We start from the raw sequence: 72,089 nt of genomic DNA on the forward strand, positions 1-72,089 counted from the left end.
TGTCTCCACAGGGAGAGGAGCAAGAGGAGAAATGAGATCACGGACACGGAAAAGGGGAATAGCGTCAACAGGTTGAGGCAAATCTTGACGGAAGCATATTGGGCTTTATTTACTCTGCATTTCACAGTTATGTTTGTTTTCTTCTTTACCTTAACACAAGACCTGAAATCATCATTCAGATTCTCAGAGACAACAAGGCTAATAAACACAGAGAAGGCCAAGCATCCCAGCAGGATCCTAGGAATCGCACTGTCAATTTTCCACTTCATCCAGAGGAAAAGGGGATGGAAGAAATTCGCGATCTTGAGGAAATAGAAAATGCTGAGGCAGGTGGCAAACCAGACATTTAAATGGTTGGTGAGCGTCCAGAAGAAGTCAATGATTCTCATTTTTTTACCGGTAGTATAGACATCTGGATACAGCCCCAGTATAAAATAGTCTAATAGTATGATACATAATAGACAAATTCTGGATATGGCCAGACTTGTGAGGATTAAATCAATGGAGGCAATCTTCCTATTCTTGATCCAGTTCATGCAGTTTACCAATCCAATGAATGCATTCCCTAAAATCCCCATTGCAAATTCTCCAGCGGCTATGAGCATCAAGGTGCTCTCCACTTTATCCAGCATGGTAAAATACAGAAATATCCAACCGCTTCTAGTTGGACTGATGTAGTTTGATAGGTACACCCACTTCTTAGACTTTGTTGTGATTTTCTTTACCTCTCTTATTGCAGTCTCTCTTGGGATGGAGACTGGAATGATAAGTAGAGACTGTAGCTATGATCATTAAATCCTTATCAGTCTTGAGAAGTTAATGTGATTGGTAATCCCTGGCCTGGCCACCTCGTGTATCACGTGTATGTAAAACCTGTATCAGCAGGTTTTACTTTTCCACACATGGCCAGTTTAGGCTGAGCTACATTTTAGGATGCAAATTAGACCCGTTCCCTTTCATGATCCTGCACTGTCTTTCTAAGGCTATGTTTTTTGTAAGCTTGGGATTCATTAATCTGTGGCACATACTAGTAACCTCAGTAGGACTGCTAGATTTAGCAAATAGAAACACAGGACACCCAGTTAAACTTGAATTTCAAATAAACAATGAATGATTTTTTTTTTTTTTTTTTTAGTGTATGTACTAATCACATGAGATTGCTGAAGTTCAAATTTAATTGGGTATCCTGTGTTTTATCTGGCAAATCTAACCTCCAAAGATTTTCTAGCAAATAGAAAATGGGCCAAAATCGAAATTCACTTTGCAAAATGATACTATTGATTACTACTAAAAATCTAAAGTTTGGGTTAACATTCAAAACCATAGATTTTCAGGGAATTTAAAAGGTTAACACTAAATATAGGTTATTTGGTTCTAAAAAATATTTTAGCTCATTTATCTTGGTTGTTCAGATGAACATGCACAAGGTTTCATATCATAATGCATTGTCTTATTAGTCAAGTGACATTTAATGGTCATTTAGTTTGTGATGCTATATTTATTTTTATTTTTTTAATGTTTATTTATTTTTGAGAGAGAGAGAGGGAGAGACAGAGCACGAGCAGGGGAGGGGCAGAGAGGGAGGGAGACAGAATCTGAAGTAGGCTCCAGGCTCTGAGATGTCAGCACAGAACCTGATGTGGGGCTCGAACTCACAAACCACAAGATCATGACTTGAGCTGAAGTCAGACGCTTAACGGAATGAGCCACCCAAGCACCCCTGTGATGCTATATATATATAATGAGATGAAGGAGTCATAATAAAAAACATCGATTACCTTTATATTTTCCCTTTTCATTTAAAAAGTACTCAAGGGCAGTTGTACACATGAAAGAAGAGAGCAAAATCCTGTGTTTTGATCTACCCTCTGCCCTCTGCCATGCCAAATTGTATCTGAGAATCTATATCCTTAGCTCTTCTAGACTATTTGGCAGGAGACCGATGATGAAACTTACCTCATTCCTACAGACAAACTCTTACCTTTATGCAGCTTCTCTAAATTTAGAGTTACTGAGAAACACTTTGCAACATAATGTTTCCACGGAATAATTCTAGGGGTGCTCATACCTTCTTTGGGAACACGTATCTTCTCATCCATCCTCAAAGGACAAACCTTCATTCCTGAGATGCAGCTCTGATTTGGGGGGGGAAACATGCCTCATTCTGTAGCCATCTTCACAGATGACTGCTTTCCTCTGAGCTTAGAAATGATCCCTGACCCAAGCACATCATTTCCTTTTCCATAGTGTCCTGGTAAATAAAGGGCCTTCAGTAACTACAATCATACCTTTACCGAAATAAATTTTAGAATACGTTTTTTGTTTGTTTGCAAGTAAGAGTAGATTTTATACATAGCTGTGTAGTATAGCATGGAATTTATGGTGCCGGTACTATGAAAGCAGGATGAAAGTTCCTTGAAAGATTAAAAATATAACTATCGTATGATCCAGCAAGCCCGATTCTGGGTATTTATCTAAAAGAATTTAAATAATGGAGTGCTAGGGTGGCTCAGTTGATTAACCATCCAACTCTGGATTTCGGCTCAGGTCATGACCTCACAATTTTGTGAGATCAAGCCCCATATTTGGTTCTGCACTGACAGTGAGCCTGCTTGGGATTCTGTCTCTCCCTCTCTCTCTCTGCCCCTCCTCCAAGCATACTCTTTCTCTCTGTCTCTCAAAATCCATAAACTTAAAACAATAAATAAATTGAAATCGGGGTCTCAACGTGATATTTGCACTCACGTTTATTGCAGTATTATTCACGACAGCAAAATATAGAAGCACCCTAATTGCCCCCTGACATATGAATGAATAAAGAAAATGTGTTACATACAGACAAGGGATTATCATTCAGTCTTAAAGAGAAGAACATCTTGCAATACGCAAACACACGGGCGGACCTGGAAGACATTGGGCTAAGTGAAATAAGGTAGTTACAAGAAGGACAAATATTGCCCAGTTCCACTCATATGGGTATCTAGAATAGTCAAATCATAAAAGCAAACAGCAAAACAGTGGCTGCCAGGGCCCGAAGGGACATAAGAATGGCGAGTTGCTATCCGATGAGTATCAAGTTTCAGTTATGTGAGAAATATAGGTTCTAGAGATATGCTCTACAATATTGTGCTTACAGTTAACAACTGTTAACCATACTTTGTACACTTAAAGATTTGTGAAAAACGTAGATCTCATATTAAATGCCCTAACTACAATAAAAAAAAAAAAAAAAACCAGTAAAGAAAACCGAAAAAAAAAATTTGTGCGAGAGTGTTTGGTCACCAGCTTACTACTTTGAACCCCAGTCATGGTCAGTGGAGGTATTTCAAACACTGGAGATACAGAAAACTAAATATGGAGGAAAGGACTTCAGACTAATGGAGGGAAACCTTCCCAGAAGTACTAATCTTATAAAATATTTATTGCATCTAAACCTGCAGAAGAATTTAAAGTTCGTTTCAGTGAAGAATTAGCAGATATTTTGCAGAATACACTAATTTATCCCATCAAGAGAACATCAGTTCTCCTGTCTTGTACAACAAATAGCATCCGAAATGCTAGGATATTAGAAATATAGTTGATTAAGTTTATATACATAAGACTGTAAACATTGGGACTTTACGGAGTGAATTTTACATCATCATATGCAGAAAAATTGATAATCTTCAGGCAATTAATATTTTAGTTATAACAAAAGGAAATGAGAAGATTGAAATAGACCAGAATTTGACATAGCAAATGGCGGGAGCTGAAATGCACAGTCATTATCGGAACAGACGTGAATTTAGACATGCCAGATCAAGTGTTTCAGTGCTACTCTAGTAACGAAGGATTTGTTGTTCACAGTAGAATGAGGTTTTTGTAGTGACTCTATTTTTCTTCTTTTTGTGTGCATGTAATTTACTCTGTATGTGTTATGGGCATACATTGTTTTTTTACTGATAGCATGTAGTTACTCTACAATGTATGCTAATTTCTTCTCAATGAATTGCTTTTCTAGAGTCTTGAGTGGTAAGAGCCCTTGCAGGTCTTATTAAGAAAGGAACCTGAGCAAAGCAGTCTGATTGATATTACTTACCCCCATCCTTTTACCGAGATTGTGAAGAGCACTTAGGAATACCCTTAGAGAGAGATGCTTGAATGAGTTCTGTTCCCATCCTACTGCTGCCTGAACAGCAAGTTGTTTGTACAGAAATTTAATTCCAAGGAAAATGAATAGGAGGTTCCAGAATAAGGTCCGCCAGAATATATTATGTAGGAGACAACCTAAAGCCTCACTCACTTGGGAGGAGACAGATACATAACTGGGAAACTGAACCAGACATGGGACAGGGGAGATCCGAGTTCCTAGTTAATAATCCAAATGGGAATGACCCAACAGAGCCACCAAGGGGGCAAAATTAAGGGTCAGCAATGTAAATATGTGATAGGGAAAAAATGAAAAAAATCAATGCAGTTCAGTGCACTCTACCATGAGCCAAAGTAAAATCTTAAAACAAAGTAACTAGGCAGTACATGCCTAACCTCTGCAGTAAGGCGGCAAAAAGAGTAAGTGTGAGCTCTGAAATTCTCAGAGGAAAGAGTGAAGGTGAGAATCCCGGATGTAAAGACACAGAAAGGATATATACATTCATGTGCTAATAGGCCTCAAGAACACTTCAAGATGTGTACCCAAAATAAATGGGATAACAGGACAAAACAAGAGTGTATTTTTTTAATTAGGCAACAAGATTTGGTTTTCAAGTTTATGTATAAAGCTAAGATTTTACATCATGCAGGCTGTTTTGCCATATCTTGGCATCCTGATAGATGCCTGCCTCAGCTTGTTATTCCCAATAATTAAAATGAGTGAATGACCAGAAGGATAGAGAATTGGTATAGCTTTTCCAAACATCACAGCTAATTTGCTTTCTTTCATAAGGTGGCTAAAAGTCGCCAAAAGGGAAACCTCATAACACACAAAAAGGAGGAAGAGAAATGAAGTCATAGTTTTCATGGCTCCCGCCTGGGCCTCTGTGCTGGGACCTCCACAGCCTGTAACACTGGGTTTCATTTGCTTGACATGTCTCTGTAGGGACATAAAAGAAAAAGTGAAATCAATGACACAGTCCATGGGACAATTGCCAACAAGTTAAAGAGGGTCAGCGGATTGAAGAATTGACTCTTACTCACATGGAACATTCCAGTGCAGTTACTTTTATGTTCTGCAATTTTATGAAACTCCTAATCATAATTTGGTGTCATTGCCAGTAGAAGGCTGACCAAGGAGGAGATGGCCAAACAGCCCAGCAGAATCCAGTGAATCACTCTGTCAATTCTCCCTCTTCAGCCAGAGAAAAAAGTGGGTGGGAGAAGTTGGCTACCTTGAGGAAATAGAAAACATTGAGGCAGGTGGCAAACCATATACTTAAGTCGTTGGCAAGTGTCCAGATGATATGCATGATGGCTTTGTAGTTTAGCATTTTCATAAAAATCTGGGTAGAGATATCATTATGATGATATTTACTATCATTATACAGAGCAAACACATTCTGGAGATGGCTAGACTGGGGAGGATATAGTCAGTTGAGGAGATCTTTTTCTTCTTAATCCAGTCAATCCAGTTTACCAGTCCAGTGTATACATTCCCCAAAATTCCTATTATGAATTTTCCAGTTATTATGATCATGAAGATGTTGCCTTCTGTACAGAGCATGTTGGTAGAGAGAACACCCTGGTCTCCATTATCATTGCAGGTGGGTTAATTTGCAGATTCTCAGTTGAAGGGTGGTAATAAGTTCTTCAAGTCACGAAATAATGTTTTCTTTTCATTCACTATTTGGATTTTGATATCATTCCAGGAGTACCAAGCTCTCTTTGGAAATAGGATGGCTTCTTCATTTGTGAGGACTAAACCAACTGGTTGTTCCAAACATTTTGACTAGCTTTGAGCATGGGCAAATTATAATCATCACCCTTTAGTGAGTGGTAAGTGAAATGTTTGGTTGAAAATGCTCTCATACCCATTAAAAGAGATTTGATTTCATGAATTTGCAACAGGCTTCTTGCTATTAAGTTTTGAGTACTCCATTTGACCTGTTGAACTGAGTTTCAAATAGGGAGCCACAGAAAGCAAAGAAAAAAAAACATGTATTCCATAAAAATCAAAATGTGTAAAATGAAAGTTCATTTTCATCACCATAAATTGTAGGCCAATCAAGAGTCAGGTTTCCTGGCTCTTGGAAATGAATTTTAGTTTTGGAAATGATCAGTACAATTGGATTCTAGAAAATTAACATTCAGTCAGAGGATAATAATTTTCATTTTCATATAAATGGTTAATCAGAGAAGGATATGATACCAATCTAATTATACATGCTATAGTGTTATTAGTCAGGCAGGCACGTGGCAATATTTACAAATATTTTTCCTCTATGCAGTTTTTTAATAGAAGTGAAAGATGCTAGATTAAAATTTGCTAGTTTCATTTCATTGAATGTAGGAAATGCTCCCCATCTGAAATGTTCATCCCAAAATATTGTCTCTTGGATAATAAACATTTTCATATAAAATTAAGGAAACACACTTTATTCTCTTTATAATCAACTCTTTTTATAAGACGTACAACCTTACATTCTACATTGTAGTCATTTCTCCTGATGGGGCAATCACATTTTTAAAAATGTTAACCGAATAATGTTTTCAGGGAATAAGACTAATTCTACTATCAAATTGATTTATTCTTTCTTGGGAGACCCATTCCACAATAAATTTAAATCTAAGTAATACAAATCACAGAACGAGGGTTCTTCTTCTCTGTATTTAAGTACTTAAATAATGTAAATAACATATGTAGTATATTTCCTATTTTTATTGCATAATGTGTTACAGGAAAGCATGAAATTAATAATTTAAGGAAACCTAGTTATCTGTAAAATGTTACCAGAAACAGAATAGAAAAGCTAATGATGCTAAGAGGGAAAAAAACAAACAAACATGTCAAAGATTCTTGAGTCTAGAAGGGTAGAGAAAACATTCCAAAGAATCTTTGAGAATTAACTCTAAAGCTGGGTGGTTTTGATATACATATCCCTTAACTGTAGACCCCACACTCCTTTTCCTAGTCAAACATTTTCTTGAGATCACATCTCTTTTCCTACATTATATTTCACCCTAGAGAGGGTCTCACCAGTGTTTTATCTCCTTCCTTAATGGGACAAATCATTCTAGAAATGGAGGGGGTAGAGCAGAAAAAATAAGAACTGACCTCCTCTGGCTCAGAAGAAGTACAGTTTCTTATAGGATCGATTTTATAGGAAGGGCTGATATGTTTTAAAACCTCTTCCCCGCAGCCTGTTTGCCTGAAATTCTTCTGCTGCTTTTTGAGCTCAAGGTTTTTACCAGAATATGACAGAAAGGAGAACCTCTTTGCCTTAGACTCATCTTTCCTGCAGACACAAGGAAATGCACGGGGCTCAAGGATAACAGTTGACTTAAAGTTAAACAAGATGGAAATGTGAAGGAACACAAAGGGAAATTTAGAATAATGATAGATATGCATGACTCTTAACAGCATACAATTAAGCAAATGAATGTAATCCCCGGGGAGAAGGGAGACAGTCTTTTGTTGATTTCTTTCTCCCCATATTCAGGATTCTCTGTGGAACAAGAGGTTTCCTTCTTTTGTGGAAGCCCTTCACACACCTTAGCACCTTCAGAAAGGCCTCCCTCAGTTTGCTGTTGCCCATGATCAGGATGAACGAATGGCTTGATGGGAAAATGACAGTGACTATGCCACCAAACATCAGCACTAACCGCCCTTGAGGAATCAGGAAGCTAGAAGTGACTACAAGAAAGACTGCATAGTACATGATGAAGAGAAGCAGAAAGATGGTCACTGCCTTTATGGCCCTCATGTGTGCCTCTGTGCTAGAGTCCCTGGACCCGGTGGCGTAAAGTTTCATCTGCTTAGTGTGTCTAAAGAGGGAGAAAAGTAACAAGACAAAGGAGATTAGGCACAGAGCAAAGGGAACTAGAGCCCCCAGATTCAGGATAATCAGTTTGAAAGCGCTTGGGGCTTTACTCACTCTGAATTCCCAAGTTATGTTTTCCTCATGATTGACTTCGACGTGACCCCAGGATCCCTCTTTCAAAAAGACACTAATAATTATGGAGGTGAGGAAGGACGCCAGAAAAAGCCCCAGGACGACTCTGGTAACGTTTAGCTTCAGCCAGAGGAACACCGGGTGGGATATGTTGGCTATCTTCAGTAAGTAGAAAATGCTGAGGCAAGCAGTGAACCAGACACTTGAATGGTTGCTCAGTGTCCAGAAAGCATCCAAGGTGTTTATTGTCTCATTTTGAGCATACGCATGTGGAGAGAGCAGCAGAACAAAGCCATCTGCAGATACCACACACAACACACAGATTCTGGAGATGGCCAAACTCACCAGGATGATGTCAATCACGGAGCTATCTCGCCTTTGGAGCCAACCAGTGCAGTTAACCAGTACAATAAATCCATTTCCCCAGATTCCTATAGTCAATTCACCAGCAATCAAGACCATATACATTACCTCCACTGCACTTGGCATGTCAGCAAAGTTCCTGTCTGGGATATCACCGATGACGGTGTCTGCTTTCAGCTGACCAGTGAAGGATGGTGTTTAAGTCTGCCACTGTCGTCCTGCCGGGTATTTGTCTTTTGCTGTCCTCTTTGTCGGCATTGATCCAGGTCAGTGAGACAGCCAGGTCTGCCCCGGGTGACAACGGCCTGCCTGCCGACCCCACTGATTGACCAGTCCTGGCTCTCAAGTGAAGTGATGATTGCAAGCCTCTAAGATGCAAATAGGAATGGATCTGATTTCTTGGATTTGCACAACCTTTCTCCTTTTAAGCTCCGTATATTTTGGAGTCTTTGAATTTAAGCTTTAGACCAGGAACTGCAAGAAAGAATCAATTACTTGGAAAACAATGGATCCAATTTAATTCGGAGATGTGGCAACATGACCACCTCTGATGATTTGCAAAGTACCCCCAAGTTATGGTCCATTTTGTGCAAATGCATGTTTGGGAGATTAAAAATGATTGCTAATTTAGAGTGTAGATAGTTAATGTGACTAATTTCAGCCTTACAGCAATGTATTCACTTCATTAATTAGAATAACTCAGGTAAGGCAGCTGTGGTTTTCAATTTTCTTGTAAGGACGGTTATTTTATTTCCAGCTCTTTCGCCTGGGAATGGGGAAGACTGAGCACCGAAGATATTCGAGTTGTGCCTGTTATAACACAGAATTTCACCTTGGAATCTGTACTTGTATGCAGCCGATTATGCTTTGTTAAAATCTGAGTGCGATCTTCCTTATAATGCCTCTTTAATAACGGATACCGATTTCGAAGACAAAACATACTTGATCATATTGCTAGTATTTGTGTGGATTTTTGGTTGTTTCGTGATTTAAGACACATAGCATCTAAATCCACAAAACAATAAACCAAGGTATAGTAATATTCTCTTGCACTGACTTTACTGTTTCACCAACTTAACATGTAAGCTGGAAGCTTCTAGGCTTTGCTATCACTGGAGGGGCTGCTTTGTCAGAGACAAAGGGCTTGAGGTGATGATCTCAAGAAAATGCCCAACCTCATTTGTATACGTGTTTTACGTATGTTGGTGACAACAGACCCTGAGTCTGAGACATTGAGGACTGGAGACAAAGAGTGCCACCCATTAGGTGGGTTAGGAGTCAAGTACCTTTTTACATATTTAAAAGCCATTTGAATTTTTTTTGATGGACTATTTACATATTTGCTCATTTTTCTACCCTTTTAATGAATTTCTATGGTGTTTATACCTTAGAGAAATTAGCACTTTTCCCATGTTCTGTATCGACAATATTTCCCACTTTGCCATTTGTATTTAGCCTTTCCGCGTATTTTTTATTTTTATTTTTTTAATGTTTATTTATTTTTGAGAGTGAGAGAGACACAGCATGAGCAGGGGAAGGGCCTAGGGAGAGGGAGACACAGAATCGGAATCAGGCTCCAGGCTCTGAGCAGTCAGCACAGAGCCCAATATGGGACTCGAACTCACGAACCATGAGATCATGACCTGAGCCAAAGTAGGTCGGTTCAACCAACTGAGCCACCCAGGCGCCCCTCCATGTATTTTTTAAATGTAACCAAAAGTTTTCAAATTTCATATAGTTCTATTTATCAGTCTCTATGACTTCTGGATTTTGAATTATAGTTAGAAAATTTCTCCATTGAACTTTTCCTATATTTTTCTCTATTATTTTCATGATTTGCTTTTTTTTTTTTTAACAACACAACACTTAAAAAACAATTTGGGAATATATATGTATATATATCTACATTATCAAGTGTGGATCCAACTTGACTTATGGATCCAAGATGGCTATCCACTTGTTTCAATTATATTGACTTGGTAATCCATCTTGCACCCCTGCTTGAGATGCCACCTCTATTTAAATGATAATTTCCCAGGGCACCAGTTGAGGATCTGACTTTGGCTCCGGTCATGATCTCTCAGTTTGTGAATTGGAGCCCTCGGTCGGGCTCACTGCTATCAACTGGTCAGCACAGAGCCTGCTTCAGATCCTCTGTCTCCCTCTCTCTGCCCCTCCTATGCTTGTGCTCTCCCCAAAATAAATCAATATAAAAAAAACTGTTTTAATAAAATAAAAAATAAGATAAATGATAATTTCCCTTATGTATTTGCAGATGAAGTGGCTACTGTTCTTGTCTTTTAATGCATTAGTAATGACTAAAAGGACTGTGAGTGGCATGGCTATTTCCACCTGCATAAGGAGAACTTATGACAAGTTGAGATTTTAAATTTCGCCTCCTGACAGTCTGAAAACCAGAGGTCTGTGGTGGCCCTGAAAGATTCACTTGTTTTTTATGGCTGTAAGTCAGATCTAAAAGTGAATTGTGTAGATAAGAGATTTACCATATCAGATGTATTCACAGACTCATCAAGTCTCATCGAATGAAATTTAGAACAATGATGGGAAACGAGTAGGACCTTAAAACTGGGAATGAGGATATCTAGGTGCACTTGGATAAATAAAGCTGAGAATCTCAAACTCCTTTCTGGTGGAGGCAGTCCACCTTCCCATGTCAGAGGGAATCTGCCTCGTTTTGCTTGAAGACCGTATAGCAACCTCACCCAGGAAAGTTACCATGCAAAGTGATGCTTACTTCCTTTAAGATCCACCTCAGTCACCATTTTTGTCTCTAGACTCAAAACCAAGGTCCTACTACAGCGTGCTCCAGGCAGTGGGGGAGAGGACAAAGCGGGAAGATAATTACAAAATCTGACCAAGAGGGAAAACATTTATCCTCCAAAAGAATTGCAAGATTTCACACATTTATGTTGGCTGACAGTCAAAGCACACATGTAAGAACAGACTCTAAGTATTTCAGACCAAAGAGGATAGATCCCAACACTGGATCTGGGTCAACGTATTGATAATAGCTGCCCCTTTATAGAGTCTAGGTTCAGCATGTTCACTTGTGTCATTTCTCAAATCTCTTGCGATCGGAAGCGCTCGAACACAAACACAGCTAGGCAGATGTTCCTTTAAATTCATTTTCTTTTCCTTGTTGAAATACTTTGTACCATTCTCTAGAATCTTACATTCTCTGTTGACATTTTCTCTTTAATTATGCTACTGATTATTGCAGGTCAAGTCAGGCAAATGACTATATTTTCCACATGTATCAAGAATGGAATGCTGCCATACTGGTCTTATTTTCAGACAGCTCGTATTTTTAATTATTCGCTGACTTCATCTACCCCCCCCCCCGCCCCCGCACACACTCCAAATCCCTCACTATGTCCACTGCAATTCACAGTAAATCATCAGCCAGAAACTTGTGTTCTCATTCATTTTTCTCACAGTTCATTTTACCTTCTTTGTTTGAACTCAGAAGGTCTTAAACTTTGGCAGATTGGTGAAGACTGTGATGTCTTCAGAATAATTTTTTTAAGTGAACAAAATGAAAATGCATGGAATTTTAGAGGAATCCAGATAAATTAAAGTATATATATATATATATTATATATATTATGTATATTTAAGTTGATATGCTCCGATTCGAGAGACCCCCTGAAAACAAACCACCAGAGTCCAGAGTCAAAGCCAAGCGGCAAGGGTCGTTTATTGCAGGTTCAAACCCGGTCCTCCGCGCACTCATTGCCAGTGACGCTAAGAGGCCCCGAGCGAGGATCTTACAGCTTCTTTTATAGACAGTCACAAACAAGTTAGGGATTTTTTTGTGGTTACAGAGCTGTTATTGGTTGACATTTAAATTTGAACACTCAGCAGAACTTGATTGGTTCCTGCCTTTTTTTTTCAAACCACTCAGCAGAACTTGATTGGTTCCCACCTTTAGGTCAGACCACAACCGGGCATGCCCTGGCTGGTTCCGGGAACGGCGGGGGGTGGGGGGGGGTGGGGGGGGTGGGGGGGTGGGGAGGTCTTTTCTTTGCAGTTGTGAGTACACCTGGTAATTTTTCTCTTAGTCTCTCAAAGTCATCTTTATACCCAATGTGGGGATCAAACTTATGACCCCAAGATCAAAAGTCTCATGCTCTTTCAACTGAGCCAGCCAAGTGCCCCAATTAAAGTATATTTTTAATGCGATATGGTCATTTCTGTGCTTCTCTTTTCATCTGGCAGAAAGAGCAGTAATAAAGGTAAATGATAATTTGAGGTCTCTCACACAATAGTGATTTGTGATTTCTAGAAGTAAAAATCACAGGTACTGTTAATGTTTCTATGATTGCTATTTGCATTCATACCTAGAAAGAATGCTAGGTTTAAGTTAAAGGTTAATGAAAAGGAAGATATAATTGGGTGCCCGTACAAGTTCATAGACCCCTCAATTTTATCCATAGATGCCTTATTTTAAGACCTCACATTATGCTCAGTGAAATGAGTCAGGCAGAGAAAGACAGATACTGTATGTTTTCACTCATACATGGATCCTGAGAAACTTAACAGAAGACCAGAGGGGAGGGGAAGGAAAAAAAAAAAAAAGTTAGAAAGGGAGAGAACCAAACCATAAGAGACTCTTAAATACAGAGAACAAACTGAGGGTTGAAGGGGGGTGGGAGGGAGGGGAAAGTGGGTGATGGGCATGGAGGAGGGCACTTGATGGGATGAGCACTGGGTGTCGTATGGAAACCAATTTGACAAGAAATTATATATATATGTATATAATATATTTAATATATATTTTTATAAATTATATATAATACGTTTTTATAAATTATATATATAATATATTATTATTATATTATATTATATATATTATTATATATATATTATTTTATATATTATATATATAAAATAAGGCCTCACAACTAAATCCTGACTCTCCTCTATGGACATTGCTTCCTCTGCACCCTTTCAAGTGGTAACTGTTCTCCCTCTCACACCCCATCGTCCGACTGAGGCGAAGCTGGCCTGGGTGTTTCCTTTCTTTGTCACTTTGAAGAGCTCATTCTCCCTACTTCCTCACAAATCACCCAGCAACTTGGAATCTCCTGTCCTCTATCTATACATTTTTGCAGTGTAATATTGCAATCATTCACCAGCCCTCCTTTTACTTTAGACTTTGGTCTATAGTTAAGTGTATTAGACTTCACCACCATTCTTTTTGCCAAAGTTCCCCCAACCATCTCTTAATTAGATAAAGTCAGCCTCTAATCTATTTCTCATGAACGGCTAGTAGGTACCGTATTTCCTGAGTCCTTGTATGTTAAAAGCATCTTCCCTTCCCCAACAACCTTGGTACTTGGAAGACAGTGTGGCTAGTTAGAATATTATTGGCTCACGCTTTTTTCCTTGCGCTTAGTGTAAATTTTGCTCTCTTTTTCCTGTTGTGGACGAATGCTGTTGAGAAGCCGGATATCAGGTTTTATTCTTTCCCTTTCGAGTGACTTGTTTTCTTTGCCTGTTTACTCAGAGCCGTTTATCTTTACATTTAAAGTCTAGCATGATGAGTAGGGGTATGTCTCTGAGCTTACCTTTCTGGAACGGTTTTCCCATGTGTGCTGTCATGCCAACGTATGGCATCAAGAAATTTATTTTTTTTTAATGTTCGTTTATTTTTTTAATGTTTATTCATTTTTGAGAGAGAGCTAGTTGGGGACGGGTAAAGAGGGAGACAGAGGATCCAAAGCAGGCTCTGCAATGACGGCAGAAAGTCCAATCTGGGGCTCAAACCCACAAGCCAAGAGATCGTAACCTGAGCCGAGGTCTGACTCTCAATCGACTGAGCCACCCAGGCGTCCCTTTAAGAAATTTATTTTTAAAACGCTTTCTTAAATCCCCTTTTTAAGTATTAGCCCATTTCCTTACTTTGTTTTTTCTCTTCAGGGAGCCAGTTATTTGTTTACCATGGTCTACTTTTTCATATTTGCCTTTTCCTCTTTCATATTATTGTCTTTTGCCATTTCTGTGTGCCTTCCTCCTTTCTCATGTCTATCTTTTATCTCCTTTACTACTTTGTTAGGTCTATGTGCTCCTACACGTGCTAAAATTTCTCTTCACTTCTAGGGTGGTTTTTCTGTCTTTCAATTTTTGGTTTTATTTCTATCAGCTTCTGTGTCATGTCTTCCCATTGTTTGGATACCTCTTCTTTGAGTGTTTCATTTATGGTTCAGGGTGTTTTTCACTTGTTTCATTCTCTTGAATTCATCTTAGCATGTGTATCAATTTCCCCCTGTTTCATGGTTGTTACTTTTCTAGTGTATATTCATGTACTGAAAATGCTGAAAAGGTTGGTTTTCCCTTTGTGTGTGTGTGTGTGTGTGTACCTGCTTTTTTTTTCTGCAGTAGTTTTATATGTATGTAGATATTTTATTTTTTGCTGTTATGATTACTGTTGTGGTGGTTCTTGGAATTTTAAGGCTATCCCTGCACCAACTACTAGCAAGGCAAAAATTTTTTTTTGACAGTTGAAGGGCTAAGGTTAAAGCTGGGTGGTCTTTAGTTATTTCTCAGCTCTGGGATCTTCTTTTTTAAAAAATTTATTTTTAATGTTTATTTATTATTGAGAGAGAGAAACAGTGTGTGAAAGGGGGAGGGACAAAGAGAGAGAGAGAGAGATGCAGAATCTGAAGGAGGCTCCAGGCTCTGAGCTGTCAGCACAGAGCCCGATGCAGGGCTCGAACCAACGAACAGTGACATCGCCACCTGAGCTGAAGTCGGATGCTTTACTGACTGAGCCACCCAGGCCCCCCTGGGATCTTCTTGAGTTACTACAGTTTGGACACTTTCATTATTATATATCGTTATTCTATGGACAGACTTCCTCTTATTTTCCAGTTTTACCTTGTTTCTCTTACCTGTCTTGCTTGGTTTTGGCTTGTGCCTCAAAGAGATGCTGCTTCAGCTTTCTGTTGTGTCTTGCTGTCTCCCTGAGAGGCACTGCCTTCCTGACCGTGACCTCATGCCCCAAGCATTTTGCATGCCTCTTCATTGCTACTCTTCTGTAGCCAAGTGCAGTTAGCACACAGTCTAACTCATCTTTTTCTCAGGGTGTGGACCTTATGGACGGCATCTGGCTTTTGTCACTTCTAGGGTCCTTCTAAAGCCTCTGCTTCTCTGGGGGCGCCTGGGTGGCTCAGTCGGTTAAGCATCCAACTTCGGCTAAGGTCATGATCTCCCAGTTTGTGATTCAAGCCCCACGTCAATCTCTGGGCTGACAGCAGCTTGGAGCCTGGAGCCTGCTTCAGGTTCTAGGTCACCCTTTCTCTCTGTGTCCCTCCCCCGCTCATGTTCTGTCTCTGTCTGTCTCTCAAAAATGAATAAATGTTAAAAACATTTTTTTTTAAGCCTCTGCTTCTCTGAACAGATCACCTGGAGTTCTGAAAAACAGAATAACAATCTAATATACATAATTGTCCATTTGAAAAATATGAAAAAGCAGGGGTGCTGGGGTGGCTCAGTCAGTTAAGCATCTGACGACTCTTGATTTGGGCTCAGATCATGATCTCACGGTTTGTGACACTGAGCCCCGTATCGGGCTCTGTGCTAACAGCATGGGATCCCCTCTCTCCCTCTCTCTCTCTCTGCCCCTACCTCACTGTCATGCTCTCTCTCTCTAAAATAAAAAAAGTGGTTAAAATGGCATACTTTTTGTTGTATATATTTTACCATAATAAAAAGACATTTTAAATAAAAACAAAACTTTTAAAACTTGAAACTGCAGACCAGAAAAATAAGCAACATAGGAAAGACTAGAAATAGATAAGACAAACTAAGCTTCTTCTTTTACTTGGGATGAAGATAAAGATATTTTTAAACCAGCACATGAAACTGTGGTATCAATAGAATATAGGAAAGGAGGGGAAGAAAATTAGAAGAAGCATGCAAAATTAAAAAAAAAAAAAAAGAAATGAGAAGATAGAAAATTCATATAACCGCATTATGGTAAGTGTAAAAATGTCCACTCAATGATCATAATTTTGAAATTCTAATATTAAACAAAGGATTGGGGCGCCTGAGTGGCTCAGTCGGTTGAGCGTCCGACTTCAGCTCAGGTCATGATCTCACGGTCCGTGAGTTAGAGCCCCGCGTTGGGCTCTGGGCTGACAGCTCAGAGCCTGGAGCCTGCTTCCGATTCTGTGTCTCCCTCTCTCTCTGCCCCTCCCCCGTTCATGCTCTGTCTCTCTCTGTCTCAAAAATAAATAAACGTTAAAAAAAAATAAAAAAAAAATAAACAAAGGATCAAAAATCAGATATTTGTTTTCTGCCGGAGACAATAAAAGAAAAATATAGAAATGTTGCAAATATACAGATGGAACACACAGTAATTAAATAGGAAGCAAAGTAACAAAATTAGTGATTTTTTAACATGGACAAAAGAAAATTTAAAGAAAAAACCTACATGAATGGACAAACAGGGTTTTTAATATAAGTAAACAAAATAATAATGAAAGTACCGGAAGTGCTCGGGTGGCTCAGTTGGTTAAGTGTCTGACTCGTGACTTCAGAACAGGTCACGACCTCACATCATGAGATCAAGACCTGCACTGGGCTCTGTGCTGAGTGTGGAGCCTGATTAAGCTTCTCTCTCCCTCTCCCTCTGGCCCTTCCCCCCACCCCGACTCTCTCAATAAATAAATAAATAAGTGTAACGACCACAAATGCAATTAAAATTATTAATATTACTTCAAGTTAAATGCAGCTACATGGGGCATCTGGGTGGCTCAGTCGGTTGAGCGTCTGACTTCCGCTCAGGTCATGATCTCGCGGTCCCTGAGTTTGAGCCCTGCGTCGGGCTCTGTGCTGACAGCTCAAAGCCTGGAGCCTGCTTCGGATTCTGTGTCTCCCTCTCTCTGACCGTCCCCCAGTCATGCTCTGTCTCCCTCTGTCTCAAAAATAAACATTAAAAAAATTTTTTTAAGAAAAAGTTAAATGCAGCTACAAATGACTCATCAATCAATCACTCAATCATCATGAATGAATGCATATCGTCAATTTCAAATTAACACATAATAAACATGGGTGTAAAGAAGCAGTATCATTAATATGGTTCATCTCATCCATGTAAGTTTGACTGTAGCACCATCAAACTCCTTTCAAGAAAACATGGAACATTCACCAAAGTAGGTCATATATTAGGCCAAATAAATCTTTCTTTTTTTTTTTAAATTTTTTAACGTTTATTTATTTTTGAGAAGAGAGAGACAGAGCATGAGCGGGGGAGGAGAGAGAAAGAGGGAGACACGGAATCTAAAACAGGCTCCAGACTCTGAGCTGTCAGCACAGAGCCCAACACGGGGCTCGAACCCACAGACCGTGAGATCATGCCCTGAGCCAAAGTCAGACGTTTAACTGACTGAGCCACCCAGGTGCCCCAAATAAATCTTATCCTAGGCCAAGCATCATACAAACATGTTGCCTGACCCAACTTCAATAAAATAAAATATCAACACAGAAGCTACCTTTACAAGTCTCATATAACTAGAGAATCATTCTGTTAACTCTTGAATTAAAAGGAGACTGTTAAAAACTGAGAACAAACTGAGGGTTGATGGGGGGTGGGAGGGAAGGGAGGGTGGGTGATGGGTATTGAGGAGGGCACCTTTTGGGATGAGCACTGGGTGTTGTATGGAAACCAATTTGACAATAAATTTCATATATTGAAAAAAAATAAAGGCCAAGGTTTAATAAAATTAACAGTTTTTACAAAAAAAAAAGGAAATTACAAGGAATATTTTGAAGCTCTTTGAGCTGATTGACAGTATAAAAACTATGTGTCAACATTGCAGAATGTATCTAAATCAATATTTATGCAGAAAATATATAGCTTTGAATGCATTTACTAAAAAAAAAGAAAAAATAGAAAGAAGCTAGAAAAGAACAACCAACTTTTGCTTTCAAGGGTACAGAAAACCAGATGTCTGGAGAAATCCCTCCAGTCCAGAATACATTAAAATATGGGAAAACAAGTTCATAATTACATTAAGTGCATGGCTCAGCTGCCAGGAAAACTTTTAAAAAATATTCTCAGATGCCAAAAATGGTGGGAAATTGCAAATTTTGAGGGGAAAAGGAAGGGCTGAAAGTAGTGGGGGGAGGGGCGTTTTCAACCTCCTTTATACCAGAACATACATTTTAAAGGACCATGCGCATGGTGGGTAGGGTACCTACCTTGGGCCTCTCCACGGTTAGAAGTCAGATTGAATGCAATCAAGGCAATCCCTTAAAAGCAAATGAAAAAACTCTGGATGCCTAACAAAAGGTTAAAATTAGGGGTATTTACTTCTCGATCGCACTGAATTGAAGGGAGAATGTAATAGATCTGTTATTCTGAGAATTTCCGAGAATAAACTCGCCCACAAGCATATTTGTGACCAGAATTTGTACCACCAGTGCAGCCTAGAAAATCATGAACTGAAAATGCAATTTAAAGAAGTACAGGACAGGTGGTGTCCCCCCGCAGCCTCACGAGCAAAGTCACATCCTTTCTGGCAGAGGGCACTGTAAAGACACTTTACAGCTGGGAGTTCTTTAAACAATCCCCACAGGTACAGTTCCAATGAAACCAAGTTCCAAGCAGAATCACAAAACATCCGACGACCCGGAGTCAGAATCAAGCCAGTACATGACAGCAACAAGGAGAGAAACAGATTCATAAATACGGAGAACCAGCTGATGGTTGCTAAGGGAGAGGGCAACATGGGTGAAGGGGATTAGGAGGTACAAACTCCCAGTTATAAGATAAATGAGTCACTGGCAGATAAAGCACAGCGTATGGAATATAGTCCGTAATGTGGTTTTATGCTTTTGGTGGTCAGCATTTTATATTGTATGCAATTGTTGAACCACACCCCAAACTAATTTAATATTATATGTCAATGATACTGCAGTTAAAATTTGTTTAACTTTTTAAAAAGGCTTTTATTTACTTATTTATGTTGAGAGAGAGAGAGCATGAGCAGAGGAAGAGCAGAGAGAGAATCCCAAGCAGGCTCTACGCTGTCAGTGCCGAGCCCGATGTAGGGCTCTGTCCTACAGCCCATGACATCGTGACCTGAGCCAAAACCAAGAGTAGGTCACTTCACTGACTGAGTCACCCTGGCACCCCTAAAACTTTTTAATTAATGAAAGTAAAAAAAAAAAAAGAGTACAAACAATTAACTAAATTATCAGACCTGCCAAGGCAGTAGGCATTTAGAGTTGGTACTTACAGTTTATGAAAACTCTGGAGAATGCTGTTTTTATCATTCCTCAAAGAAAGTTAACCAAACAGATTTTTTTTTTATTTTAGTTTTTACATTTATTTATTTTTGAGAGACAGAGAGAGCACAAGTGGGGAGGGGCAGAGGGAGAAGGAGACAGAATCCAAAGCAGACTCCAGGCTCTGAGCTGTTGACACAGAGCCCAATGGGGGGCTCGAACTCACAGACCGTGAGATCACGACCTGAGCCGAAGTCGGACGCTCAACCGACTGAGCCACCCAGGCGCCCCCCAAACAGATTTTACATTCATGTATCCTGTTTTTTCTTTGATTATATTTCCCTGATTACATCAATTATTGCATAAATTACAGAAAATTTCAAAATTTACAAAACGCTAAAAGAAGAAAACGAAAATCATCTATAATCCTGCTGTTTGTGGATAAAGGACTTATCCATCTAGTTTACATATAAATGTAATCAAAACAAATTTTTAAGCAAGGTACCTATGTATCTATACCTGTCTATTTTGAAATTTGTCTTGAAATCCACACAGAAACATGTTAACACTAGTTAAGTAAGTGTTACAAATATGCACAGTCTTAATTTCTCCTTCGTACTCTGTGTTTTTGAATTTTAGGTGCAGCGAAACAGTTTGATTTTATAATCAGACAAAAAAATGGATGAAAGGAACATACGCCAATAAAAACAAATCAAATGTTTTTCAAAATAGCAGTGGAAGAAATCGTAAATGTAAACAAAGGGATTTGAGTTCATATACTTTACAAACTTATTTCCACAAACACCACAAATTAAGGTATTTACTGAACAGCAAATTAAGAAAAAAGATCATAACATATATGCCATAATGTTAATATATAAATTGTCAACTTGGTAAGAAACATTACAAGGCGTGAAAAAAAAAAAAAAACAGAAGGAAAACAAATGATAAATTCTCCCGAATTATATGCCATTGGTTAATAATTCTGTACAAGTGCTTAACTTCATTAGTGATCAAATATATGCAAATTAAAAAGATGTTTTGTGGTCAAAGTAATAACTTGAAAAATAATAATCTTGAATGATTTTGAGATTAAAATAGGCTGGGTCATGTTTCTCGCTATCAAAATATTAGCTTACTGTTTCTGCGGGGCAACTTAGCAACTGCAAGGAATTTATCAAGTTCTTCCATATTGGAATTTTAAAAAATGTTCTATTTATTGATTTTGAGAGAGAGCGAGAAGCAAGCAGGGGAGGGGCAGAGAGAGAGAGGGAGAGAGAGAATCCCAAGCAGGCTACTGCCTATCAGCACAGGGCTCGAATGCATGACCCACGAGATCATGACCTGAGCTGGAATCACAGAGTTGGACACTTAGCCAACTGAGACACCCAGGTGCCCTGATATTGGAATTTTTCTTTAAAAAATGATTTCAAATACCGCACTCTCTATATACTAGTCATGCTGGACTTTCATTTCCTGCAATGCCCTCTACTCCTTCTTGCTTTGACATGTATGCACCCACCCCAAATCTCTCCTGTTCTGCCCACCTTACTCTTAGGCATTATTCAGATCTAAAGCAAAACAAAACAAAAACATTTCAAGCTCAATGACACCTTCTCTACGCGCAGGACCAAATCAGGTCATTTGCTTAGCACCTTAGCACCCTTTAGTTTTTTTTCTCTCCCACCACCATAAGTAGAATTGTTTAAATTATTATTTGCTATTTATTTGCTTTTCTACCAGAATGTCTTACTCATTACATTGGCCTCTTGTTCAGTACTATAGCCTCGGCACCTAGCAGAGTTAGTGTTTAAAAACTATTAAATGAATTAAGCTCTTATATTTAGATATCTTCTAGGCCCCAGGCCATCGTATAGGGTCCATGGACTTTTACAAGTTGCCAAAATAGGTTACTCAGGTCGCATTCTGGGTTGGATACAAATATTCACTTTAAAAATCAGCATTTTAGGGACACCTGGGTGGCTCAGTCAGTTGAGCGTCTGACTTCGGCTCAGGTCATGATCTCGTGGTTCGTGAGTTCAAGCCCCACGTTGGGCCCTGTGCTGACAGCTTGGAGCCCGGAGCCTGCTTTGGATTCTGTGTCTCCCTCTCCCTCTCTCTCTCTCCCCTCTCCTGCTTACACTCCTGTCTCTCTCTTTCTCTCAAAAATAAATAAAACGCTAAAAAAAAAAAATTGAAAACCAGCATTGTAAATGCCTGTGAGTGCAGGTTTGTGTGTATGAATGTAAATATGTGTAAGACCCTAGAGCAGAGCATCTCACACTTCACACTGATTCTATGCTGGCTTCAGTCTTGTGTCCCTCAGCACAACTCAGTGACCCTGGTGAGTCCTTTGGATCTGCACTTCTAGCAGAATCTTCACTCAGCTAAACTCTAGTTGGTTCATGATTTTGCTTCATCTCAAATGAGTGGGTTTGAAGAATATAAAGACTGGTTTGATCAGTGCTCTGATCCGCTGTCCCCCATGTAGACTGTTTCCTGAGCTATTTCCTACAGAACACCTGCTGCTGTCGCTACTGCTGCTCCATCAAACACATGCCAGTTAAAAAAAAAAAAAAAAAAAGGAAAAAAAAAAGAACATTAAGATCTAAACAGTGAAAATAAAAGTGATCTTTTAAAAACTTTAAAATGCACACTCAAAAGCTGCATCTCGGTCTCTGTCTCTCACATCCACATTCTAAACAGCGAGATCGATTACAATTTCCTTCGTCTCGCCTTCTTTTTTCTACGGGTCTTCTTGGTGAAAGGCTGTTAGTGCTTCACGGAAGTCAAGTCAAGCACGGTGAAAACTCTAGTTTTAGGTGCTTATTCTCACCAGTGAAACCCTTACAGTGAATAGTCTCCAAGCTGTTTCTCCTCTGAGAGGTGTGTGGAAAGGCGTGAGTGCACGGAAACTGACCGAGCCACTGAATTTTCATGGTGAAGAGTGAAATTTCCTATAACGTAGTCAAAATAATTATGGGAGAGTTTAGTGATGCTCAATAACACAGGTACAACCGATGCGAGTATGTCGTGCAAGTGGAACAGAACTGCAGGGGCTTCCTCTTCACTAGAACATTCTAGGACATCCATTTCTCCCCACACGAGTCTCTGCGGCTGGGAGCAGTCGCCCTGTCTTAACAGCACTTGACCTGCTGCAATGCTCTCAGAGAGGCTTGCTTTAGCTTGCTGTTTCCAAGAATGAGGATAAATGAGTGACCCCAGGGGTACAAGACTGTGGTCATCATACCAAAAATAAACAGCAATTTTTTTTCTGGCATTGTGAAGCATGCTATTTCTATGGCCAGGCCTATAAAATGCAAGATAAAGAGGATGAGAAAAGATATCAAAACTTTCATGGCTTTCATATGCGCTTCTGTACTGGGGTCTTGGAATCCAGTGACATTCAATTGCATCCGCCTGCTGTGTCTCCAAAGGGAAATGATTAACAGGAAACATGTAATCAGGAATAGCGTGAAGAGGAGAAGGACTCCTACATTGACCAAAATCTGCTTAGTAAAGAACTCACTCTTCGGCATGTTGAGCTGCCAGGTTGCGTTTCCATTCCCCACTTTACTATCTCTAAGAATCTTCACAATTTGAGGGAACGTAAAGAGCCATGAAATAAACAAGGATCCCATCAGAAGGGGAAGAACCCAATTGATTCTACCCTTCAACCAGAGAAACATGCGGTGGGAAAAATTTGCTATCTTCAGGAAGTAGAAGGTGCTGAGGCTGGTGGCAAACCAGATGTTTGATTGATTGATAATTATCCATAAGTAACTAATATAATCAGTTAGGTGACCAGAAGAGTACATATCTGGAGAGAATATCTTTATAAATCCATCTACAATTACTATCAATATCAGACAAATTCTGGAAGTAGCTAACCCGGTGAGGATGAAGCCAATCATAGAAAACTTTTTGTTCTTCACACAGTCCATACAGTTTACAAGTCCAATAAATCCATTCCCTAAAACCCCCAGTACTGATTCACTAACTGCTATAAAAATGAGAAGGCCTTCCACTATGCTTAGCATATCTGCCGATTCCCAGTATAGCTTCTGTTACATCTGTTTTAGATTACCTGCTGCAGAATAGGACAAACGTTGGCACCTTGATGGAAGAATTATGTTCTTCTCTTTCATTACACGAAGACTTGAAAGTGCCCCAATAATGCCTTGTGATGGAATCTGAAACGTCTTCATGGAGACCCCCTCAGGGACATCTATAAAACTTAGCCAGCCTGGAGAATGTGTGTCCAAACTGAAGGCTTACCTACAATTTGTTAAGATGCAAATGAAAGTTTCTGTGTTGGGGATTTCACTTGTCCTCCCCGGACTATTTTGCATTTGTTAGCCTGAGTTGTGGAGTAGGAGTGCCAAACGTATATCCAAGGGAAACAACACATGACCGAAACAAAACTTGGACTTCATCTTTTTCTATATCAACTATAACATCATTTATGTTGTGTTTATGACAGTTTAGATATACATAAAGGAAAAAAGTAGTTGATAGAGGCGACAAATGAATTTAGCCAGTATAGACACTTACTCTGAATAATGAAAGGCATACAGAAACATATTTTCAGCATTTTCCTGATAATTTAGGCAAGGTATATTTCAAGTTTCAATATAAAGAGGACAATAGGTTGTAACTCAATTGTATAGAAACACTAAACACTTGTTACTTTGTGTTAAAGTAGGTATTAAAAACAATTAAAACATTAATGTAATACACTTGAATAATAATTTAATAATTTTGCTACTCTACTAAAAACTTAAGCTCAACTCTGGGTATGCTAAATTTCACAAATATTATCTTACAAAATTGTTGCTGGGTTTTTAGTCTCATAAGTTATTCCATCTATGAATGCAGAAGATTATGTTGACTGCTTTTGATTTCAAAGGCTTTTATTAATAATCTTTTCATCGAGGCTGTTCCACTTTGATGGCATCCATTCATTCATTTAGTCAATGAGTATTTTACTGAGTGTCTAAATATATTATGCTCTCTCCTGGACACTGAAGAAATAAAATGATACACAGGACCTCAAAGCTTGTGTGATTCATAGAGTTTATATTCTGATGGAGGAAGCAGGAAACAATTACTTAAATCAATATATTGTTTTTATATACTTTTAAAAGTAACACTTGACATTTTTTTGTGACGTTAATATGTTCCCAACGCTGTGCTAAGCACTTTATGGTCATTTTCTTGTTTCAATTTCACAAAACAGGCCTTTAAAATAGGCTCTACTATTATCTTCATTTTAAAAATGAATAAACTAAGCTTTAGAGATGAGAACTCCCACTCATCTCGGCACAAACTCTGTGCAGAAAATTTCACAATGAGCTCACAATAAAATACCATCAAGCATAGGAACAGACTATGCATGAGTTAGGAAAGCAAAACAAACACAAACAAGCAGCAAACTTAGGCTTTACATGGACTGCACATATTGGAATTGACAGATAAGATATCTGCAGATGTAACAGCTATGTATGAAAAGTTTTTTTAAAAAAAAAAGGGTGCAAATGCAATTTCAGAGAAGAACAAAAATAAGATACTGTCAGAAAGAAATGGGAACATTTGGGACAAATCTTTTAGAAATAAAAAATAAATTATATTTGGGACACCTGGGCGGTCAGTCAGTTAAGTGTCTGACTTAGGCTCAGGTCATGAACTCACGGTTTCGTGGGTTCGAGCCCTGCGGAGTTGCTCTGTGCTGAAAGCTCAGAACCTGGAGCCTGCTTTGGATTCTGTGTCTCCCTCTTCTCTCTGCCCCTCCCCCAACTTGCTCTCTGCCTCTCTCTTTCTCTCAAAAATGAATAAATGTTTAAAAAAATTCAATAAAATAAATTCTATTCCATGGAAATGTGCTAAATACTCCAAATAAAAGACTAACATTAACAGCCAGCATTGTTAAAACCGTTTGTTTATTTATTTATTTTTAGGGAGGGGGAGAGAGAGAACACAGGAGACCAGGGGAGAGAGAAAATCCCAAGCAGGCTCCATGTTGTCAGCCAGAGCTGGACAGGGGGCTGGATCTCACGAACGACGGGATCATGACCTGAGCCGAAATCAAGAGTCAGACGCTTAACGAACTGAGCCACCAGGCGCTCCACTGTTACGGTTTTCTAGAAGGTGCAGATCTTGCATATATTTTAAAGTTAGGTACGCCTATTTTTCCCCTTACAATTTCAAGCTCTTCCTCTGTGATACAAAATGCCTTCTTGAGATTAAATGTACAGCTTTATTTTCTTTTAGTCCTTTTATAGTTTTTATTAAATAAATTTTTAAAAAATTAAGGTGTTAAGCTCACACCCCCTCTTCCCCCCCAACCACCACCAAATAGTTTCCATACTTACTAAGGTTCTTGGTTGCATAATCAGAAACTAACTTAATTTAAATGGAAAAATAATCTTTTAGAAGCTTATGCGTAACTCACAGAAATGAGAAATAGACTGGAAAATCAACCTGAGGCAATAACCAAGAAAGGGAATATACAGGTAACCTGCAGCCACAAGAAGTCGTTGTAGGTCGTTGCCTTCCCCACTGTCATGGGACACTCATGCCGTGACTGTAGGTTCACCACCTTCTCACCAGGAGCTTTCGTGGTACAATATGAAACTGGCCCCTGTATACAGAAGTCAGGGAGAGGCCCAAGAAAGAGGCAGGCCAGTCCATGTTGACAAGGGGCAGTTTTAATAATAGTAAAGGGAACTTACCTACAAAGCTTGCCTTGGGCAGCAGCAAGACAAATGAATCCCTGTACCCAGTCTCCAAATCTGAAGAGTTTATAAAGAGGCCCTAATGGGGCTCATACTCCATGCATCTGCTTTCACCATCACATCACCATCTCAAGACTGTCCCAGAGCAGCCTCTGGGAGTGGAAAAGCCAAGTGGAACCCACGTTCCAAGTACAGGAGAGGGAGTGAGGAAGCCTCCAAGTGTCTGGGTTCAGCTCATGGGTCAATTGGTGTCATATCTTTTCTCCATTACCTTCCCCAACACTCTACTCCTCCTGACCAGTTCTTAAAATCTTTTACACCCAACTTTTTTCTCTTTTTTTAATTTGAGAGAGAGAGGACACGTGGGAGAGAGAGGCAGAGGGAGAGAGAAACTTAAGCAGGCTCCATGCTTAGCCTGGAGCCCCACCCTGGGCTCAATCTCCCAACCCCGGGTCATGACCTAAGCCAAAATCAAGAGTCGAACACTCAACCAACTGAGACACCCATTGCCCCAACATCTGCCTCTTTTGCAACGGGCCCTGAGTGGTCAGCAAGAGGCTATATTAGCAAGGACATGGTTCTTATGGAAGCCCTCTGGCTGCCTTGGAGGCTGTGAGAGAAAACACAGGTTAGGACAATAATTTTTCTTCAAATGTTTATTTAAATTCTAGTTAGTTAGCATACAGAGGAATTTTGTTTTCAGGAGTAGAATTTAGTAATTCATCTTTCCTGCATACAGTGTTGACATTCTCATGTCCTTTTCTTATCTTAGCTTGTCTTTCAGCTTCTAGACATGAGTTTCAGCCTTCAGCCAGGCATCAGTGGCCAGCTAGAACTACCCATCATGGAGGCCAGACCACTGGCCAGACCACAGTGCTCCCTTCCTTGCCACAGTGAGTAATGTACTGTGCACTGTTCCGCCAACAAGTGCATTTTCTGGCATCCCTTTGCTCATGAGGTGGTCCATATGTATCTGATATATGGGCCACCTCTCCCCACCTAGAGGTTGATGGCCAATTCGAGATCTCCCCATAGAATGCCTCTTTTCCAAGGCCCATTTCTTTAGTCTCCTGCCTGGCTCACCAATTGTAGGCTCACAACCCTCTTAGAAGCTTTCCTGGAAACTGGCTCCTGTATGCAGAGGAGAGGGAGAAACCAAAGAAAGAGGCAGGCCACTCTCCATGTCAGTAGGTGGCATTTTAATAACAGCAAAGGGAATTTAAATACGAGGCTTGTCTTGAGCAGTAGTAAGACAAATGGATCCCCACACCCACCCTCTAAATCTTAGAAGTTTATAAAGAGGCACTAACTGGGCTCGGTCACATACACCATGCAGGTGTCTCACTCTGTTTTCAGCATCACATTACTATCTGAAGGCCATATCTTGGGGCAGCCTCTGGGAGCAGAAAAGCAAGTGGAACCCATCTTCCAAGGACAAGGGGAAGCGTGAGGAGCCTCCAAATACCCAGGTTCAACTTTTGGGTCAATTGGCAGTCACATCTCTTTTTTTGTTTTTAATGTTTATGTATTTATGTATTTATTCACTTATTCATTTATTTATTTTTGAGAGAGAAAGAGCAGTCACATCTTTTTTGATCACATTTCTCAAGCCATCACCCCTGCCATCGTTAAATTCACTGCCATGAAAAAAAGAACACTTGACTCATTTGCAGTCACTCGAAAGAATCTCTAACAGACCCGCATCTTTGGATCACTTCTGCAAGGTTCAAAGGAAGCTATCATCTAAAGGGAGCTCTTAGAGGTCAGAAAAATCAGCTGCTTTGACTCAGATCCAATCCTGTATTAATCATTTTCATTGTATGACAGACTGTTGCTGCATCCACCTTGTGATATGGTGGAACTGAGAATGTTCATTTCATGATGGGTAGCTCTATCTCATAGTCACTGGGTATCCCTTGGTTAGATGTACAATCTGTACTAGGGTTTAGTAACACAGCATGAGTAGTTCTCTCTGCAGAAAGCAAGGCTTTATCCCAGTATTCTTAGGGTTTTGGACTGCAATTCCATCAGGGCTTTCACATGACATCTTTATCTACCTCTCATAGCATTGAATCTACAAGGTCATGTGGCCCAAGTGCCAGGACAGCTTGCACCACAGACTGGACCCGCTACAGAGGCCTCCTTTGCTTCGGCCCCTTTCTCTCTTGAACACCTTCATTGAGTTTAGCATAGCTTCCCTCTTCATTCATTCATGACCTTGTTCAAATGCTACCTTCTCAGTGATATTTTTCTTGGCCATCCTATTTAAAATTGCAACACTTCCACTCTCCTGCTTCATTTTCTTCATTGTAGTTATCAATATCGAATATAGTTTATTTATTTTTATTATTACTCACATATGAGTACAAAGAGGAGGGTATTTTGTTTATTTGTCTACAGCTATATCCCCAGTAGACTACCAAAAATGAAATGCTCAACTAGTATGTAATTTCTCTTTGGAACTTCTTTGAAAAACCTGTCAATGGACTTCCGGTTTCTGGTTCCACATGTAAGGAGCTTGGAAGTCACTATGCCACCTTAACAAGTATAAAACTGAACATTATATTTAATTTACATATATATGTACACTTTTGTGTATACTTTGCACTTATAAGTATACTTGTATACTTGTATACTTGTGTATACTTTGCTCAAGTATAAGTATACTTGTACACTTATGTATACTTTTATATAGACAGCAATAATACAAGGGATGGAAGGAGTTATGATTATTTTGTAATTATAAAGTACCTGCATTATCCACGAAGTGATGCCATGTTATTTGCAAGTAGACTTGGGGAGAGCTTGGCTGGCTCAGTCGGTGGAGCGTGGGACTCTTGATCTCAGAGTTGTAAGTCAAAAATCCCACATCGGGTGTAGAGATTATTTAAAAATTAAAAAAAAAATCTTTGGGGCGCCTGGGTGGCTCAGTCGGTTGAGTGTCCAGCTTCGGCTCAGGTCATGATCTCGCAGTCTGTGAGTTTGAGCCCTGCGCTGGGCTCTGTGCGGACAGCTCAGAGCCTGGAACCTGCTTCAGATTTTGTGTCTCCCTCTCTCTCTGCTCCTCCCCTGCTCATGCTCTGTCTCTCTCTGTCTCAAAAATAAATAAACATTAAAAAAAATTTTTTTAACTTAAAAAAAAGAAAGTGAACTTGGATTAATTGCAAAGGAATATTGCAAATTCTCAAGCAACCATTAAAAAAGGTAATAATAATAAAAAAAAGAAGTATAGCTTATATGCTAAGCAAGGAGAGTATGTTATGCCCGAAGTTCTGAAACCTCTCACAAAAGACCACCAGAGTCGTAACTCAAAGCCAAGCGGCAAGGGTCGTTTATTGCAGGTTTGAACCTGGACCTCTGCGCACTCGTCGCCAGTGACGCTGAGAGGCAAGGCCGACCGATCGGGACCAACACTCTTGATAAGAGTGTGGCTGACCGATCGGGACCAACACTCTTGACAAGAGTGTGGCTGACCGATCGGGACCAACACTCTTGACAAGAGTGTGGCCCTGAACAGCCGGGGTACAGAGTTTTTAAAGCTGATCACATCGTTTTATCATTATCTGGGAACAGAACAGAGAAACAGTTCCCAGATGAGTTAGAAACAGTTGCCAGATGAGTCAGAAACAGTTATCGAATGAGGTGATTATTTTAGACTTTCTGCCGCTAAGTTGCAACCAGTGGATCTCTTTGACCTTGTCTCTGACGCTCTTTTTTAAGGTTTTGTTTCCTTCATTGGTAAAGCCTGATTCACAAGAGTATGAAGTCTGATTTACAAGAGTAAAAGTAAGGCTGTTATCTTTTGACCTTCAGTGTCAGAACAAAGTTCTTATCTTTCAAGCTAAGCGTTAGCTTTACAGTACAATTTAACCTTTACATTTCCCCCTTTTCTTGTCAGTGAATCAATCTTTTGATTTATCATTAGGAACTAAGGGGACATAGTTGGACTTAATCATAATTTTTATTTTATTAATTTGTCTTTTGACAACTGTATTAATCAATTGATAATGCACGGGCCAATAGTTAACCTGAGAAATAACAATAGCAGTGGCCCAGCTACGGTGGTGAGCAGTGATATGAGCCAGGCGGACTAAGAGAATAAACTTTGAGCCAGTTTTTGTTTTTGATTCCTGTGTCTACATTTATAAAGTTTTTTATGAGTCTTTTACACTTATTATTATATAAACTTAGAAAATTTAAGCACCAGCCATGGCACCTTCAGTTACTCAGCTTTCTTGGTTTTTACCTAGAGTTGGAAGCCTAGCCTACTTAAGAAATTTTAGCACCGGTACATTAGACCGGCCTCTATATTGCCATTTTTTTTGCCTACCACCTTTTTTTTTTTTATTTTTAATACACCTGTCTTTTACTTTCTGGTTTTTTTTTTTTAATTACACACTTTTTTTTGCCAGGCTTAGCATCTCCTTCTCTCTCGAGACAAAGCGCCCTTGGTGGCTTGGCGTAGAGGCACGGACAGCCATGGGGAGTAGGTGACTGTGCCTAGCAGCGGAGTCAGGACGCCCACGGTCAGCCAGCCACAGGCGTGTAGCTCTAAACATGCAGCCATATTGGGCTGGCCTGGGCACAATGTGGACATTCCCTCCAGCGACCTATGCAACCTAGCGTGTATGTGAACTTGGATTCCTTCTTTCTTTCATCACCAGCGGCTGTATGTTGATGTCACAGGAGGGTGGGAATCACAAGCTTTATCTACTTTAAACAGTCACACATCTCATCAACAGTCTTAGAAGCATTATAACTTTCACAGAGATTTTCTTTCCTTGCTTCTTGGTGATAAAGGGGTGGAGGAAGGAGATGGGGCACAGACAGACAGTGCCTCTGCTGCCCTGGGAACTGAGAGCAACCCATAACCCCAAACCGAACACAGGTTTAACTCTGCGGGATTGTCTATTTGAGCCACCTGTGTCCTAGAGTCATGAAAAGCCCAGCAGATGGGCAGGGATGTTTCATTCACAGCATTTATCTAATTTAACAAAGAAAGCCATTGTCTTCCTCCAAGGATTTTGTGGGTTCAGGTCTGAAATGGTCTCGGATTTACAGGCTCCTGGAGCAGGAGAGCGTCTCTCTTTTCTCCAGCATTTTTGCCACCTGAGTGCCACGGGGAAGAGTATCTTACTTTCAGGATCTTGAAACCACTTTTGTCCCGGTATCTTATTTCCCCCTTTTCTTGACTTGTTTCTTCTAAGTTTTAGGGCTTTTGTTAGTGCGATGAGCTCTGTGTGCTGGGCTGAAGTTTCTGGGAGAAGGGTCTGTTGCCATAAAACTTTATGGTCTGTCATCACTGCAGCGCTGGCATACTTTTGCCCTTGAGATACAAAATTATTGCCGTCTGAAAACATGCTGATATCAGGGTCCTGTAAGGGAATGTCTGTAAGATCAGAGCAGAGGGACGAGATTATTGCCAAGGTTTCTGGGCAAGAGTGTAGAGGGGGCAGCCGCTTAGTCTCCTTAAGATTTTTATTCTGAGCTCTAGATCCCCTGTGGAGACCATTTCATCTGAAAGCTGGTCTTTTTTACCTTGCAGAGAGTTTGAAGGACTGGCTTTTTAACGTGGAGGCCGAAAATTGAGGGAGCTCTCCTATAGTCCTCTCCCAATCTTGAGCTTTTTCTCAGGGGTCGGTGGAACAATCCGAGGAAAGGGCCCTGTTTTAGACTTTTAACTTTTCCGGCCAACACACCAAATGTTGCATCCACCCGACTCCTGAAACAGAATGCTATGGGCACCAGTGACAGTTGCAACAACGTTTATTACAATGAGAGGCAAGGGAGGTAGCAGGAGGGAAAGCCGCAGGGAGCGATCGATCGGAATCAGATATGACCCGTTGACCAGAAGTCTGGTGGGCTCGGGGGAAATCTCGGTGGAACCTCCAAATGTTATGCCCGAAGTTCTGAAACCTCTCACAAAAGACCACCAGAGTCGTAACTCAAAGCCAAGCGGCAAGGGTCGTTTATTGCAGGTTTGAACCTGGACCTCTGCGCACTCGTCGCCAGTGACGCTGAGAGGCAAGGCCGACCGATCGGGACCAACACTCTTGATAAGAGTGTGGCTGACCGATCGGGACCAACACTCTTGCCAAGAGTGTGGCCGACCGATCAGGACCAACACTCTTGACAAGAGTGTGGCCCTGAACAGCCGGGGTACAGAGTTTTTAAAGCCGATCACATCGTTTTATCATCATCTGGGAACAGAACAGAGAAACAGTTCCCAGATGAGTTAGAAACAGTTGCCAGATGAGTCAGAAACAGTTATCGAATGAGGTGATTATTTTAGACTTTCTGCCGCTAAGTTGCAACCAGTGGATCTCTTTGACCTTGTCTCTGACGCTCTTTTTTAAGGTTTTGTTTCCTTCATTGGTAAAGCCTGATTCACAAGAGTATGAAGTCTGATTTACAAGAGTAAAAGTAAGGCTGTTATCTTTTGACCTTCAGTGTCAGAACAAAGTTCTTATCTTTCAAGCTAAGCGTTAGCTTTACAGTACAATTTAACCTTTACAAGTAAAGAGATTATATAAAATTTTCAGTTGAAGCCACAAAAGGCAGAAAAACGTGGAAGACAAATATAAGAATAAAGAGCAAGGGCAACAAATAGAAAGGAGTAATAAATATAATAGATATTATCCAACAATATCGATAATCATTTTGAATGTTAATCATCTAAATGTACCACCTAAAAGATAGAGACTGTTAGATTAGATTTAAAAAACCTAAAATATGTTTGTCTAAAAAAAAAAAAAAAACACTTTAAATATAAAGACACATATAGATTAAATGTAAGTGAATAGAGAAAAATATACCAAGCTAACACTAATCCAAAGAAAGCAGAAATAGCCGTACTGAAGTCTGGTCTGTTTTCAAAGCAAGGAAAGTTATCAGCAAGATCATTAAATAATGATAAAGGGGTCAGTCTCCAAAGAGACATAATAATCCTTAACACTTTAATGCCCAAAAATAGAGTATCAAACTACACGAGGCAAATGCTGACAGACCTGTGAGGAGAAACGGATGAATACAAAATAATAGTTCAATACTCCAACAGTCTTCAGTAAAGATGGACCAATCTAGAAGGCATAAAATCTGTGAGGACATAGTTGAACTCAATAACACCATCGATCAACAGGATATAATTGAAATATATAGACTCTTCATCGAACAAGAGTAGATTATACATTTTTCTAAAGCTCACCTGGAATATTGATCAAAATAGACCACCCTCTGGGCCACAAAGTGCACCTTCACAAATCTAAAGAATAGAAGTCATACAATATCTGCCTTCAGACCAGAATGGGAATAATAGTCAATAAGAGAAAGATAAATGGAAAATCCCCAAAGAGGGAGATTAAACAACACATTTCTAAATGTGTCTAAAGCTCAAAGAAATAATCTCAAGAGAAATTTAAAATACTTTGAACTAAATAAAAATGAAAACACAACTTTTCAAAATTTGGGGGATGCAGGGAAAGCAGAGCATAGAGGGAAATGTATAGCATTGAATGCATATATTAGAAAAGAAGAAAGATCTAAAATTGATCAACTAAGCCTCCACCTGAGGAAACGAGAAAAAGAAGAACAAATTCAATCCTATAAACAAAAGAAAAGAAATAATAAGACTTTGATCAGAAAATGATGAAATTTAAAACAGGAAATCAGTGGGCAAATATCAATAAAACAAAAAGCTGCTTCTTTGAATGGTCAATAAAGTTGATAAGCTTCTTAAACTAACAAAGAAAAGAAAGCAAAGACACAAATTACTAATATCACAAATTAGAGGGACATCACTACTAATCCCATAAAGGTTTTTAAGCAAAATCAAATCTGAAGAGTAGAGAATTTGTTTTTAGTTAGCATTGCTACAAGTTATGATTTGGTTTTTAGATGAATCAAAGTACCCACAGTTAAGACACAGGACTCAAACTTATTATACCCACATTCTGTTCTATATAAAATTATATATGAATTACCAGGAAAATTTCCAAGGCACACTTAATATGAAAACAATTAATCTATTGACAAATATTTATAACTGTTCTGATATTACCAGGGCTCTATGGGGATGCTCTTAGTACCAGGATGGACTTGTTCTGAGAAGGTCTCAGAACAAGAAGCTCTCCAGACATCAACAGTTCTACCATTCAACTCAGTTCTGACATTATTTACGGGGAGATAGCATCAGACTCCACAGGTTAAGCGCTCAGTCCTGAATGACTGCGCCCCTCCGCCCCCATTTCAGATGCCAGTCACTAACCCAGGCTGTTACCTGTACCTCTGAACTAACTATAAATCGGAGATCCCTCTTTGGGTTTGCTTAATTTCCTAAGCAGCTCACAGAACTCAGAGAAACATTTTACTTACTACATTATCAATTTATTATAAAAGGATATGCCTCAGAAACAGCCAGACGGAAGAGATGCATAGGGCAAGATAGGGCAAGGTATGCAGGAAAAGGTGCAAGCTTCTGGAACCTCTCCAAGCCTGCCACTCCCCCTGAACCTCCAGGTGTTTGCCAAACTCTGAATCCTGTCCTTTTCAGGTACAGAAGAGTGATTGACACATGGGAATGCTTCCTACATTATTTGACAAGGTCAAATATATTAGGTCATAATTTAAACTGTCCTTTTTTCATTGGGAATTAAGAACATTCATAGATTCAGGGCATCTGGGTGGCTCAGGCAGTTAAGCATCCAACTCTTGATTTCAGCTCAGGTCATAACCTTACCATCGTGAGATGAAGCCCCGCATCGGGCTCCAGCCTGAGTGTGGAGGCTGCTTGGGATTCTCTCTCTCTGCCCCTCCCCATGCTCAAAAATTAATAAATAAATATTAAGAAAAGCTAAAAAAAAAAAAAAAAAAAAAAGAAGAACATTAACAGATTCAAGGGACCTTGATGGTGGAACATTTCTTGGTTGGTAAACAAAAATTCCACTCAAACATCATTTACAATTATAGTATTAATATAAGTGCTGTGAAATTTTTTTCTGTTTGCAATATATCTTTATTCTTTTTCTTTTAATATATGAAATTATTGTCAAATTGGTTTCTATACAACACCCAGTGCTCATCTCAAAAGATGCCCTCTTCAATACCCATCACCCACCCTCCCCTTCCTCCCACCCAAAATTTTATTAATAACAACAAGAATTCTATGAACTATGCCAGAATCCAGAAATACCTGTTTTGGTTAGATGCTCAAATTCTTTGATAAAACACAAACTGTAGCATAATACTATGCCTATATATTTTTTCTAGTAAGTGTGTGGGAGAAGAGGGGGAATATAAGATAATTATTTCATTTAGCTTTCTTGCAAAAATGTTGGAAAACAAAAATGTATTTGCTTGTGGGGCTCCTGGGTGGCTCAGCTGGTCAAGCATCGGACCTCAGCTCAGGTCACCATCTCACAGTCTGTGAGTTCAAGCCCTTCATGGGGCTCTGTGCTGACAGCTCAGAGCCTGGAGCCTGTCTTCAGATTCTGTGTCTCCTTCCCTCTCTCCCACTCCGCTGCTTGTGCTCTGTCTCTTTATCTCAAATATAAATAAATATTTTTTTTAAGTTTTAATAAAAGTTTTAAAAAATGTACATGCTGGAGTCTGCCTAAGGAAACACTAGATACACAAAACTATGAAAAGTAATTATTTCTGGAGGGGTTTCAGTTTGGGTTTATTTGAATTTGCACTGAAGATGTACTTCCAAAAATATAAAAGTACTGTAATATAATTTAAGATAAATATGTCTTTTGGTCTTCCATCCATGGTTCCTGGCACACAGTTCCCAAAAACTCTTGGAATTTCCTAAGTGATAAGAGCAGCGGAGGCATCTTTCATTATAATTCATCGTCTCTCGTCCTCAGTTCCTGAAATTGCTTCAGAACCATAAAGGTGAAATGGGTCCACATCTAGGAAGAGTTGAAATGATACTCAGTGACACAGTATAGATACGAAAGGAAGAATCCGGTGAATCAAGGAAGATCACACAGACTTCTTGCCGCCTTCTCTCACAGGCCGACCTGTGTAGCTGAAAGTGCCTTTCCTTTCAGATAATGCTTCAAGTGCCAAAGAATCCCCAAGAAGAATTTCCTCTGTTGGCTGTTTCCAAAAATCACGACGTGGGCGACCTGAAAGTTACAGAATTCTTATCATGTAACCAAACATCCAAACCAAGCCAGCTTGTTCTGTAACCAAAAATACTCCTACAAGTGTCATGAAAAAGGTAAATTGATGCAGTGCAACGAACACAAGAAATTAAAACACAGTTGTTATCACTCTGAAATAGGCCTCCATGCTGGGGCCTCTGGAATCCCTGATGAGCTCAATGTGCTTCATGTATTTCCACAAGGAACGAGCAGCAGTAAAAAGGAAAATCAAGGAAAGGGAGACAGGACAGAGGAACCTGTCGGGGCCAAAGCAGGCCACCCTACAATGTGCCACCTTGGCATACTAATTATTTAAATAAAAGTTACTTGGGGGCGCCTGGGTGGCTCAGTTGGTTGAGAGGCCAACTCTTGATTTTGGCTCAGAGTCTCACATGATCTCACGGTCTGTGGGTTTGAACCCTGCATCTGGCTCTGTGCTGACAGTGTGGAGCCTGCTTGGGGTTCTCTTTCTCTCTCTCTGCCCCTCCCTCACTCACAAGTGCACCCACAGTCTCTCTCTCTCTCTCTCTCTCTCTCTCTCTCTTTGTTATTGTTTTTGGAGATGATATCAGAAGACATCAAAACTATGTAGCAAAGGGAAGCTCATGAACAGGAAGGTTGTAGATACCAGCAGAAGCATGAAAACGACCTCATTAATGCTCCATTTTAGCCAAAGGGAAAGTGAATCGGAGAAATAGGCATTCAGGAAGGGAAAAAAAAAAAAAAGACATCAGGACAAGTAGCAAAACAAGTGTTCAAGAGGTTAGGTAGTATCCAGATACTAGTTAGGACATGGCTTCTTTCCATAGTATCGGGGAGTTTCCCATACAATGGCACTGAACACAAATTGACAATTGTTAGCCACAACCGACTAATCCTAGCAAAGTCCGAACTAATAAGAACAAACGCAACCAAGCATAACTTCTGGTTTCTAAGCCAGAAAATGTTACTTGCGAGTCCAATGAATCCAATTCCTTAAAATACCCATTATGTCCCACTTGTTACACCCATGGGAACTTTCTTTAATGTATTCAACATGGCTGCAAATGGAAGACTCTAATCTGCAGTTTGTTGACTGATACCCACATGATTTACTAGATAACGGTATGGAGTTTATGTTTAATTAGGCAATAGTATCCTACTTGTTTTTTACCGTGGCTCTTTTTTGCTATGCAGCCCAGTAACGTGCAATGCAGCTGTGGAATCACTCTCTGTAACAGCCATTGAACATTTCCAACCAGCTCTGCTGAGGATTTCCAGTCTTGGTCCAGATGTCAGCCAGAAACTGTAAATAGCCTGTGTAGAGAGATGGTTGAAAGACCAGGTTCTCATTTGCTAATATGTAAATAAAGGCACGGATTAACTTTCACTCTTTTGAATAAAAATCCCTCTCCTCTTTCAAGGAGATGCTTCGTTTGGTTTGCAAGTCTAAATTGTGAAATAGGTACCTCTGTCAAATGACAAAAATTCAACCGAGTGAGTAAAACTTAAAAATCGAATTGGCTTTATTAATCAATTCATGAATCAAACAGCATCCCACCTAGCAAGTAGCGGGGAGCTCCAAAGGGTTACAGAAAAGGAAATGTTTTTAAAGGTAGAGAGGAAGTGGAAAAAAGGAAGATTTTAACAAAGATCCATTGTTTTAGGCAAGGTCACCTTCCTAAGGGGAATGGAAGGGGGCTATCAGTAAATTTCCTAGGGCTGATCAGGAAATTCCATTTTGATTGGTTAAAGGTTATATTTTAGGGTGGGTTGAAAACTACAGTTAGGTTAGGTATTAAGTCTTGGTTTATTGACTTGGGACCTTAACCCAAGTGACATACCATTTTGGACCTGTGGTTTTCTTTTTAATACCCCCAACACTAATTTTCACCACGTTAAAATATCTCCACATGCAGGTAAAGCTAGCAATCCCTACATTTCTGATTACTATACACTCATCGTGCAGGTCACTGCATTACAGAGTAAAACACAGGATTTGTAATTTTCAGAAAACTTGGCAAGCAATATAGAAATCTAACCTTGGTATCATAATTCCCAAGGAAACGTAGGCCTTTCCGGTCATCTCTTGGAATGAAACACACATACTCCAAACTATACATGCCCAAACTGAACTTCTCTAATTTCTTCAAAAGCCTTCTTTTTTTTTTTTAATTTTTTTTTTAACGTTTATTTATTTTTGAGACAGAGAGAGACAGAGCATGAATGGGGGAGGGTCAGAGAGAGAGGGAGACACAGAATCCGAAACAGGCTCCAGGCTCTGAACCATCAGCACAGAGCCTGACGCAGGGCTTGAACTCACGAACCGCGAGATCATGACCTGAGCCGAAGTCGGCTGCTTAACCGACTGAGACACCCAGGCGCCCCTCTTCAAAAGCCTTCTTGAGAGTGTAGAAGAATCTTCAATTTTTTTTTTTATTCTTGAGCGAGTAGGGGGACAAGGGAAAAAAGGGAAATGTTCGCTAAAGCATGGAAATTTTTCCGGAGGATATGAAGATTACTGCATCTTGGCACAAATGCTTAAAATGTATATCTATCTTTAGGATTATCTATTGTGTATATTTCTGCTTTAAGTACAAAACACCTGAGGGATATCTGTTCTGATCATTTGAATTCAACGAGAAAAAAGAATTTGATTTATTAATGTCTTCAATGAGGTTGAACCCAAAGTAGTTAGATATCATTCCCACCCCCCACTTTTCAGACTGGGTCTTTCAAGAAAACTAATAGTAGAAAGATTCAAATAATGACATAACTAACCCAAGGGAGGAGATCCTGCCCTGGGGACAGGGACGTGTAAATATATTCGTGCAAAGAAGATGCTAGTTAGTTAGCTAGTTTGCTAGTTGGAGGATGCTCTGGGACTAATTGAACCTTAGCACTTAACCTTCTAAACACAGACAAATCTACCATAAAGGAGGGCCCACCAACAATCTACACACGGTCCAAGAAGAGTTTCACCATCCTGTTTGTTGGTAGCAAAATACGTTCGGAGGAACGTATTTCATGCCCTGAGGACCAGGGATGAAATAAGAGTTTAGGGGATTAATGACACCTCTTTTTCTCCCTCCACCCTCCAGTGTACCCAAAATAAATCTCTTTCTCTATTCTATTGTTTTATGTTGGATTAGTCATTCCATAGACTAGGGAGAATTCACAAAGGCTAGTTCTTAATTTCTCAGACAAATCCAATATCAGTTCTGCAATTATGGCTCCTAGTCCTTTGCAGATCATCTAGTCACAGAAGCCGGAAATCTATGCCAAGCTGAGTTCACTGTTACTCGCTACCAAAACCAGTTAATTTCATGCTCTTAATAGCTCTCAAATCTATCCTTTTTCGCCAAGCCTGTGGCAACTATCTTAGTTCAGACTCTCATCATTTTTGCCACAGCCTGGAAGAATAGTCTCCTTATCATTCACTGGACTTACAGTCTTATCCGTTTATAGCAATCCTTTCCTTCAAGTGTGTATGTGGTCTTCTTTAGCGAAAACCTGACCGCTATTTTCAGGATAAAGTCCAAATGCATCGATACTTTCATGCTTTATTCCTGGCACTCATCCCTCTTCTGACTCTTGCAAATATTGTTTTAGATACAGTTGCTTCTAGAAAAATGTCCGTCTTGAGGTGCCTGGGTGGCTCAGTTGGTTGAGCGTCCCACTTTGGCTCAGGTCATGATCTCACAGTTCGTGAGTTCCAGCTCCGCGTGGGGCTCTGTGCTGATGAGCCTGGAGCCTGCTTCGGATTCTGTGTCTCCCTCTCTCTCTCTGCCCCTCCCCCACTCGTTCTCTCTCTCTTTCTCTCTCTCTCTCTCTCTCTTTCTCAAAAATAAACATACATTAAAAAAAAAGAAACTGACTTTTCGAAAAATCTTCCTCTTCATCTAAAATTGGATTTGGTGCCTTTTTTTTTTTTTTTCCATCCTGTATCTCTCTGATTATAGTATATTTTGTGCTTTATTATTACTGTTTTGTGGGCTGTCATTTTTTGTATAGAAGCAAAATTCTGATGTTTCACTGTCAAAATCCTCTCAGTAAATGCAAAACCTGACAAGTAGTAAACAATAAAATTTGCTGGATTAGAATAAACACAATCATAGAAAGTTTTAGACATATATAAAAGTAGATAAAAATTAAAATACCAATCATGTGTTAATATTTATACTGATTTCCTTCCACTATTTTAATATTTAGCTACTCATGAGTTATCATTATACACAGTTATAATCATACTATTTTTGTAATGCTGAGGTCTACTTTTTAATTACTAGCTTTAGAAGCTAAGGCCTTTTATGAGTTTTATAAATTGTCCACAACAATGATTCTAAGAGCCTACTAACGTTACATCAGGACCTGTAACACTTTTATTTCAAGTAATCCTTTATTATGAGGGTACTTTTATCTCCTTCTTGTTCTACTTTATTTTCTCTGTTATGTACAGTACGGCAATATTTATCTAAGTATATGTAAATATTACTCTTAGATGAAACTTCAGCCCATGAGATTATGATTTTAAAATATTTTTTTAACGTTTATTTATTTTTGAGATAGAGAGAGGCAGAGCATGAACGGGGGAGGGTCAGAGAGAGAGGGAGACACAGAATCGGAAGCAGGCTCCAGGCTCTGGGCCATCATCAGCCCAGAGCCCGACGCGGGGCTCGAACTACGGACTGTGAGATCGTGACCTGAGCTGAAGTCGGACGCTTAACCGACTGAGCCACCCAGGCGCCCCTAGATTATGATTTTAAATGTATAAGCATTTTTACATTTTCTGATGCATATTTTCTTTTCTTTTTAAATCTGTATTTTGAGAGAGACACACAGAGAGAAAGAGAGAGAAAACACAAGCGGGGGAGGGGCAGAGAGAGAGGGACAGAGAGAAACCCACACAGGCTCCGCTGGCCCGATGTGCTGAGCCCAATGCCGGGCTCAAACTCTGGAACTGTGAGATCACGACCTGAGCCTAAATCAAGAGTCGATGGATACTTAACCGCCTGAGCCACCCAGGCGCCCCTGATGCATGTTTTTCAATCCAAATTGTTATTGGCCTGTGCAAAGTTACTACCATTAGTTAATAAAAAATACTTAATTTGGAAAGTGGAACATGGTGTTTTTCCATCGTGAAGTATCTGTTCATATTCATAACTTGTTTATTTGAGGAGTGTTAGTGATTTTCTTATGTATTTTCACCAATTCTTTTTATGTTGGAGTTGTAAGCACATTTCCTGTTTCCTATAAAAATGAATGAATGAATGAATGAATGAATCTCAGTTATCATTTGCTTTTTAACTTACTTTAGAAGTTATTAATTCATATTCAAAAATTCATTCATAGTCACCAATGGAATATTGATCAACATCTATACTCTTCTCCTTCCAGACAGAAACTCTTTAATATCTCTTTACTTCCAAACTCTTTACCCCACTATTTCCACTATTGTGATAACTTGGAACTTAGTTCCAGGATAATACTATTTTGCCTTTCTTTCTTTTTTTTTTTTTTTAACGTTTATTTATTTTTGAGACAGAGAGAGACAGAGCATGAACGGGGGAGGGTCAGAGAGAGGGAGACACAGAATCTGAAACAGGCTCCAGGCTCTGAGCTGTCAGCACAGAGCCTGACGCGGGGCTCGAACTCACAGACCGCGAGATCATGACCTGAGCCGAAGTCGGCCGCTTAACCGACTGAGCTACCCAGGCACCCCTATTTTGCCTTTCTTTATTAGCTCATCAAACTGCACAGATCTAGTAACAACAGCTTTCTAAACAAAAGTTTTAGTTTTCTCATCTCAAGTACAATACAGTACAAAAAAATCATATTTAAAATTAGCTGGGACACTTAAAAGAGACTTAGGAATAGAGTCAATAAAAAAAAAAAAAAGCAGAACACCTAAAAGGAAAGAATAACTGTGAAATGTTATTAAATAACCTAAAAGAGGGTTTATGGAAACTAATTTGGATGTTATATTCTTAGAAGGAAATGCAGGGTTGCCTGGGTGGCTCGGTCGGTTAAGTGTCCGACTTCAGCTCAGGTCACGATCTCATGAGCTCTCAAGTTTGAGCCCCATGCCAGGCTCTCTCCTGGCAGTGCAGAGCCCTCTTTGGATCCTCTGTCCGCCTCTCTCTCTCCCCTCCCCAGCTTCTGCCCACTCTCTCTCTCTCTGTCTCCAAAATAATAAACATTTTTTAAAAAGAGAAGGAAATTCAATATGTTTTAGAGAAATCTATAAGTTCAGTGCAAGTCTAGTAAGAATCCCAACAGTATATTTTATGGGATTTGAGAAGTTGATTCTGAAAATCCCTTAGAAGAGTAAATGTTGCAGAATCGATAAGAAACTCAAGAAGAATGAGAGGCCACACATTGGCAGACTGATCTGACATTGACTGTTTAAAAAATAAATTTGAACATAATTATGAGGAACACATACAAAAGTTCATCACGGTTAGCTCTAACTACCAATGTCTTCACACATTTATACCATTCCTGGCCACTGTGGACATTGGAGTTTGCTATCTTTACATAAAGGTACATTACTTAAAAGTTTATTGGCCATCCATTCAAACTAGTCAGATTCCCTACCTCACAAAGTATATGAAAGTAACTAGGAGTTTGAAGATATAACAGTTAAAAAAACATGCATACGAGACAAAAAAAAAAAAAAAAAAAACTAACAAAAAACAAAACAAACAAATTAGGGAGATATTTTTTAAAAATTGAATGTGAAAGGGGTGTCTGGGTGGCTCAGTCGGTTAAGCGGCCGACTTCGGCTCAGGTCATGATCTCGTGGTCTGTGAGTTCGAGCCCCACATCGGGCTCTGTGCTGACAGCTCAGAGCCTGGAGCCTGTTTCAGATTCTGTGTCTCCCTCCCTCTCTGACCCTCCCCCATTCAGGCTCTGTCTCTCTCTGTCTCAAAAATGAATAAACGTTAAAAAAATTTTTTTAAAAAATTGAATGTGAAAGTCCTCTTATGAGCTGAATTCAAAATTCCAGAACTGGGGAGGTTGGTAGGGAATGAATGAAATAAAGGATTAAGAGGACACTTAGGGTGATGAGCACTGAATAATGTATAGAAATACTGAATCATTATATTGTACACCTGAAACGAATATAACACTGCATATTAATTATACTCAATTAAGAAAAACATAAAGAACAAAATCTCAGAACCATAAAAGAAACAAGGGAGAAATTTAGCACATAGAACGGTAAAATAATTCCATGAAAAATAATACCATATGCAAAATTTTAAAAAAGAAATAATTTATTGGAAAATATTTGCAACATTTGTGACACACAGAGATAATATTCATAATTAATAAGGGAGTCTTATGGGTTCATAAGAAAAAGTTAAATAGTCTTGTTAGAAAAGGGATAAGGTTTATGACAAGACCAATAACTAAATCAAGAAAAATTGTGCAGTATCTCAGTTTCTTTCAAGTTGTAAAGGACGCCATTTGCCCCAAAACAAGCAGTCCATTTGCCTCCACAGAAATTCTGCAAAGTCATAGCTCCACTTCCTTGTCCAACATAATTACCAGACCCAGGGTCTCCTACCCATGATGCTCTGGTCTTTAGGCAACTGGTGACTTTAACTTGGAGTGAGAAAATTGACTTTAGTTCCCTCTACCTACGAAGGCATATCCTAGATTAAGGTCATAAAATCAAATGTGCTGGACGGGAACATAAAGGTGTAATGTTGCTGAAGGTTCTAAGTGTGGAAAATTAGAGACACAATAGTTGAAAGTATAAGTATATTAGTCAAGACAAGAAACAAAACAAAAACAAACACACAAAAAACAACAACAATGAAAATCACATACATGAGCTAAATCTTGCCCACTGATTTCACCCGCACGTATAGATATTAAAAATTCACATTGAGGCAAATCAAACCAATGAAAGAGAAATACTAGCTTGAACACACAAAAGAACAAACCTTCAAGAAAATGCAGGGAATGCAAAGGACACAGAATACTAAATCAATATAACACCCAGCACTGTTGGTAGATCAGAGGAATTTGATAGGCTTTCATAACTATATACCGATAATCTTATCGCATAGTAAAATGGCAAACAGAATCCTTGGAACTTAAAATCACATCTGTCTCTTTAATTATTAGTATAGTCATGCTGAATTAGAGAAGAGACTCTTCTGAATATCAAATTAGTGAGCTGGAAGTTCCAGCCTAATAATTTGTGTAAAATGTTTCAGAAGAAATAAGAAAGAAAAATTCTGACAGGATGTTTGTCCTGATGAGGACACTTGTAAAATAATAATATAATATAAATGTCTATCTGCTGGTATTTTAAAAATACAAGAAGATAAATGAGAAGAAATAATCAAATAATGGGGGAAAACTCTTAGCCAAATAAAACTCTGGATTGAAAGGGTATTCCAAGGGCTAAACTGAGGACATTCTTGAGGCTTTAATAGAAAGAGAACACCCATAATTATAGTAATAATAAAAATTAAAAAAAAAACAAATAAGCAAACTCCACAGCTAGATATATTGGAGAAAGTTATAGATTGCAACAATAAAGATCAATGCTTTAAACTTTCAAACGCTGTTTGATTTGTATACCACAGGAAAAATTACAATTCTTAGGATCAAACTCCTAACTTAGGCTGCTACAAAAGACATCCACAGTCTCTCAACCAGTTTCTAGCTACTGTTTCAGACATTATATCTGTATTGGAGTAAATCAACATAGTATATGCAATTATTCATCTATCAATGCTTTTGATTTTTGTTTTTTGTTTTTTGTTTTGCTGTAGCACCGTAATAAAGTGTAACTGTGACTGTAATAGCTTTTTCTGAGGTCCCTGAGCATTTCTCTGAGTCATTAAACATAAGGGTGGCCTTGGGGACCCCTGACATAGATGCCTACAAAAAAATGAGTCTGCATTAAAATATCTGGTATGATTGACAGCTTTCTTTAGCCAAAAGAGAACCCGAGGGGGACACTGGCTGTTTAACTTTGTTGCAATCATAAAGAAACCAAAAGCGGCAGGAATGCTGGGGAGAAGAACAAGAATCAGCAATGAAACAACCTTTCCCACATCAGGTGTTCAGGCTTGAATAGGATCTGAAAAAGGTAAGTAAGAAAAGTTTGATATTAAATGACAGATTTAAACTTTGGTTTTGGTCTGGATTGGATGCGACGTATGCGTGAGTGACTATAGCTGCTGTAGGATCTGCCTAAGGTTTTATCCTGGCAAAAGAAGAACTCAACAAAATAGGGTTGTAGGGGCCATGGGGGAAAGAATAAATTTGCTTTCTGCTTTCATGCTACTGAAGTCCAACTTTTTGAAAATAAGGTGCATTTATATCTCACCTAGACAAAGCTTTTCAAATATTCTACCCTCTTAAAATGTAGGCATCCCATACCTAAATTAAACTGCCCAAGGAAGGAACCAAAAGCAAGTGATCACTTATTATGCTAAGTAAAATAAGTCAGGCAGAGAAAGACAAATACTGTATGTTAGTTATATGTGGAATCTAAAAAAGATGAACATGCGAAAAGAGGGGCTGGGGTTGAGGATACTGGGGAGATGTTGTTTAGGAGTACAAAGTTACAGCTAGTAGATAAATAAGTTCTGGAAGTCTAATGTACGACATAGTGATTATAGCCAACAGCATAACTTATAAACTTCAAATTTGCTAAGAGAGTAGATCTAAATTGCTCTCAACACACCAAAAAGAACTGATAATTATGTAGCATGATAGAGGTGTTAGCTAATGCCACAGTGGTAATCATATTGCAATATATAAATGTATCCAACCAACACTCTGTATACCTCAGACTTACACATGTCAGTTACACGTCAGTTACATCTCCATTAAAAAAAAAATCAGTTATACCCTATTCTTTTTCTATGATATATTCCAAAGGCCTTTAAAACAACTTATTTTTTAAAAAAATAAATACATTTTTTCTCATACACCAATGGAAAGTCAAACAGCAAACTTAAATCCTGTTGCTTAAAAACTAGAGCATCTATGAGAGAGAAAGGTGAAATAAATAAAATAAATTTTTATTTACTGGGGGTTGGGGGTAGCAAGCAACCTCTGTCAAAACATGAGATTCCTGATAACCCAGAATTAATGAGTAATAATTGGTACCGAAACTGGCACTATACCTGGGGAATAAGAAAAATATAAAACTATTTTGCATTGTGTTTTCTGTATTTTTTTTCATACAAAATAACCTCTGTAGTACCCTAGACTTTGAGCCTTGTATTTTGGGGGGTAAGAGGCACCAAGCTATTTTATTTGAATGAACAGTACAAATGAAAGAAGTTTTAAAAAAATACAGAGTGCTTCATGAATGTGTGGATCAACCTTGGGTAGGGCCATGCTAATCTCTGTATCATTCCAATTTCTAGTAAATGTGCTGCCCAAGTGAGCACAACTTGTATTTTCTAAGCCTTGTGTTTTTCCCTCTTATTCATTTATTTGTTTGAAACCACCTTTGCCATATATTTTCAAAAATTTTTAACGTTTTATTTACTTTTGAGAGACAGAGAGAGATAGAGCATGAGCATGAGCAGGGAAGAGAGTGAGGGAGACATGGAATCTGAAGCAGGCTTGGGGTCCGAGCTGTCAGCACAGAGCCTGATGTGGGACTCAAACCCATGGACCATGAGATCATGACCTGAGCTGAAGTCAGACGCTTAACGACTGAGACACTCAGGTGCCCCCAACTTTGGCATATGTTTAAGAAATAGTAGCGTTCTTATGGGCTCTCCAACAGGACTTCTAGGCACATGCTGTGGATGCATCACCAAAAATTCGTCATGTCAGTTCATTCTATGTTCATCCTTTCCCAAATACCACTTTAAGTCATGGTTAGCCATCAGCCACAGGTAATAAGGTTTTAGGATGTCCAAATATTCATTTCATGAATTCTGGGGGTTTTCTGTCTCTGAGACTTGCTACACTTAATTTTGTACAGTTGTAATCTAGCCACAAGTAAATTTCTGTCTTCCCGAGTCTTTTCTTGTCTCTCATCAAATTCCCATTGCCTTGGTGATATATTCTAATTTTACAATTAATTACATCATCACTATTCTGATGGACACACAACAAAATCTTTTTCTTTTAACTTATTCGAGGCAGATGTTTTCAGTAAGATTCAATGACCTTGTCGCAAAACAGAATAAAGGAAGTGGAGAGGAAGGAAAGAAACGTACATGGAGTTCTATTCATTATCTTCACTCTTGACAAAATCGCAGTCATTTCAGGCATGTTTTATGGGTGTGTGGGTTTCCTTAGATGCAGGCACTTCAGCTTCTTCAGGACACAGAGAGAAGCCTGTTTCAATTTGCTGGTCCATAAAATCAGAAGAAATGTATGGCCAGATGGATATAAAAATACTAGTGTATTAGCAAAAATCTTTGCCACCAAACTATCTAGGATGACATAGGCCAAATTCATCATAATAGTGCTCAAATAGTACATAAAGAAGAAGAGTAGGAATGAAATCATAGACTTCACGGCTCTCACGTGAACTTTTGTGATAGGATCCCCACCTCTGTCCTTCACCTGCCTGGTGTGGCTCCATAAGGAACGGATCAAAAGGACAAAGGAAGCCAGAGACACTGCAAAGGGGATGATGAACATTATGTTCAGGAGCATATGAAACAAAAATAACTCATATGTTCTCATTGTGAAACTCACTGTCCGATTTCTTTCCGTGTTTACCTTGCTTTTGATCAGACTCATAAACACTGTATCCTTAAAGGGAAGAGACAAGCAGAAAGAGAAGTCTGCAGCCAGTACAATAATGAGAAGCACTTTGTGAATTCTCCATTTTAGCCAGAGGAAAATAGGGTTGGAAAAGTTGGCTATCTTGAAGAAATAGAAGACACTGAGGCAGGTGGTACAGGTTGTGCAGAAATAATTGGATCCTGTCCAGAGGATTTCAAAACTTATTAGTTGATTTTTCTTGTTCCATATTTCTTCACAAGGTACATCTACACCTATGCCTAAAATTATTATGCACAACAGAACTATTCTGGAAATAGCTAGGCAGGTACTAATAAAGTCAATTACGAAGAATTTCCAGTTCCTGATCCAGTCAATACGGTTAACCAATATAATGAATCCATTTCCCAGAATCCCCATTATGAATTCTCCAGCAAACAGTATCATAAATACATTCTTCAATATGCTTGCCATGCCCGCTGATAGTCAAGCTCTCTCTTCAGTACTCCTCTGATTTGTGAATTAAGTGTTATGGATTTATGGATCCAAAGCTTTAATGTTCAATAAGTTTCTTTTTCCTGTACTTTGATATCCGCTGGCAAAGAGAAGATTGCCTCCAGGATGCTCCCAAAGTCTTAGTCATCTTTTGGAAAACTACCTTTATTCCTCTCAAGATCCGAGCTAGTGCGTTTTCAAGGCAAATAGCATATTACCTGCTGCTGTCGCACTGCTTGTAATTTGTATGCAAAGCTATTCATTAAGATCTGAATCCTGGTTTGTTAAAACACAAACCAGATCTTGATTTTTACATATTTTTTACAACATCTTTTTTTTTCTTTTAAGATTTAGACGTTTTTGATTCACTCACCTCAGTTATGAGCTAGAAACCTGAAAACCCAATCTAAAAAATATGGTGACTCCGTCTGGGTGCTCTGAGAGGCAAGCAAATTACCAGGGGAAATGCCCCAATGGGAAACGAAGGAGTGAGCAGGAGAAGGTTGGGGGAGTTTTTCTACTATATGCAAGTCTGAGTTCTGTGGAAGGAGAAGGAAGGAAAGGAGGTAGACCTTGGGTAGCGGAGCTATCCTAAGAGAGGTTGAAGAAAATCGGTGGGAATTTGCAAGTCCATGGCGCCCATCAGAGGTGGCCTGAGTCTCCCAGGAGTGGTCCTGCCATCGAATCTCTGCCCAGATCAATCGCGGGCGGCGAGCCGCTCATAGAAGGGGTTGGGGTGATGGGTTGCCGAGCACAGGGACATGAGCCTGCCAGCTGTTGGGGAAATAAAATTAAAAGCAAAATCTCCTGCTAACGCAGAAAACCTCTCTGCCAAGGAAGCAGAGAAAGAAAAGAGTTTCATTATCGGACAAAGCATTAAACCAGAATCTGATGCATCATTGCACAGGAAATTTACAAAAACAGAAAGAAATCTCACCCTTTTGTATAGTGCAAACAGATACAGTCCGTTACATACATGTTCTCAAGGTAAACAATAACTAGTCCAGCAGTAGGAAAACTGGGCAGCACTATTTAATACAGGTGGTTTGTCCTAAATTTACCTGGTATTGGGTTGACCATCTGTGTCAGTTAATTGGCTTTATACAAAGGAAAAATAAATTCATATATTTATGACAGGAGGCAGTTTTGCAACGTGGAGTCAGGCACTAGCTGAAGTTAGACTCTGGTCCTCTCATCGAAACTGGGAGATGGGGTGCTTATTTCTAACAGGGAGAATTAAGACACTTGTTTTCATTTGTATTTGCCCTTAGGTAGCCGGTTAGGTTCCCCTGAGTCAGATTTTTTAGAGGCACATTTTCGTAACCACCACAGGCAGCAAGTATCTTAATTTACAAAGTTTACCTTCACCTACTCACCTCACCAATACATATTATGTATAAATTACTCAAAGTTTACGTAAATACAGAAAATCTGCTGTCCGAAGTTACACCAGGCTTTCTTGGAGTCTAGGGCAGCTGTGAAATGTGGCTGCAAGTGCTTTAACTCTCTCCTTTGACTGAGATCTGGGGTCTGCCACCCCTCTCCTTGAACCTGAGTGGGCTTGTGACTGCCTCGCCCAATATATTACAGTGGAAATGACATTATAGGAGCTTTCAGCTGTCCTAAAAAAAAAGCCATGCAGTTTTCGCGTTAATCACTAGAACATTTTCTCTGAGAGTCCTGAGGGGTCTGTCAGAAGTTTGACAAATCTGAGACGAGTCTGCGGGGAGGAAACCCAACCCACAGGAACAGGATACATGTAGGTAATCTGGTTAAACACTCAAACTGAGCCCGGATTTTTAATCACCCCACTGCGGTGACAGATCTGTGAGTGAAGAATCTGCTTGGCGATTCCAGCCTCTTGCATTTGAGCCACATTCAGCTGCTGGAGTCTTCTGAGGTTGAAGCCCCAGACATTTTGGAGCAGAGATAGGCTGTCCTGCTGTGTCCTGTCTAAATTCCTGACTCACAGCATCTGGGAGCATAATAAGATAGTTGTTGTTTTGTACCGCTAAATTTTGGATATTTTATTATTTATTTATTTATTTATTTATATTTTATTTTGTTCATGTTTATTTATTTTGGGAGAGAGAGACAGAGTGGGAGAGGGGCAGAGAGAGGGGGAGACCCAGAATCCGAAGCAGGCTCCAGCCTCCCAGCTGTCAGCACAGAGCCCGGTGCAGGGTTTGAACCCACGAACCGCGGGATCATGACCTGAGCTGGAGCCGGATGCTTAACCGACTGAGCCACGCAGGTGCCCCAAGAATTTTGGATATTTTAAAGAGCAATATGTATCCAGAACAAAATGACTTAGCATATAGATAGAAAAAGTCTTTTATTTTTCCAGCTGCCCATCTGTCTGTTTCCCCCAACACAAATAACATAACTTTTGTGAGGCAAAATTACAATACTTAAAAGATAGGCAAAGGATTTGAACAGACATTTCTACAAGGAAGACATACAAATGATCAATAGCACATGAGTAAATACTATACGTTACTTGTCATCAGGGAAATGCAAATTCAAACCATAATGACCAGAATTCAAAAGGCAAGTAATAGCGAGTGTTGGCCAGAATGTGGAGAGATGAGAACCTCATATACTGAGAGTATAAAATAGTCCTGCTGCTTTGGAACACAGCCTAGCAGTTCCTCAAGAGACTAAACACAGAGTTACCATGACCCAGGAATTCCATACCTAGGTATAAACCCAAGAGAAATAAAACACATGTTCACACAAACACTTGTGTATGAATTTAAAAAAATTTTTTTTCTTTTTCATGTCTATTTATTTTTGACAGAGAAAGACAAAGCATGAGCAGGGGAGGGTCAGGCAGAGAGGCACAACGAGAATCCCAAACAGTCTCTGTCCTGTCAACACCGAGCTTGATGCGGGCTCGAACCCACGAACTGTGAGATCATGACCTGAGCCGAAATCAAGAGTCAGATGCTGAACCGACTGAGCCACCCAGGCGCCCTTGTGTTATGAATTTTTATAGCAGCATTATTTGTAGTAGCCAAATGATGGAAACAACTCAAAATGTTCATCAGGGGACGAATGCATAAACCAGATGTGCTCTATCCATATAATGGAATACTGTTCTGCCATACAAAGGGGCAGAGTACTGATACATGCTACAACATGGATGAACCTTGAGAGCATTATGCTAAGTGGAAGAAACCAGTCACAACAGACCACATATTATATGATTCTAATATGAACTAAGTTTAAAATAGGAAAATCTATAGTTACAGGGAATAGATTAGTGGTTGCTTAGAGCTGGGGTGGGGTGGGTGTGGAATGATGAGAAGACAGGGAGATGTTTAGGGAGCTAAAGGGTACAGGTCTCTGTGAGGTGATAAAAATGTTCTAAAATTGACTGGTGAGGGTTGCACATATCTGTGAGAATACTAAAACCTTTCAAATGTACACTTAAATGAGTGAGTTGTATGGCATGTGAATTATATTTCAATGAAACTATTTAAGAAAAAAAGATACAGGAGCGCCTGGGTGGCTCAGTTGGTTACGCGTGTCCGACTTAGGCTCAGGTCATGATCTCATGGTTTTTGGGTTCGAGCCCCGCGTCAGGCTCTGTGCTGGCAGCTCAGAGCCTGCAGCCTGCTTCAGATTTTGTGTGTGTGTCTCTCTTTGCTCCTCCCCTGCTCACACTCTGTCTCTCTCTCTCTCAAAACTAAATAAAAGATTTTAAAAAAGGATATAGGGGTACCTGGTGGGGCTCAGTCGGTTGAGTGTCCAACTCCTGATTTCTGCTGCGGTCATGATCTCACAGCTCATGAGATTGAACCCAGTGTTGGACTCTGTGCTGAGTGCAGAGACTGCTTCGGATTCTCTCTCTCCCTCTCTCTCTCTGCCCCTTCCCTGCTCTCTCTCTCTCTCTCAAAAATAAATAAACATTAAAAAAAAGAAAAAAGATATATAAGATGTTTTCCTTATAAACCATGAGTATAATATCTGTGTATATTTTTCATAACTTTCTTCTACATTGGAGTGATCCTATTTGCTTAGTTATGTTTAATTCTGATCTATAAATAAAAATTCTTTATTTCTGGGTTATAAATAAAAATATCAAAAACCATATTAATTTCACTTTTGCTGACTCTATTATGAAGGAGCTTTTTACTGCTCATATGAAGCATGATAGGGTAGGCTATGCTGTAACATCCAAAATGTCAGTTTCGTACAAGTTTCATTTCTGAGTTCACATTCCATAACCAATTTAGTTTAAAATTGCAGGGTGGAGTAGGGCAAGTTCTCCTCCATGTAATCTCCCAGAAATGCAGGCTACTGGAATGTAACACCCAACATGTGGCCTTTAAATTACTTTCCTGGGAAAGAGAGGGACAAGGAAGTTCATGCTCAACCTCTTAAATAAATCAGTCCCAAAGTGACACATAAGTTTGCTTCAAGCCTATTGGCCTGAACAAATCACAAACCCCATACTAATTGCAAGGGCCTGGGAAATCTGAGATAGCTCAGAGATGTTCAATGTCTCTTCCACGGTTCACACTTGTAGTCATAAAATACAATCTCACTCCCTCCTCATTGGTGTAGAACACATTTACCTCCTCTCCCCAAGAAAGATAACCCAAAGACCAAAGCTCAAATACCTACAGCTCAAATTCTAACATCTCTGGTCTGGACTTGGCACCTTTTGACATAGAGATTTGTAAAGTAAAACAACAGATAACTTGTTCTTATCCACTCTCCCCCCTACACATCCAGTGCTCAATAGTGACATAGGGACAGGTTAGCTGAAAATAAACAAGCATCTTTATTCATTGTGCCTTGTTCTCAGACATGTTCATTTCTTTGTTTTGTTTTCCTAATACATTCCTCTAATAGAGACGATCTTAATGGTCATCTGGGAATCAAATCATGAGATCATGACCTGATTACAAATCAAGAGTTGGAGACTTAACCGACTGAGCCACCCAGGTGCCCTTCTTATTAGAGTTTTAAGAATTCTTTATAGACAGGCCTGGGTGGCTCAGTCAGTTAAGCCTCCAACTCTTTTTTTTTTTTTTTTTTGGTAAGTTTTATTTATTTATTTGTTTTGAGAGAAAATCCCAAGCAGGTTCTGCACTGTCAGCGCAGAGCCCAACTCAGAGCTCAATCCCAAGAACCATGAGATCATGACCTGAGCCAAAATCAAGAGTCAGACGCTAAACCGACTGAGCCACCCAGGTGCCCCAAGCCTCCAACTCTTGATCTCGGCTCAGGTCATGATCTCGCAGTTAGTGAGTTCAAGCCCTGAGTTGGGCTCCTCAATGTTAGCATAGGGCCTGCTTGAGATTCTCTTTCTCTATCTCTGCCCTTCCCCCTCCCCTGCTTTCTCTAGCATGAGCACACTCTGTCAAAATAAATAAACACACAAAAAATGTTTTTTAAAAATTCTTTACATATTTTAGATAACAGTGAATTATGAATATAGATTCCTATTTTTGGCTTGCCTCTTTATTCTCTTAACAATGTCATTTATTTTTTAATTTTTAATTTTTTTAAAGTTTATTTATTTTGAAAGAGTGTGTGAACAGGGGAGGGACAGAAAAAGAAGGAGAGAGGGAATCCCAAGCAGGCTCTGCACTGTCAGCACAGAGCCTGAAGCAGGGCTTGAACCCATGAACCTTGAGATTATGAGCTTGGTCAAGATCAGGAGTTGGATGTTCAACCAGCTGAACCATCCAGGTGCCCCTATTTTTTTAATTTTTAAATTTCAACTTTATTTGTCAATTCAAGTATAACTGACAAATAATATTGTAAGATATTTCAGTTGTACATCATGGTGATTTTATATACATATATATTGTGAGAGAATTTCTCCCATCTAATTAATTAACATATCCATCGTCTCACATACTTCTATTTTTTGAGGCTTTTTCATGAAAATATTTAAGTTCCACTCGCTCAGCACATTTCAATGATACAATACAGTGTTATCAACTATAGTCACCATGTTTTACATTAGATCCCCAGAATTTATTAATCTTACAGCTCGAAGTTCATGCAGTATTTGTCCTTTGCTTTCTGGCTTATTTCACTTAGCATAATGCCCCCAAGGTCCATCCATGCAGTTGCAAATGACAAGACAGCCTTTTTCATAGCTAAATAATAGCCCATCGTTTGTATATACCATGTCTTTATCCATTCATCCGTTGGTAAACACTTAGGTTTCCATATCTTAGCTATGGTGAATAATGCTGCAAAAAACAAAGGCGTACAAATATCTCTTTGATGTCCTTAACAATGTCTTCTAAAAATAAGTTCAATTATCGCTTATTTGGTTTATCTAGAAAATGGTTCCTTAATCCAAGGTCATAAAGATTTTCTCTTATATTTTCTAGAAGTTTTACAATTTTAGGTTTTATATAATCCAGTCATTTAATTTTTAATTTTTAATTTTTAATTTTTTTAAGTTTATTTATTTTGAGAGAGTGTGTGAACAGGGGAGGGGCAGAGAAAGAAGGAGAGAGGGAATCCCAAGCAGGCTCTGCACTGTCAGCACAGAGCCTGAAACAGGGTTTCTATAATCCAGGTTCTATAATCCAGTTAGAGTACACTTCTGTACGTGTTGCAAGGTGTAGTTGTTTGTTTTTTTATCTTTTGCATATGGATATTTAATTGTTCTTATACGTTAGTTGAAAAGAAAATCTTTCTTCACTGAATTGTCTTTTTACATTCGTTGAAAACGAATTGTTAATACATGTAAGTCTCTTCCTTAGTTATCTATTCTGTTCTATTCTGTTTGTGTATTTTTACACCAATACCACATTGTCTCAATCAGTGTAGATTTATAAGTCTTGACATCAGGTAGAGTAAGTCTTCCAGATTTGTTTTACCTTTTCTTTTGTTTGTTTGTTTGTGTTTGTTATTCTGTTTCTTTGCATTCCCATATTTTTTTAGAACTAGCATGTTAATTTCTACAAGAAAAGTCTGCTGGAATTTTATCGGGGTTGCACTGAATCAATTTAAGCAAAAATGACATCTAAAAAAATACTGTGGGGGCACCTGGTGGCTCAGTTAAGCATCCGACTTCGGCTCAGGTCATGATCTCATGGTTTGTGAGTTCAAGCCCCGTGTCAGGCTCTGTGCTGACAGCTCGGAGCATGGAGCCTGCTTCGGATTCTGTGTCTCCGTCTCTCTTTGCCCCTCCCCCATTTGTGCTCTGTCTGTCTCTATCAAAAATAAATAAAATGTAAAAAAAAAAAAATTTTTTTTAAATACTGTGTTTTCCAATGATAAATAATATATAGCTTTTAACTTACTTGAATGTATTGTAATTTTCAGTGTACATATTTTTAACACTTTTTATTATGTTTGTCTTTAAGTATTTCATATTTTTATGATATTGCAAATGATAGTTGTTTTTTTTTTTTATTTCACTTTCTGATTGTTGTTGCTGGTATATAGAAATATAATTATTTTTACGTGTTGATCCTTTATCCTACAACCTTGTCACACTCACTTATTAGTTTTAGTAGTTTTTTTATTTTGAGGTCTTTTTGTTTTTTTGTTTTGCAGATTCCATGGAATTTTCTACTTAGATGGTCATGTCATCTGTAAGTAAAGACAGTTTTATTTCCTCTTGTAGAATATGGATTCCTTCTTTTTTTTCCTTGTCTTATTGCACTGGCTACAACCTTCAGTATCGTGTTAATTAGAAGTATTGACAGTGAATTTTCTTGCTTTGTTTGGATATCAGGACAACGTGGTCAGTTTTCCTCTATTAAATATGCATTTAGCTCTGGCTTTTTCTTTGGTGCTCTGTATCAAGTTTAGAAATGTCTCATCTAGTCCTAGTTTACTGGGAGGTTTTTATCAATAGAACTTGGGTTTTATCAAATTATTTTTTTGCACCTATTGAGATAACCATGTGATTTTTCTTCTTTAATCTGTTAGTATGATGACCTACATTGACTTTTCTATTAAACTAACTTTACATCTTTTGATAAACTCTACTGTGTATTGATATATTATCCTTTTTATATGTTGATGTATTCGATTTACTTTTTATTGAGGATTTTTGCATCTATGTCCATAAGTAACTATTGTCTATAATTTCTTTCTGGTGATATCTATGTCTTTTTTTTTTTTTTTTTTTTTTTTAATGGTAATGTTGGCCTCATAAAGTGAGTTGGGAAATACTTCTTGTATTCTATTTTCAGGAAGATATTGTGTAGAATTATTATTATCCTTTTTCAAATATTTGGCAGAATTTGTGAGTGAAATCATCTGGGCTTGGAGTTTTCTATTTTAAAAGATTTTAAATTATAAGTTTAACTTCTTTAATAAATGTCTTTTCAGGTTATCTATTTTTTCTTGAGTGAGTTTTCGTATTTTATATAGCTCAAGGAATTGACCCATTTCATTTAAGTTGTCAAATAATGGGCAAGAGTTGTTTGTAGTATTACTCTGTTTAATGTCAGTAGTCTGAGGATATCTTCTTTTTTAATTCCTAATATTGATAATTTGTGTCTCCTTTTTTTTCTTTATCAATCTAGCTAGTATTTTATGAATTATATTGATATTTTCTAAAAAACTAATTTTTTGTTTTATTGGGTTTTTTCCTTTTGTTTTACTGTTTTCAATTTCATTGATTTCTGAACTTTTAAAAAATTATTATCATTTCCTACCTCAACTTTCTTTGGGCTTAATTTGCTCTTTTAATTTACTTGTTTTTTAAGTTGTAATCTTAGCCTATTGGTATAAGACCTTTCATCTTCTCTAATATAAGAATTTTCTGCAATAAATTTCCCTCAAAACACTAGTTTAGCTGCAACCTTCTAATGTTGATATGTTTTATTTTTATTTTTTTACTTCAAAATGTTCATAATTTCCCTTGAATCTTTATCTTTGATGTATTTAGAAGTATGTTGTTCTATTTTAAATATTTATGGTATCCAGATTCTTTTTGTCTTATTATTATTATTTTTTCATTTAAGTCTTACAGTCAAATAACATACTTTGTATAATTTTAATTATTTTATTTGCTTTTTAAGGCTTGTTTTACGAGCCAGAATATGTCTACCATGGTGAAGTTTCCATGTGCAAATGAAACATGCATTCTGCTGTTGTTGGAGGGAATATTTTATTAATGCCCATTAAACCAAGTTAATAGTGGTGTTTCAGTCTTTAATGTCCTTACTAATTTTCTGTGTACCTACTCTGTTGATTACTGAATGAAGACTGTTGCAGTTTCCAAGTGGATTGTGGGTTTGCTTTTTTCTCCTTTCGGTGCTATCAATTCATACTTCATGTATTGTATAATTCTCTAGCTACATGTGTACGTGCTTAGGACCTTTATGTCTTCTCAGGAATTGACTTTTTGTCATTTTTTATTATTTTTTTATTTTTTTAATTTTTTTTTAAAGTTTATTTATTTTTGAGACAGGGAGAGACAGCATGAATGGGGGAGGGTCAGAGAGAGGGAGACACAGAATCTGAAACAGGCTCCAGGCTCCGAGCTGTCAGCACAGAGCCCAACGGGGCTCGAACTCACGGACCGCGAGATCATGACCTGAGCCGAAGTCAGATGCCCAACAGACTGAGCCACCCAGGCGCCCCAGTTTTTGTCATTTTTTTAAATATTCTATCCTTAGTATTTTTTCTTGTTCGGAAGTCTGCGTTATGTGATATTAGTACAGCTTCTTCAGTTTATCTTTATTGACGTTTTCATGGTACCACATTTTCCATGTTTTTATTGTCAACTTACATACGTCAACTTATTTATATTAAAGTGAGGTTTTTTATTATTTTTTTTATTTATTTTTTTCCCCAATATATGAAGTTTATTGTCAAATTGGTTTCCATACAACACCCAGTGCTCATCCCAAAAGGTGCCCTAAAGTGAGGTTTTTTAGACTGCACATAGTTGGATCTTGTTTTTTCTCTAATCAATCTGACAATCCCTGTTTTCTTTCTTGGTTTGTTTAGACCATTTATATTAAATGTGTCAGTATATTGTCAGTATATTAGTCTTTAAATATATCAATTTATTATTTTTTAGATTCATTCCCTCTGGGTTTGATTCCACTGCTCTTCATTTCCTGTCCTTTAAAAATATTAACTGTTTTTAATCTTCCATTTTATTTATTAGCTTTTTGGTTTTAGTAATTGAGCACCCAGGCTGGTTTATGCAAACCAGCCCCACAGTCTTTTCCGTCCTCTATCTAGTTTGCATCTCCTGTGAGGGTTCCAGTCAGCACTTCACCCAAGAGCCCATGGCGACTTACTACTGCCCCCTAGAGGACTGAGGGAGTCGCTAGCAGGAGCCAGGTCTGCTCTGCCAGGAAGTACTTTGTGTTAATGACCCCTCAGAGCATGAATATCTTGAGGTGAATCTGGAGTCGCTTAGTCTCTCAGCCTCTCCTTTCCTCACCAGAAAAAAAAATGGGGACAATAATGCCTCACACACAGGATTGTGGTGAGAACCAAACAAGATAGTAGCACATGTGAAACCTTATGCTTTGGGATATTCATAGTAGTAATAGGAGATAGAAGTAGTAATAGTTGTTGCTTTTATTACTATTACCTACAATTCTCCTTCAGGATCCTGCTGGAGTTAGGATACTGTTTGCAGGAAGATGCTCCCTTTGACTCAGAATAGCCAGCAGGCTCAAAGGGCTTATGAGGAACTGAAGCCTTGGTTAGGGGCCTCCTGGACTAACGCTTCATGACTCACCATGATACTTGGTCTGAAATTCAGCCCTGTGCTCGGACACAAAACAGCATGTTGAGGGTTCAGTAAAGCATTGTTTGGCTCTTGCCCAGATGACAAACCTGCAACCTTGTGCCAGGAGAGGAGTCCCTTCAACCATCTAGTGAAACTAGAATTTCTCCCCTCCCCCCTCTGAAAGGTGGATAAATGGTGCTTATGGTAAGAAGTCCATGCAACACAATTTCACAAAGGACATTTTCAATGTTTCCTTGCTTCTTCACTCCCAGTTTCTTCTTCTGGCATTCTCTCTAGGGGCATCTCATTGCATGGTCCAGGATTTTTTTTTTTCTTACTTCTTTCTTACTTCTCCCCTCCCCCCCCCCCCCCACCGCCATTCTCTTCCTCCCAGTGCTCCTTCTGTTGGCTCTCAACTTATCAGATGCTAGGTTTGAGGTTCTTTACTGCATATGAATGAAAAAGCACAGTAGCTAAAATAGAGAGCGAATGATTTTGGCCTCATTGGCAGCATGCCCATAACCTGGTCACCTAGGCTAGGCAGCCACAATGACTGGGTATCTTTCACTGTAACTCAAAAAGACCCTGGTTATATGCTCATCAGGTCTACATGGTTATAATGTTCTTTGGTGAGCAAGCCCCCAAATGTCTGGATTGTGCATTCTATGGGAGAGACTGAAAAGTCAGGTTCTAGACTTCACCCATTAAGTGAAAAAATGGAAGGAGTAGCCCATTTTAGAGTTGATTCCATTCTGGTTTATGCACGTTGGGAATAGCTATTTTCCTAGCTCCTTGCCCCCTTTCGGCTTTTCTTTTTAGTTTTCGTGGACCTGGAAGGCTTATAGAGGGAATGTCCTTGGAATTTTTATTCTGTTCCAGTCTGACCAGTTCACATATAAAGGCACAGTATTGAATTCTCCCTGACACCCTCAAAGAAAGGTGGTGTAGGGGGCTCTGAGCATACTCCTGGTTGTGAGATCTTCCAGACTTTCTGCACTTGGCAGATTAGAGACTTGTGGTGAGAGCATATTCGATTCTATGTATGCTTTTTGCTTCAGATATACCTCTCTAAAAAAGATTTAGCTTGGAATGGGAACAATATAAAGATGGTGAAGATATTATTGCAAGAAAGTAATTTGACCTGTTCTTTTTTTTTTTTTTTTTTTTTTTTTGCTTATCTACACATAATCAACAACTAAATTATTATCACTCAACAAATATCAGCATGTGAGAACTTGAGCACAACCCCAGAATTGACCACTGCCCTAGGGCCCACCACCACCACAAGGCCAACTACTACCCAAGGACCAACTACAGACCCAGGGCTGTCCACCAGCCCAGAGTTCACTAACACTTTACAGACAACCAATGACCATGAGTCAAGCTTCCCAGAGTTGACAAATGCCCTATAGTTGACCACTGCCTTAGAACTGACCACTGCCCTTCAGAGTTGATCATGGATCTAGAGCTGACCAACCCCCCCTGAGATGACCACATGTCCAGAGTCCACCACTGTCCTGCAGTCAACCACTGCTCCCGTATGCACCACTTCTCGAGAGTCAACCACGGCCCTAAAGTCAACCACTTCTCTAGACTCAACCACTGCTCCAGAGTTGACCACTACCCTAGCACCAGCCACAGCCACGGTTCTTCAGTTGACCAATGCTCCTGAGTCAACCACTGCCCATGAATTGACCACTTCCCCTGAGTCCACCACTTGTCTGGAGTCCACCACCATCCCAGAGTATTTGAGGTTGTTGCAAAGAGCAAGCTTTTGTTTCTTTATTTTTTATGCCAAAGTATTGGCACATCTTGCAGTTGATTTCTAGGTTTATACCACTGTGGTCAGAAAAGACATTTGACGTGATCTCAATCTTCTTAATTTTATCAAGACTTGTTTGTGGCCCCGCTTTTGCTCTATCCTGGAAAATATTCCATGTACATTTGAGAAGAATGTGTATTCTGTTTCCTTTGGATGGAATGTTTTGTATATGTCTGTAAGTCCATCTGTTCTTTTATGGTAAGTCTGTTGACAGCAAGTTCTGTTAGCTTTCTTTCATCTGAGGAACTGATTGATTTCCTCTTCCTCTTCAGTACTGAAGGATGTTTTCACCGGATATAGCATCCTGGATTGATAGTTGTTTTAATAATTTAAAAGTATTCTGCTACTCCCCTGGTCTTCATGGTTTCTTTCTTTTTAAAAAAAAATTTTTTTTCATGTTTATTTAATTTTGAAGGAAAGAGAAACAGAGTGTGAGTGGGGGAGGGGCAGAGAGAGTGAGAGACACAGAATCTGAAGTAGACTCCAGGCTCTGAGCCATCAGCAGAGCGCGACACAGGGCTCGAGCTCACAAACAGTGAGATCATGACCTGAGCCAAAGTTGGGCGTTCAACCGACTGAGCCACCCAGGCACCCCTGGTCTTCATGGTTTCTAATGATACTTCCACTGATATTCAGATTGTTTTCCCCTATAAGTAACATTATTTCTATGTCATTGCTTTCAAGATTTTTTTTTTTTCATCTTTAATTATCAGAAATTTGACAATGGTGTTTCTTGGTGTAGATTTCCTTATGCATATCCTGGTTGGGCTTTGCTCAGCTTTTCAAGCCTATAAGTTTATGGTTTTTGGCCAAATTTGAAAACTTTTCAGACATTATTTCTTTGAGTACATTTTCAGGCCCATCCTCTTTCTTCTCTCTTCCTGGGACTCAGATGACATAGACCTTAGATTATTTGTTACGGTCTCTCACGTCTTTGAGGGTCTACCCATGTTTTTTAATTATTTTATCTTGTGTTCTTCAGATTATATGATTTCCATTGATTCATACTCAAGAGCACTGACTCTTTTCTCTGTCACTTCCTTTCTGCTATTGATTAAACTTCAGATTTTTTAATTTTTAAATTTCAGATTTATATTTTTAGTTCCAAAATTCATATTTCATTCTTTTATATAGGTTCAATTTCTCTGCTGAGAAGGTATTTTCTTTCCATGTATTTTGAAAGTGCCTACTTTTATCTCAGAGAGGATAGCTATAGCAACTGCTCCAAAGTCTTTGATCATGTCTATGTATAAATTTTTTGAGAGTCAGCATTCATTGATGGTTTTACCCCTTGAGAATTGCTCAGGGTTTTTTGTTTGTTTGTTTGTTTGTTTTTAATGTACAGGGATTTGCTCTGTTTCTAACTGCCAAAAGGTTTTATAAGGAAAATTTTGGACATCAGAGAATAGAGACACCCACGCTAAATCTTGATCTATCCCCTGGTAGCAAATGGCAGGGGAGTTTGTCCCACGAACACATTTTCCTTCTTGCAATTTTCCCCTGGATGGTTCTCTCTGGCCCTTATGAGACAAGGTAGAAGTGTTTAACACCATACTACACACACAGATATAAAAATAACAAAATAAGGGCATTGAGTAGTTCCAAAAGGTCCCACTCAACAAAGTTCAACTTTTTCTTCTTTAATGCAATGTTCGTTCAGACGTTATCGGTTCTTCATTCTTTTTCCCCGTAACGACAGCAGAGTTAAACATCTGCTTGTTAGGGGCTATGACAGGGGATCCTGAGATCTTCTGGCTGCGGATTTGTGGAATGCAGGAGCATGGGGTTAGGTGGAGAGGAATAGCTAGAGTATCTAGGAGACTTTTTTCTCCTCTGGTCCCAGTGTCTGCCTCCTTTCCAGTGCACCTCCCAGAGTCTTTGGAGTCTGCAGGTTCAGGTTTTCTCTTTTTTTGCACTCCCTCCTCCCCTTGCCACAGGCCACTGTGGCTCTATCCTGTATGCCTCAGTGTTTATTGTTGTGCCCGGCGCTTCTCCACCCACCTCCTAGAACCAAGTAGAATGGTGACTTGACCATCTATATTCAACAGAGCCCTGAGAGTTTGGGTTCTTACCCTCCTTGGTACTTTGAAACATATCTGGATGAGGGCACAGGGCCTTTGGGGCAGAGCAATCTCAACCTCAACCTAAATTCTTAAAGAAGCTGAGGTCAGAGTGGAGGGGAAGAAAGAATCAGAGAGATACGGACAAAATGTCTCTATGCCAGGAGCAAAAGACATTGACTTTCTTTTTTTTTTTAATTTTTTTAATGTTTATTTATTTTTGAGAGACAGAGATCAAGTGCGAGCAGGAGAGGGACAGAGAGAGAGCGAGAGAGAGCGAGAGGGAGGCACAGAATCCCAAGCAGGCTCCAGGATCTAAACTTTCCGCACAGAACCCAATGCGGGGCTTGAACCCATGAACCGTGAAGTCATGACCTGAGCTGAAATCAGATGCTTATCCAACTGAGCCACCCAGGTGCCCCCACATTTACTTTCAAAATCAAACACTGCAGTGGCTGCTCATGGCTCAACTGAATAAATAGCTAATGTTTTAGGTCTACCCAAAGGTCTGTACCAGCTTTGGGAAATCCTTAATCCTTCTATCTGTCACAGAGAGCAAAAAAAAAGTGCCATTTGAGTGGCACGCTTCAATCCTACCACCTCACTCAGCTTTCAACCACTTCTCAATCCTACTCAATAGTAAGCCACAAAATGGAGGACTGTTTGTTGAATAAATGACTATGCAGTTTGGCCAACATGCCAGCTACCAATTCCTACGGACTTCCTCAAATACTATTAATCAGTCTGCAGAGCCCTTGACCTTGTCTCTGGAAGGCCTTTGCCAGTGCTCCAACTTTATTGCCAAAATAATTTTAAGCTATAAAGTAGCCCACCACTTGTAGTACAGAAGACATTAGACTATTTGTCATTCAGAGAAGAGAAGAAACAGTAGCACCCAGAGGAACATGAGAGCACTGATTCCCCAAGCTTCAATCCCCTCAGGGAGGTAAGATCACAGCCAAATGTCACATGTGCAAGCAGTGAGTTGCAACGCCAGAGGAATGCTGAAATTAGGAAATTCTGATCTTATAAATGCTGATCGCTGTGGGTGACTTATCTATCTTCTCTTCTGGGGAAAGAAAGAGACCTTATCTTGACACTGGAGCATAAGCAAATTTCTCTGGGGAGAGAAAGAAACTCTATCTTTAAACAAATCTGCCCTCTGACCAAGAGGGATACACCATTGTAAAATTCCAAGCCTTCGTGCCAGGGCCAGGTCTAGAGTGAGGCAAGAGAGAAAACATTGAAGGAGGTATACCCTTAAAGGGCCCTGAAGCTTGTTAAATTTTGCCCCCTTGCTACCTTGCTTACTTCCCTCTAGCCCAGGTCTTGCCATTTGCTAATCAAGCACACTCTTTACACAGAAAAGAAGACGGAGGCCATGAAGAAGTGCAATACATCCAGGGAGATTTTCTCCCAACACATGTCACAAAGATCACGTTGACCTAAGGTGCTCAGCATCGTGGAGTCTACTGAATCACGGTGTCTATCATGATCTGTGACAATGACGCTAAATTACCTACCCTCTGAGCATCATACAGTCAACCTGGGGTTGCCTATACCCATAATATTTCTAGTGCTTCTAATACTCCTTCCATAGGAGTATTAAATTAGTTACTTGGAGAGGGAGTGGTACAGTTCCCCTGTTTAGGATAATTCTGCTTAACTTCTGCCTTATATGTTGTGAGTAGTTATTCAGTTTCGAAGAGACTGCTCACAAAACGTGCAACAGCTAGAGACACTGGGCACCGGCTATTAACCAAGTGTCTCCATTTAGTATCTAGAGTTAGAGATTATCTTGAGCATCCTTTCTATCAAGAATTTGTCAAGATTCTACTTGTTTCTCCATAAAGTATCACAGCTCTTTCCTCTGGATTCCAAGATCGCTTGATCACTGTGAGGAACTACCCGTGTAATCCTTTGGACAATTACTGGTCATGAGTGAGCTACCTTGAAGGTGAACATAAAATGGTACCAGGTAATCAAGAAAGCATGGGAAAACTTCAGGTAACTGGAGTAAGTTCTTTCTCTTCCAGTATTCTGGTTTCCTCCTTTAAATGTCTAGTTTTCAGTAACGTTGCTGATTACAGGTAGGGAATTGTGTTGTCAGCTAGCTTTCCTCCTTCTTGGCATCATCTGTCCACACAATTATCCAAGACCCCAGGTCTAAATCTATTTCCTCCCAAGCTTAATCTTTAGCTACTCTATAGTACAGACATAGAGGTTTTCGTCCCAGCATCAAATTCTTATTATATTTTTTCATTTCTTTCTCTCTGTCTCTTTTTGTCGGAAAGACTCTGTGGGTCTTAAAGGCAATCTGGCTGCTGCTACCCATCTATGTTACCATACAGGATTGAAATGTCAAAGCAGACTCATGTAAATCAAATATCTCACCCTACCCCCAAACTTACTGGCGGTTAAAAGAAGACAGATAAGCACAGATGTAGCATCTCTTGCTGGAGGACCCCAAATCTATCCAGAGTAGCTTTTAAAACAATGTCTCTTTCTCTCACATGAAGAGATGTTCTAGTTTTGGATTGAGAGGTGAATTCAAAGAGGTAAGAGGGCCGGCAGGAGAAGGTCTGTAATGGGGTAACACCCGCAGTCTGAGATCACTGATGCAAGTGTTAAGGACTGGAAGGAAAGTGAGTATTCTTGTTTTTTAAAGGTTATGTCATTTCACGGCTTAAGTTCACGTTTACCACGATAGGAAAAAGAAAGGAAGAAAAGTACAACATTAATGAGTGAAAGAAAATATTTGGAAATTCAGACTGAGAGCTTCCGAGAGATAGCCATACGTCCCTGAGATTTCAAACGAGAGTTCAGTTCCCAGGAAAAGACTGCCAAGGACAAGATGCTTACAAAATCATGGGGGCTAAGAAATGAAGAGCACCCTATTAACAGGGACACGGCTTTGGGGATTTCTATTCCTTACCTCAAAGAGAGAAACTCTATGTTGTCCACCTGTCACCAGAAGGTCTTTTAACTGGAGGCCATCGCAGGGGTTCAGGGATCAGCAATTAGTAAAGAACAGCCCAAATCCTTCTTATCTCCAAGCAAGGCCTGGTTGGGAGCCAGTGTGAGCTGGGGCTGCGTGTGAAGGAGCTAGAGGGCCTATGATGGTAAGTTAGGCAATGCAGAGATGAGGAAGTCAGGCTACAGTATATGCACAGCATTGTATTGAGTACTTTGTTTTTTCAACTGTAACCACTCTTACTGAGTCTGTGCTTTTCACTCGTATATCTTTTAGAAAGATATACTTTTTAGAAAACAGGGCTTCTCAGCCTCGGCATTATTGACATTTTCTGCTAGATAATTCTTCGTTGGGGGGCATAATGCTCATGCTAGAATATTTACCAATGTCTCTGGCCTCTTACAGCTACCAGATAAAATTCCAGATGCTCAGTTACGTTTGGATTTCAGATAAGCAACCAATAATTGGCATTGTCTATCTCATTATCATGTCTTCCTAGGTCCAAAATTGGTCCCCCATAGCATGTGTACTTGTGCTCATACAGACCTGTCCCAAGAAATAACTAACAGAAAAAAAGATTTAAAAAAATCTGATTAGTATTTAATTGAGCCTCCTGTATTTTTATTTGCTATTATCTGGCAACCTTATACTAAATGCCAATAACATGTTCCCAATTTTGTAACGTCTCCTAGGGGGCAAAATCATCCTGTTTTGAGAATCACTGTCCTAAAGAGATTATATGTGTCCTTTCCAGATGAGGGCCTCATAGACTATTCTCCAGATACTTAATTTTTACACATCCCTTTAAAAATCTCTTTATTTTAGGCCTGCAATATCCAGGTCACCTTTCCAGGCTTCATTTTTCATTATACTGATGATATACTTGACTTATACCTTTAAATGTTTTTTATTTTTTATTTTATTTTAGAGAGAGAGAGCGGGAATGGGAGCAAGGAGCAGCGGGAGAGAGAAAGAGGGAGTGAAAGAGAATCCCAAGCAGGTTCCATGCCGTCAACACAAAACCCGACAAGGGGCTTGATCCCCCAACCCTGAGATCACGACCTGAGCAGAAACAATCAGACGCTCAACCGACTGAGCCACCCAGGCACCCTTAATTGACTTTCTAAATTACTTTCTGCAGTGTTGAAAATGAGTCTACTAATTTTATTGCTGAGAAGCATACTATTTCCTTGCAATGTCTTCTTTGATTTCATAGAGAAAACATTGCAATTATTGTCCAAATTCTACTCCCGACTATTTTATTAAAAAAAAAAAATGTATTCCTGGGGCACCTTGGTGGCTCAGTTAGTTAAGCAGCCAGCTCTTGATTCCGGCTCTGGTCATGATCTCATGGTTTGTGAGTTCGAGCCCTGTGTGGGGTTCTTCACTGACAGTGCAGAGCCTGATTGGGATTCTCTCTCTCTCTCTCTCTCTCTCTGCCCCTCTCCTGCTCATGCACATGTGCACGCTCTCTCTTTCTGTCTCAAAGTAAATAAACATGAAAAATATTTATTATAGTTTTTCTTAAATGTGTTACTCTATACTTTTTCTTGTCTTGCCACTTTTTACTTGCTTCCTAATTGTATTTGCTTTTAACAGGTGTGTTTCTAATTAAATTTGATTCTGTGATCTGAGTAGTTGCCCCTGATTTGTTTTTCCTTTGAAACATTTATATTTCTCTGTTTGCTTAGTGGCTGTCATCAAATGAGCTTCTGTCTTTTACCACTGTCTCTTAAAATGAGCTTCTGTCTTTTACTGTCTCTTAAAATTCTGCTCATTTTCAAATGTTAGTCCTTGCCTTCCTTAAACAGTCAACCAGTTGAATAAACTTCAAATTTTGTTTCAGAGATTCAGAGTCCAGAGTCTAGATCTGGTGGTTGTAACACTTTTTGATAGTCAAGGTTACTTAATGCTCTTTACTGGAAACATTTAAAGAACAAGGCTTGGGGCACCTGAGTGGCTCAGTCTTTAAGCATCTGACATTGGTTCAGGTCATGATCTCACAGTTCGTGGGTTTGAGTCCCACATCAGGTGAGCTCGAGCCTCGCTTCAGGCAAGCTCAAGTCCTGCTTTGGGTAAAACACGAGTGCCACTTCAGGTGAGCCTTGCTTCTCTCTCTTTCTCCCCACCTCCCTGCCCCTTGCTCACTTGAAAACTCTTTCTCTCAAAAAAAAAACCAAAACCAAAACCAAAACCAAAAACAAAAACAAAAACAAAAAAACAAGGCTTGTATTTGGAAATAACCATCAATGACATGTTACTTTCAATTAACTTAAGTTTTATATTCTCAAAGTTTTGTTAAACTGCAAGCCCTGTTAGTTATTTGTGTTGGGGTTTTCCTTCCTAGTTTTATTTATTTATTTTTAAATTTTTTCTGACATTTATTCATTTTTGAGAGACAGAGAGAGAGCACGAGAGGAGGAGGGGCAGAGAGGGAGGGAGACACAGAATCTGAAGCAGGGTCCAGGTGCTGAGCGGTTAGCACAGAGCCCGATGAGGGGCTCAAACTCACGAACTGCGAGATTATGACCTGAGCTGAAGTCTGTCACTTAACCGACTGAGCCACCCAGGGTGTCCTTCCTTCCTAGTTTTTTTTTTTTTTAATTTTTTTTTCCAACGTTTTTTATTTATTTTTGGGACAGAGAGAGACAGAGCATGAACGGGGGAAGGGCAGAGAGAGAGGGAGACACAGAATCGGAAACAGGCTCCAGGCTCCGAGCCATCAGCCCAGAGCCCGAAGCCGACGCGGGGCTCGAACTCACGGACCGTGAGATCGTGACCTGGCTGAAGTCGGACGCTTAACCGACTGCGCCACCCAGGCGCCTCCCTCCTTCCTAGTTTTAAGTGATCATTTGATCATCATTTTTAGAAAATAAATCTGTAGGTGCTGGTGCGTGTAAATCTGTTTACACATACACATTGACACACAAATATATATTGCAGTCCCTCATGTATTTCTACTCTATCTCATTTTATATGTATCCAATCTGTTAATAACATTTACAAATGGAATAATCTAAGATATCTTCTGTAGTGCTTAATATAAAATGCATTATCAATATATTGTAATTTTCCTATTAACTAAATAATTTCCATATCGAATGCAAACAAGGTGACAACTTTTTTTCTTTCATCTTAAACCAAGCAGTACTTTCAATAATGCTCAATAACAAATCATAGAGCACAAAGAGAAGAAGAGGTGGGCAAAAGGGACATAGAAGAAGTTCTCCTTTTCTTCTTCCTTTTTTTCCCCTCAAAACATCACTCATATCAGATATATATATATATTTTAATTTTTTTTAACGTTTATTTTATTTTTGAGACAGAGAGAGACAGAGCATGAACAGGGGAGGGTCAGAGAGAGAGGGAGACACAGAATCTGAAACAGGCTCCAGGCTCTGAGCTGTCAGCACAGAACCCGATGCAGGGCTCGAACTCACGGACCGCGAGATCATGACCTGAGCCGAGGTCGAACGCTTAACCGACTGAGCCACCCAGGCGCCCCCACATCAGATATATTTATGAGAACAAGGAATTATCTTCTCTCAGGCACATTTGAGCTTCCTCGGGACACAGAGAGAGGCCTGCTTCAGTTTGCTATTCCATAAAATCAGTACGAATAAATGGTCAGATGGACAGAAAAGTGCAATCACACTGGCAAACTCCTTGGCCACCTCGTTGTCTAAAATCGAATAGGTCAAGTGGAAAGATCTCATCCTTTTTGTGGCTGAGGAGTATTCCATCGTCAAGTGGAAAGATCTCATCCTTTTCATGGCCAAGGAGCATTCCATTCCATTCCAATATATCACATCTTCTTTCTCCACTCAACTGTTGATGGTAAGCATAGCATAACATATAAATTTGTTGAATCACTATGCTGTATACCTCAAACTAAGGTAGCATATAAGTCAAATATACTCAAACAAAAGTAAAATAAAATAAAATATGTCAAAATTATCATGGTACACGGGCTTCTGAGCTAAAATCCCTAGAATACATATCCCGTAGCTTCACTTGCCCAGTTTGGCTACACAAGGAGAGAATTAAAAGAAGTCAGGAGATCAGAGACACTACAAGAAAATGATGACCACCATATCAAGGAAAGCCAGGAAGTTAAAAAATCATATGTATTCTCTACAAAATTGGATGTCTATTTTCTTTTCATTTTTACACATTCTTGGATCAGTCTATTAATCAGTACTTCCTTCAGAAGGAGACATAGGTAGGGGCGCCTGGGTAGTTCAGTCGACTAAGCATCAGACTTCAGCTCAGGTCATGATCTTGCAGTTCATGAGTTCGAGCCCCATGTCAGGCTCTGTGCTGACAGCTAGGAGCCTGGAGCCTGCTTTGGATTCTGTGTCTCCCTCTCTGCCTGCCCTTCCCCCACTTGCACGTGCTCTTTCTTTCTCAAAAAATAAATAAATAACATTTTTTAAAAAAGTAGACATATATAGAAAGAGAGCAGTGCCTCCAGTACAATAATGAGATGCACTTTGTGAATTTTCTATTTCATTCCAGAGGAAAATGGGATTAGAGAAGTTGGCTATCTTCAGGAAATAGAGGACGTCAAGGCAGGTAGTACAGATCATGCAGAAATAGTTGGATCCTGTCCAGAGGATGTCAAAACTTGACGAGATTCTTGAAGTAAAATATGTTCTCATCAATCAGATTAAAAGAGCTAGCTGAAGTCAACACCCACAGAAACATATCCAGCAGAGGACCAAGCAGGTGACAACAAAATCAATCAGGAGACCTTCTGGCTCCTGATCCAGTCAATGGTGTTTACCAATACAATGAGTCCATTTCCAAAAATTCATATTATAAAATCTATGGCAGAAATGATTAAAAATAAGGTTTCCATCATGCTTGGCATGTCTGTTGATAGGAAATCTCTGCTTTCAGATAACCATTGACTGATTATAACTGCACTGTTACAGATTTATGTGTTCAGAATGTCTTATTTCTGTTTTATTCATGGCCACTACCAGAGTCTGGAAAGCCCCAAGGCATACTCCAAAAAATGTTCTCAGTTAAACTGTAAAATCTACACCCGTTTTTCTCAGATATCGGCCAGTGACTTTCAAGACAGAGATTATTATATTCTCTGTTGCTTTGGGCACAGGTTATATTTTACATATAAAGCTGTGCCTTAGAATTTGCATAATTTAAATCCCCATTTGTGAACATGCAAAATGGAGATCGGTTCTCTGTTACGGTTTTGCAATGTCATCTTTAAAAGTTAATTCAATTTGATCCCTTTATCCATTTGACTCATTCCCCATTCTGGGGTCAGAAACCCTAAGCTCCAATCTAGAATGCAGCTATACCTAAAGTTTTACAATCAACATATATCTTTGTTAGCAACCTCACCAGTATTTATAAAATACCCCGGGTTTAAGAAAATGCAAACACCTTGCTCCTTCATGTAATACCAGAATCTTGTTAGAGCCTGTGGTAGTTTTAATATTTGCCACAAATTCTTTGACACTCCTTCTATTAACATTTGGAGTATATGTCCTCTATCCTTGGTTTCTGACTACTTCAACTAATAATAATAATAAATAACAGAAACGACACTATGGTCATTCAGATGCTTAGCCATAAAAAGCCATGCAGCTTTGTTCTCTATCACTGGGACATTTACTCTTAGAGCCTTAAGCCACATGCAAGTAATCCAGCCTCACTGAAGCCACAATTCCAGGACCACATGGAGAGGCTACCTATGTCCCGGTGATGGAGAACAGTCCCATCAGAGCCCAG

General features: G+C 39.3%; 5 protein-coding genes and 1 non-coding gene across 6 annotated transcripts in view; all 6 read right to left on the reverse strand.

Moving 5' to 3' along the window:
- The window catches only part of TAS2R7 (taste 2 receptor member 7), a 936-nt gene extending 304 nt beyond the window's left edge, over positions 1–632 (reverse strand). Inside the window, exon 1 of the mRNA XM_060659714.1 lies at positions 1–632. This exon is cut by the window's left edge and continues 304 nt beyond it. Within this exon, the coding sequence (XP_060515697.1) occupies positions 1–632 (632 nt within the window).
- A 4,133-nt stretch (positions 633–4,765) lies between these two features.
- Positions 4,766–5,695, reverse strand: TAS2R8 (taste 2 receptor member 8). Its single transcript, XM_060659713.1, is given in 5 exon segments — positions 4,766–5,079; positions 5,082–5,319; positions 5,322–5,447; positions 5,449–5,484; positions 5,486–5,695. Coding segments are annotated over 5 exon segments (924 nt in total).
- Positions 5,696–7,378: 1,683 nt separating this feature from the next.
- On the reverse strand, positions 7,379–9,790 carry TAS2R9 (taste 2 receptor member 9). Its single transcript, XM_060658370.3, has one exon. The coding sequence runs from the start codon at positions 8,571–8,573 to the stop codon at positions 7,560–7,562; it is 1,014 nt and encodes a 337-aa protein (XP_060514353.1). The 5' UTR covers positions 8,574–9,790; the 3' UTR covers positions 7,379–7,559.
- Positions 9,791–22,442: 12,652 nt separating this feature from the next.
- On the reverse strand, positions 22,443–23,934 carry TAS2R10 (taste 2 receptor member 10). The gene has a single exon (XM_060604366.3). The coding sequence runs from the start codon at positions 23,741–23,743 to the stop codon at positions 22,841–22,843; it is 903 nt and encodes a 300-aa protein (XP_060460349.3). The 5' UTR covers positions 23,744–23,934; the 3' UTR covers positions 22,443–22,840.
- A 22,953-nt stretch (positions 23,935–46,887) lies between these two features.
- On the reverse strand, positions 46,888–46,991 carry LOC132660461 (U6 spliceosomal RNA). Its single transcript, XR_009601807.3, has one exon. It is a non-coding gene; the product is annotated as a U6 spliceosomal RNA (small nuclear RNA).
- Positions 46,992–47,832: 841 nt separating this feature from the next.
- Positions 47,833–48,762, reverse strand: LOC132660370 (taste receptor type 2 member 8-like). The gene has a single exon (XM_060604365.3). It carries the CDS (start codon positions 48,760–48,762, stop codon positions 47,833–47,835), a length of 930 nt encoding a protein of 309 aa, XP_060460348.3.
- Positions 48,763–72,089: the final 23,327 nt, after the last annotated feature.

Source organism: Panthera onca, chromosome B4 (assembly GCF_046562875.1).
Source record: "Panthera onca isolate mPanOnc1 chromosome B4, mPanOnc1 haplotype 2, whole genome shotgun sequence".
Classification (NCBI taxonomy): Eukaryota; Metazoa; Chordata; class Mammalia; order Carnivora; family Felidae; genus Panthera; species Panthera onca.

Bases quoted from the DNA above. Each gene is read 5' to 3' on its own strand.
- TAS2R10 (XM_060604366.3), bottom strand. From the start codon at position 23,743: ATGCTAAGCATAGTGGAAGGCCTTCTCATTTTTATAGCAGTTAGTGAA.
- TAS2R9 (XM_060658370.3), bottom strand. From the start codon at position 8,573: ATGCCAAGTGCAGTGGAGGTAATGTATATGGTCTTGATTGCTGGTGAA.
- LOC132660370 (XM_060604365.3), bottom strand. From the start codon at position 48,762: ATGGCAAGCATATTGAAGAATGTATTTATGATACTGTTTGCTGGAGAA.